Genomic DNA, 72089 nt, shown 5'->3' on the forward strand with positions numbered 1-72089 from the left:
CTTGAGTCTAGTAATTTCATCATAAAGGTTATCCACATCTATAGCATCCATATTATCATCATCTTCAAATGCCATTAACAACTTATATTCATTACCTTGTTCAGCTTCATCACTGTTTGATAGACCATCACTATCTTCATGAGTGTAGTAGCTTTTCTTATTTGCATTCTGTTTCTTGTTCCATCTAGCAGGTTCCTTTCCTTTATCCTTATAAGGACATTTTGCACCATAATGACCTACTCTTCCACAAGCAAAGCATTTAAAAGGTAACTTACCTCTGAACCTTCCAGAACCCCTTTGAAGATTTCTGACAAAGTTTGATTCTTCTTCCTCTTCTTCTGTGACATGGCTTGCTTCATAATAATCTCCTTTGCCTGATGCCTTGAAAGCAACTTCTCTTCTGTCTGATGGACCTCCCTTTCTCATTTCATAAGCAGTTAGAATTCCATGTAGCTGAGACATAGTAAGAATTCGTAGATTTTCCTTTTCTTCTATTGCAGATACTTTAGATTCAAACTTGGGGGACAATGATCTTAGAACCTTTTCAACCACAATAGCCTCTTTTATTTCTTCACCCAAATTTTTCATACAATTAACAACCTCATCTACTCGAAGAAAATAGTTAGCCACACTTTCATCATTATACATTTTGAGAGTCTCATACTGAATTCTGAGAGTTTGAAGTTTAGCACGCTTTACCTGTTCATCTCCTTCATAGCTTGTGACAATTTTGTCCCATATCTCTTTTGCGGATTTATAGTGCATTACCTTCATGAATTCTGATTGAGATATACATCCTAATAGAGTACTGACTGCTTTCGCATTTGTTTCATACTTCTTTTTCTCTGCGGCATCTGTAGGAGTAGCTGAAGGAAAAGCATAGCCTGTCTCTACGATGTCCCAAACTTCTGTACCAAGAGATTGAAGATAGGCAGTAACTCTTACCTTCCAATAATTGAAGTTTGTCCCATCAAAAACCGGTGGCCTGATTGATGCTTCTCTCTCGTAGTTGCTCATGATGAACGATCTACCTTCAAGCGATCAAGCTTCTCTGAAGGACCTGCTCTAATACCAATTGTTGAAAATAATACTGGGAGGGGGGGGGGGGTGAATCAATATTATCTAATTCTTTTAATAAATCTTCCTTATTTGTTATTTGAATTATTTTTGCATATCAGTACCATAAAATAATGAGCATGAACAAGGAAAAACAGATAGTCACACCAAAGAACACAAGATGTAAGGTGGAAACCCAATGTGGGTGAAAACCACCTGCTGCAATATGTCTCTATCTTATTTCAAATTAGAAACTTCTTTTACAATGGTTTTGTACTGGTGCAGTCCTTTACCAGTACGCAGGCTGCAACCTGCAGAGAGCTACAACTCTCTCTCTCTCGTTTTCCAGTCTCTCCTGGAAGGGAGCTACAACCCCCTACTTCTTTTCATAAAGCATCAAATGATCATCAAGTACATAAAAGTTACAGTCCACTACAGTTATCAGATCAGCAATAACAGAACTAACCCAGAACACCTTATCAACAGAAAAATTCAATCAACAGAACATTTTAAGACATATACGCAGTTTTCCCTTCTGTGGCCTGCGTCGCTACGCAATTCACCTTCTGCTTTCCTGTGTATACCCGCAGAGATCCTTCTGCCGCACTGCGTGCCCACGCACTGTTCCTTGAACCGTGCTGCGTACTATTACTGCAGGTACGCACCCAGAGACATTATCGTGCTGCGTACTGTTACTGCAGGGACGCACCCAAAAATACTATCGCGCCGTGTACTTTTACTATGCGGACGCACCTGAACCTTAGTCGCTCTGCGTACCCACGTAGCTCTCCTTCTTCTGCTCTGCGTACCGACGCAGGTCTCCTGTTTCTGCTCTGCATACCGATGCAGGTCTCCTGTTTTTGCTCTGCGTACCGACGCAAATCTCCTGTTTCTGCACTGCGTACCCACGCAATTCTTCTGTTAAACACCTGCGGCCTTCTGATTAGGGCCAAATAGGCAGTCCCCCAGAGTGGCACAGTTGCTCAGATCTGATCATGCGCTCGAGAGATCACCCTTCACAGATTCACCTTCAACTTCCTTTTCATATAGATCAAGATTTTAAGACCATAACCCAATATTTCAGATCTAAAGATATTCAATTGCAAAAGATGCTTAGCCAAGTGATCTCCTTTGCTTTATATAGGCAAGCTCCTCCTAAAATCATGGAACAATACCACGAGCCAAAACCGTAATAACACAAATACCGTCAGCTAAATACCAAGAGTAAAACATAAGAAACCCCACGTGTGCTTTTCTCAGCCTTGAAATGTGTGCACTGGGGGGACGCACCTCCTGAACGGCTGGCCAGCATATCTGGACGCGGTCCCTGCATGGTGCACCTGTGGATATGCACCTTCTGAACTGATTTCCTGCGTACTTCTTAATTTTCAACAAATTGAGAGCCTTGCCACGGGAGTTTCCATCAAGTACAACATCTGTAACATATAGCCATACCAGAAACATAATGCCAACACAATGCTGTCCCGAAAGTACATCTTTCACAAGAATCAGTTAATAAATCCAAGGCATATACCTCGCACTAAACATATAAGTTTAAGGATGCAATCTAACTCTAACATGAAGACCTTAATTAGATTATAAAACTAGCACTTCATACTTACAAATTACAATACCATGCCCCAATAGACCCTGAAAAAAGTCATGGTAAGCAGTTCCCTAGCTTGTAAGATTGAACAAAATAGAATGAGATTCTAGAATTATAAAGTCAAAAAAAAAAAACAGTCGGATGAAAAAGAATGATTTACAAATGCTAAAACAAAGCGAAAGTCGATCAGATTCAGACATACATGCATGCTAAATGCAAAGTCGATTCACACTTGGGAAATAATTGAAATATGCCGGTAGAATTTTACCTTTATACAGCCCCGTGATGCAACCATTGTATCCCTGAAAATAAATAGAAGACTACCTACAAAACTACCAATCTTTTTTGATAGGTAATGAGACCCTTTTTTTGCACAAAAGGTTCAATTTTAATACGGTGTTAGGGAAGTCATCCTTTACTATAATCTGCAACGACATTTACTCCACGAAAAAAAATTCACAGGTATAAGTTTATCAGCTATGCTACGTTTGTGGTCTCAAAGCATGAAATAGCCGACTGTATAAAAAAATAAATCAACAGATGCCCGTGCAGAGATAATTTTGTTTTGCCGCTTCATAAAGATCTACACACTATATACATCAGCAAAATTTTAAAGTGACGGTGTTTTATTCGACAAAGATGGAACCCAACACATTGGATAATCTTAATGCGTATGAAGGTTTCATTGTTTATTATCACAGGAATCAACATAAGAAGGTAGTTTTTTTTTAATATAAAAAATCTAATTATATCATGTTGTAATGGTGTGTAACAGGTCATATGACGACCATTGCTCCATACTATTGGTGGTATAACACCCGTGATAAGACCCATATACCTATGGTATCAGAGGCTCATTGTCCTTTAGCAATAACATTTGCTTGGCATTTCTCTGGTCTATTATTACAAGAACACAACTCTCTCAATATGATCTTCTAATAAATTTAATTTGCACTGCCATTGCCATTCAGATTACATGTATCTGCTCATGTACTATTATATTCTCAATGGAAAATTGTACAGACTTGGATTTCAGTTTAGATGTTGAGTATAATGTTACATGAGGTTTCGTGATTCAAGTTTAATTGCATACAATGAATAAAGATGTCTAAAGAGAAATGGAAAGGAGAAACTTGCTAATGATAGTTCATGTGATTATGGCCAACTTGGATCGTAGAGAAGAAGTATCACAACAGGGGTAAGAAATCAATAAGAAGAAATAACCGATTTTAGAACATAATGGAAGAGTTGGTATAATCATGACTTGGTACTCTAAAGGTATCACTATAAGGTCTATCTAAGGATGATGCACATAAAGAAGAAAATATTGGCAATCAACTAATGAACTTGAAAAATCAGGGTAATAATGAAGGTTATTTTAAGGAACCTGTAAGGTATGATAAATAGAATGGTTGGAGAAGATAAGTTGTGTGCATAACAACATCTATAACAATGGGAGAGCCACATTGTAAAGTTTTTCATAGGTGACTAACTATATGAATGAATTATGGATAACAAGACGTATGATAAGGATATTTTATTATGTTGATGTCTTAAAACAAGAAAAGATAAGCAGATTACACTTGGTAGCTATCTTAATGAATTTATTTATCAGGTATTACCCAAGTTGGAAATAGTAACAACATTTCCAAGGTATATCAGTGTTATAGGAGAGGAGGAAAAACCACAATGATTGGAGGTGAGAAATTCAAGTCAAATTAATAAAATAGAATGAAGTGAAGAAACTTCCATTTTTGAAGCCAATAGACATGGAATAGTAGGAAATCAAGACAGGGAGAAAAAGAAAAATATATCTATGAATATCGGGTAGGAGGAAATGAAGGGATGTTCTATCAAGAAGAGAATTCTTTTAAAGGTATGAGTAGAGCTAGAAACATGATCGGTAATGGTCATAATGATGATCTACATATTTTAAAATGTGAAGGTGTGAAGTTGCATGATGACCAAATGATAATAAACGAGGAAGATATAGGAAGGAATGTTGCTATAAATTTTATACGGATACCTTGAGAAGGATTGTGTACATAGTGACAAAAGAAGTGAAAGTCAACTAATAGAGATTGTACTTGTCTCATTATTTCATGAGTAGGACTTTCCATAACGTTAAAAGAGGTCGTTTCCAAGTTTCTCATGGACAATGATGGTAGTAGTGCTTCCAACTGTTTCAAAATCTAAAATAATGATACTATAAGAAAGAGTCTTTTGCCCAACTTGATGAAACTGAATTTATGATAAAGCAATCAAGTGGTATTGAGATACGAGCTTTACGAACTCGACGAGATCAGAAAATATTTCTGTGGATGAAGCGTTGATTGTTAAATAAGTCAACATGGATTAACAAATCCTTGCAAGTAAATTAAGCATGATATAAAATTAAATCATGATGAAAAAATGTTTATATGCAATTGCATATAGCGGTATTGGAATCAGTAAGCCAAAGGGTAAATGGATGTAAAATCAAAGGATTTAATTTTGAGATAGATGAGTTAAATAATGATGCTATCACTAGGAAGAATATATGATGAGAGATTAAGACTCAAGATGATGAGGCTCATGTGAAATTTAACGATGTACTTAGATGATTATACCGTTGGTGTAAATAATCAACTACCTAGTAGAAAGAAGTCGAAATGATTATTGAAAAGTAATTGACAACTTGATGAAAACATATTTACAATGTTTCATGGTAGGAAGATAATGCTTTACATATGGTTCTTATAGTGATAATGTATCCATATGATAATAGTGATATGCATAGGCATTATGACGTTATGTCAAGGTATATTGACATATTCATTTACTACGTGATGATAGGTATTTAATGTTCAATACTCATGATGGATATGATATGCATAATGTGGCATAGGAATTATGATGCTATAATATGAGGATTATTGACATGTGGTTCATTTATGAGAAGTCATGATATGTCTTTAATATAATTATGTTGATGGTATAACTGAAGCATGCGATAGTTCCGTACAAATCTATGACATGCATGAGCATGCAGTTCCTTATTATTCATAATGTCGCGATTAACAAAGATGAACGTTCTCATGATGACATGCAAGAGTTGGCATGTGGATTATTTCCTATGATACTATGATGGTATGGTTAATGCATTGGATGCATGTTGAGATGTGATGATTCACATGACTCCACAAATGGGCCAAGAGGGCCGGTTTATTTGATGATCTTGTGCGAGCCCATACACACGAGGGAGAATAAGTAACACCATATGGGCTGGGGACAAAACTCAATCAACACTACATATGCCAGTGGTTCCTTTGTCTTGTGTATAGCTCTTGATGGATAGCTCTAGAAGAGCTATGGGACCATCTTGAGGAGGCCAAGTGCCTGGTGTTCTAGGCTTGGTGCCTGTTATTGGATTGGGATGCTGAAGTCTGGAAGGGATGTAAAGGACTTCGATGCCTGGGGCTGTGCGCCTTAGTAGTTGTGGAGGGAGTGGGCCAGCCTTGCTAGATGCCCGGGGTCATTGAGTACCGGACCGGATGCCTACCTTGGGGCAGATGAGGTCTGAGTCAGGCGCGAGCCTTGGGGCCAGCCTTGGACTAGGATACAGACTGGGTTAGGCTTATGCCTGGTGCTGAAAGTGGGAAAAAGGACAAAGATTCCTTGAGATTTCCCGGGGTGTTGGGGACTTTCAATGCCTGCTGGTTATACTAGTTCAGCAGAGGGTGTTGGCAACATGAAGTAAATTAAATAATAAAAAATAAAAAATAATACATAATTCAACATAACTTCGGGACGAAGTTCCTTAAAGTGGGAGAGTATGTAATATCCCTCCCCTTAATAATAAATAATAAATAATAAAAATAATAAATAATAATATAATAATAAATAATAAATAATAAAAATAAATAATAAATAATAATTAATAATAGAAATAATAAATAATAATAAATAAATCACTTAATAATAAATAATAAAAATAATAAATAATAAATGTTAAATAATAAATAATATTAAAAATACACAAAGAAATAAATAAAAATAATAAAAATAAAAATAGTAATAACCATCCTAAAACTCTAAATAAGAATAAATAGAAATAAAACAAGAAAACTATCAAAAAGAAGGAAATAAAACAAGAAAAGCTAAAAATAAAAGAAAGGTAAAGAAATAAAACAAGAAAGATAAAAATCAAAAGAAAATTGCATGTAGACACATGGAGTGTGTGCATGTGGTTCCCCTTCCAATGTTGTTCTATTTATTAGATGGTGAGGAAGATGAGAGACATTCTTGCATTCCATCTTTCCGAGATTCTATCTTTCATTCTCTTGGGAGAATGGTGTTTTAAGACATAGGAGTCACTAGCAGTAGTACGTTGACTGAGGGCTCGGGGGTGGCCAGTTGTAGCGAATCCTTGCACAATTGAGCCTATGGTTGGGTGGAGAGTCGTCCCCAAAACCTTGTTGCAGTAAGCCTACTTCTACCACAGGTAAGCACTATTCATTTTGTTTATTAATTACATGTTTATCTGGCTAGATAAGTGCCACTCTGATTTAAATTAAATGTTGATTAGTAAAGTTAATTAGATATTTATTTTTGGACTATTACATGTTTGGAATGGGTAAGGGTGTATACAGCCATGCATTCTGACTGCACCCATTTTCATGCTGACAGACCCTGCATCTGGTGAAAAATCTCTGTACATCTCTTCTCATTCTCGGCCAATAATAGAAGTGGCTCAGCTGATCCAAAGTCTTATCTACTCCAAAGTGTCCAGCCAAACCTCCACTGTGCTTTTCTCGGATCAAGTTCTCCCGCATAGAACACTCTGGAATGCACAACTGTCCTCCTTTGAACAACAACCCTTCCTGCATATTATAGTCCAACCATGGGCTATTGTCTCTCAACAATGGATTTTGGCAAGCTTCATAAGCTTCCTTAAAGTCTTCATCCGTCCCATACAAGTCCTTAAGATACTCGAATCCAAGCACCTGTACTACACTTTCCTGTAATATTAAGCTTCTCCTGCTTAATGCATCTGCCACCTTGTTGGCTTGACCGTTGATGTGCTTTAGAACAAATGTGAAGCTCTGCAAGTACTCCACCCATTTCACATGCTTATGATTTAGCTTGTGTTGCTGCATAATGTACTGCAGTGCAGAATTGTCTGAAAACAAGACAAATTCATTAGCCAACAAATAATGTCTCCAATGCTTCAATGCTTGGACGACTGCATAAAACTCCTTGTCATAAGACGTATACTTCTGCCTGCTCTCATTTAACTTCTCGCTGAAGTATGCTACTGGCTTATCTTCTTGGCTGAGAATGGCACCAATGGCTATCCCACTGGCATCACAACGAACTTGAAAAAGCTTGTTGAAATCTGGTAGTTTCAGGACTGGTTTTTCAGTGATCTTCTTCTTCAAAAGCTGAAAACTCCTTTCAGCCGATTCTGTCCAATGAAAAGGTTGATTTTCCTTCTTAATGGTGTCTACCATAGGTGCACAAATACCACTGAAATTCTTAATAAACTTCCAGTAAAAACCTGCCAGTCCATGAAAGCTTCGTACCTCAAACATATTTTTGGGGGATGGCCAGCCAACTATGGTTGCAATCTTTTTTGGGTCCATCTTCAACTCATTTTCAGAAATTACAAATCCTAGATAAATCAATTCTTTCTTGAAAAAAGAACATTTTTTAAGATTTATCAGCAATTTATTTTGCTGTAATTTTTCTAGCACATACCTGACATGCCGAAAATGTTCCTCCTTAGTCTTGCTGAAAATGAGTATATCATCTAGATATATGATCATGAATTTTCCAATGAATTCTTTAACACCTCATTCATCAAACACATGAACGTGCTGGGAGCATTGCTCAGTCCAAATGGCATGACTAGCCACTCGTACAAGCCTTCATTAGTCTTGAAAGTCGTCTTCCACTCGTCACCTTCTCTAATCCTGATCTGGTGGTAGCCACTTTTCAGATCTATTTTTGAAAATTATGTCACTCCACTCAGACAATCCATCATATCGTCCATCCGAGGTAAAGGAAACCTGTACCTGATGGTGATCTTATTTATCGCCCTGGAATCAGTGCACATCCGCCATTCACCTCCTTTCTTGGGAGCTAAAACGGTCGGAACAACACAAGGACTCAGACTCTCTCGAACCAATCCTTTGTCCAACAATTCTTGTACCTGTTTTCTGATCTCCTCATTGTCCTTTGGACTCATTCGGTAAGTAGCCTTGTTTGGCAAACTAGCTCCCAGAATGAAATCAATATGGTGACTAATGCTCCGCTTTGGTGGCAATTCATCTGGTAGATCATCTACTACAATATCGCTAAATTCCTGCAACATATCCTGTATCTCCACAGGCAAATCGATAACTTTGGTATGCAACAATATTACCCTTGGTTTTCATACAACTGCATAGTTTACCTCATTTTCCTCCACCTATCGTAGAAACTCCTTTCCGCCTATCAGTAGTGTTTTAGACCCGCTGGTCTCTGCAACATTTTCCTCCTTCATGGGAACAAGCATGTGCTTTATCCCATCCTTCACAAATTTGTAAAAATTCTTCTCCCCATCATGGATGACCTTTCTATCATATTGCCATGGTCTTCCCAGCAGAATATGGCACACGTCCATAGGCATGATGTCACAAGTCACCTTGTCCTTGTATCTGCCAATGTGAAACTCCACCTCACACTGCTCATCAACCAATAGTTGGTGTCCTTTTTGCAGCCAAGACACCTTGTATGGAGTCGGGTGCTTCAGCTTCTTCAAGCCCAATTTTTCCACCATCTCAGTGGCTACCAGGTTATCAGTGCTCCCGCTATCTATAATCAACTTGCAACATTTTCCTTGCGACTTGCACACAGTTCGAAACAATGCTTTCCGCTGTGTCACATCAGTCATTTCCCTAGCTGGTTTCAGCAAAACCTTGTTCAACACCAAGGCTTCACCTGTCTCAGGCACGTTCTCCACCTCCTGTGGTGGTGCCTCTGCCGCATTGGGTTGAGAAACATATGCTCCCCGCTGCCCAACCTGCTCACCTTCAGGACATTCAAAAGACCTGTGCCCCCATTTGTGACACTTGTAGCACTGGTAGGCATTTCCTCTGCCTCTGCCATTACCTCATCCATGCTGGTATGGCCTTCCACCTCTGGTGCTACCTTCCCTCTCAGTCTGTCCCGAAGTCTTTGAACTGCTGCCTTCTTCACTACTGTTGGCAGTTTTACCCCTGCCAAAGGACTGTCCCTTTCCTCTACCGGAACCATGTCCTCTTCTTGCATTCTGCTTCCTGGTAATATTTTCTTCCGCCTTCAAAGCACACTGATATGCCTCCTCTATAGTTTTAGGGGAAAGAATACTGATCTCGTCCAGGATTTCCATCTGTAGACCATTCACATATCTTGTTGTTTTCTCAGGGGTATCTTCAACATACCCAACCCTCAAGTTCACTTTATAGAACTCTTCTGTGTACTCCTTTACAGTCATCACTCTCTGTCTCAAGTTCTGCATCTGCCTATAAAGGGAAATTTGGTAATCTTTAGGCAGAAATTTGCTTTTCATCTTAGCAATCATCATGTCCCATTTTTTAATCAAGGGCTTGTTCAGTCTCCTCCTTTCTGCCTGCACATTGTCCCACCACAGTGCTGCATGTCCTTTCAACTTGGTAACAACAAACTTGACTTTCCTATCCTCACTAACTTCCTCATACTCGAAGTATTTGTCCAACTCGCTTATCCAGTCCAACAATGCTTCTGTGGACAAGCTGCCATCATAATTAGAAAGTTTTGGTCTTGGTCTGCTACTGGCCATCAAAACTGATTTCAACAGTTTGATTTTTGTTGCCTCATCTTCTGACCCATCTGTCGTTGCCACTATTTCACCATCACTGTCATCACCACCTTCAGGATCCCTACGCCTTGCTGCTTCCACTGCTGCCAAACGAGCTGACAAAATTCTGATTTCTTCTCGTAGTCCTTCATCTACTGCTCCCCTTGCAGGTCTTCCCCGACCTCTTCTTCCTACCTCCATTTTTCACTCAGGAAGAGTAATCCCTCTCATACCACTAATTAATGGGACCGTGATGTTGAATCTTAAATGGGCTTATAATGATTATGTTATATACCTAGGGGGGATAATATGGGGTACCAAGGGAGGTACCCAAGGTAATAATGTAATAATGGGATGGGCCATAGTAATAAATAAGGTGGTTAACCCATGTCATGTAAGGGACCACAAGTAGTTAATAATAATGTAATGGGCCCATGGTATTAGTTGATGGTATGAGGAAACCATGGTAATGATGCATGGTATTGTATGTATGAGGCCTATATAGAGGCTAGAGACTCCACATGGAGGGATATGAAGAGAAGTATTATTGTATGAACATGCATATGGCTTGTGGAGTGTTCTCCTTCCTTAAGGAGTGAATGTATGGTGTTGCCCTACCATAAGGGTTGATCAATAAAGAATCATTTCATCTCATTTATGGATTATTTGCATTATCTCATATTTTTGGATCAGAGCTACAACAATTGGTATCAGTGGACTACTCTTTTGAGTAGATCTTATTATTTGTGTTCTTCCCATGTTTCGGGGACGAAACATGCTTAGGGGGGTGGAATGTTATATACCTAGGGGGGATAATATGGGGTACCAAGGGAGGTACCAAAGGTAATAATGTAATAATGGGATGGGCCATAGTAATAAATAAGGTGGTTAACCCATGTCATATAAGGGACCACAAGTAGTTAATAATAATGTAATGGGCCCATGGTATTAGTTGATGGTATGAGGGAACCATGGTAATGATGCATGGTATTGTATGTATTAGGCCTATATAGAGGCAAGAGACTCCACATGCATGAAGATGAAGAGAAAGATTATTGTATGAACATGCATATGGCTTGTGGAGTGTTCTCCTTCCTTAAGGAGTGAATGTATGGTGTTGCCCTACCATAAGGGTTTAATCAATAAAGAATCATTTTTATCTATTTTGATCTTGTTCTTTCTTGGGTTTATTTCTATTATCATATATTCTTATGTAGAGCTACAACAATTGGTATCAAAGCTCTTTCTTGGGCAAACTGTGGAGATTTTTATTTTTATTTTTTTATTTATTTTTATTTTTATTTATTTATTTATTTTTTTTTTTTTTTCCATTTTTGCAGGGTTTCTGGGGCGGCGAGTTTGCAGATCAGATCTAGACATCTTGGTACAAGATCTACAAAATCTAATTGCAGATCTGGATTATTTGGGAAAAAATACCCAATTTCAAAAAAAAAATCAGTTGAATCGGAGTCCGGATGAAGGAGATATCGCTGATTTAAAAATCAGTAGGGTTGCAGACAAATTTTCGGGGCAGCGAATTTGCGGCGTAGATCTAGAAGTATTGGCACCAGATCTGCAAAATCTAATTGTAGATCTGGAATCTTTGAGAAAAAACACCTGATTTCAAAAAAAAAATCAGTCGAATCGGAGTCCGGATGAGGGAGATATCGCTGATTTAAAATCAGCTCTTTTTGCAGAAATTTTGGGTGACGGCGGGAGAGTAGCAGCGCAGATATGAAATTCCAGTGTCTGAATCAGGATTCCGATCACACGGGCAGATGCAGAATGGTTGTTCCATTTCCAAAAACAGGTTATAATAGAGATTCTGAGCAATATTGACGAAACTGTGACAATTGCAAATTTTCACCAAGTGAGTGAATTTATCTCATGGAGAATTATTATTTTACAGGGAAAGATAATGGTCCTACTATTGAAGAATACATAAAACGAAAAAAGTCAGCAATGGCAAAATATTGGAGGGATTCAGTGTGGTATGGTTTCAAAGATGAGGCTTACAAATGGTATTTCTCACATGATATCAAACAGTTGACCAAACTCTTAGATGCAGAATTTGAAAAAGTCCTTTTAGACAAATGGTCTCGGGCTAGAAAAAAGGAGAATGAGACACATAAGGGTTTAATTGCTACGGGTGTCTCCTTATTGCAGGTTCATGGATTGATTCAGAAGGAGAAAATCATTGTGTATATAAATCCGAGTTGCAAGAAAAATCTCATAAATGTCAACTTGACAAAGAAATTGCAAGTCCCAGCAAAACAAATTGAAAATACACAGGTTGATGATAAGGATGTTCAAATCTATAAGGATTTGAAGCTTTCTATGGATAAGTATGTGTTTCATGGTGATTTTTATGCTTCAGAGATGGATAATATCGATGTTGTTTTGGGATATCCTTGGATGGAATCTGTGGGTACTATCAATATTAATGTGCAGACGAAATTCCTGAAGCTATGGTATAAAAAGAAGAAAATTACATTACAGGATATTTCCATCCATAAACAGGTAGAGTCCACGGAGGTTGACGCACAAGATGTTATAGGGACTGACATATCAGATGATGAGCAGTTGATGGTCGACAATCAAACACAAACAGAGGCTGAAGCAGAAAAGGTTACAGGTGCTGATACATCTGAGGACGGTTCAGTTGTTGAAGTCATATTGAAAAAGAAGACACCACAACAGGCACCACAGCAAGGTGAAGTAAAGAAAAAACCATCGTGGGTTAAAACTTCAACATATCATCACCCACATCACCCAGCAAGACAACAATCAAGATGGCAACCAATTAGCCACATGGACAACAAACCCCGCAGGACAGATCGAGAGGAACAAAGATCCACCTACTACACATCCACACAGAAGAGCTACCGCAGTCAACTTCCATCTCAAGCGAGCGAGGCACCAGCGAGATCGAGGGTTCACCTTTCCCTTGGATGGCTAGAGGCACGTGCATGGTACCAGTGGGCTACTCTTTTGAGTAGATCTTATTATTTGTGTTCTTCCCATGTTTCGGGGACGAAACATGCTTAGGGGGGTGGAATGTTATATACCTAGGGGGGATAATATGGGGTACCAAGGGAGGTACCCAAGGTAATAATGTAATAATGGGATGGGCCATAGTAATAAATAAGGTGGTTAACCCATGTCATGTAAGGGACCACAAGTAGTTAATAATAATGTAATGGGCCCATGGTATTAGTTGATGGTATGAGGAAACCATGGTAATGATGCATGGTATTGTATGTATGAGGCCTATATAGAGGCTAGAGACTCCACATGGAGGGATATGAAGAGAAGTATTATTGTATGAACAGACATATGGCTTGTGGAGTGTTCTCCTTCCTTAAGGAGTGAATGTATGGTGTTGCCCTACCATAAGAGTTGATCAATAAAGAATCATTTCATCTTATTTCTGGGTTATTTGCATTATCTCATATTTTTGGATCAGAGCTACAACACAAACTCTTCTCCATGCCTCTGCACACTTAGCTGCAAAGCCTATCCTTTGTTACCAAATTACAGATCACAATAATTCATCCACAACACTGATTGATTCTATTTTTTCTCTTCTTATTATTTTACCCTATATATACTATTATATTGTAGGGTTACATCATCAAAATACCATGGTCCAAATACCATGGACTCCCTAAAACAAGCAACTATGGCTCCAAAACCATTGATCCCTTACAAAATCGCGTGCTTTTACAAAAAGGAGGGGCTTTGACCCACCTCTAAGCCCTTACAACATTGCACGATATATTTAATTCCTAAAAATGTGCTTCACTACTCCACTGCATGTTCTTCTTCACAAAATGCAGAGTCTTTGCCAAAACCTAGGCAAAGTTGGGTTGCGTCCAAGAAAAACTAATGTCATTAATGTCAAAGGCGATGATTAAGGAAGTAGCAGTGTAACTCTTGAATCAAAGGAAGTAGTATGGAAACCTAATTACTTGCATGCCCTCATCAAGTGATGTTAAAAGAGGTGTGAAGTTTCTTGAGATTTTGTTAAGCTATGATGTGCAAATGAGTATATGGATGACATGTTTGGATAGTCATCTATGCAACCTTTCCAATGGTTTATATCAGAATTTGAAAGCCTCCTATTGAGTGAGAAGTTACGGCCATTTGAATATCAACATTAGTAAAGGACCTAAACTATGGGGAAAAAACCCCACAAACACCACATCTATTAAACAACGTGCATCATCTGGGAGGATCTATGGTTTAGTGATCAAATATATGGTAGATGGTGACACAACTTACACTAATTTTGACAACATTAAAGTTTGATCATGTTTTCCCAAATCAAATGGACCTGATAGTTAGATAAGGAACTGAGCGAAAGATGAAATATGAACCTACCCAAGGTTTAATCAAGGTCAACTCCACCACACTTTCCCAGTATATAGTAACATGTGGCATATTTTTATTGGCCAAAGAGGAGATGAAAAAGCAGTTCTAACATGTGGCAAAGTTGGGTTGGCTAGAGGAGATGACATGGTAGGCCTAATATATGATGAAGTCTAATTAGCCTGAGGAGATGGCATGGCAATCCTGACATATGGCAAAGTATAATTGGTCAAAGGCGATGGCACGAGATTCCTAACATGTGGAAAAATTTGGTTGGTCGAAAGAGATGACATAGAAACATGGCAATGATGTGGCTTGAAACGTAATTTGGGTGATGTGGCATCTCTAGGGTCTACCACATGTCATGTATAAATGTCAGTTTTTGATTGGTCAAATGGTAAAAATAGGTGACACATGGCTCCTCTCATGAGCTTCCACATGGCATGATGGTTTCATGCTGATGTCATCATGCAGACGACCATGAACCCCTCAAGACTGGGTCTCATGGCATGGTCATATGGGTTAAATATTATTGTCACTAGGGTGGAACCATTGGTCATATGGTTAACTAAGTTATGGTCACATGGTTGGCATGATGGTCAAAACATTGGTTTAATTGTGTAATCATTGACCCATGTTCAAACCCTGTGAAGCCATGAGATCATCTATTGAATATAAATACATACAACCCATGGTTCCATCGCATGAGAAATAACACTCATGAAATATCTCCCTTATGATAAGATGTAATATTTGTAGTTGATATAGTGGATTTAGGAGTCATCATTTATATTGTCATGGTTACGAAACATTGTGAAGGGTATCATTTTGGAAGGAATCCTTCTTTGTTTATGTATGACGACGGTGTCAAAACCTTATGAAATGTTTTGACCTAGCCTTGTATTTGGAATGCACTATGGTGAGCTGGTGATGGACTAAAAGGGTCACAGGATAGGGTCCCACACCCCATTTTGGATCCTATCCAACCATGTGACATTAAATTTAATTCATACACATCATATGGTAAGGAAACGTGTGTGGAATAGTTGGTAATGTAATTGTATTATACAGTAAAGGTTGCAGGTTTGAATATGGTCATTGATCAGGTCCAAAATAATTTTTTATTTTCTCACAAATATAAATTTTATTTTATAGTTAAGAGGCCAGAAGTTTTCATTTTGTTGGAATACTTCTAGGAAAATTCTATTCTATAGAACACACCCTAAAAAGGCTTTTTTTGTCATAAAAATTAATTGGATTGTTTTGTTTTATATGGTTTTTGGGCGTTTCTAGGCTCATTTCAAACCTGAATTTGATTCCAAAAGGAGCATGATGATCAAGTTTCAGTTGCGAATAGTTATAAAGGTATGAAAAGCCTTGATGATGCATTTTTATGTTCAAAATTAGTGTTATGTTTTGGGTACTTATGATAAAGTTTCAATGAGCTTTGTGTAATGGCTAGAAAAAATTTCAAGAAGGGTTTTATGTGCCTAGAATGATGAAGTTGAAGGAGGATGTTGATGCCAACACTAAGTTTGATGACTCAATCAGGTTGTAGGCTATTGCAAGCGATGCTTGCACATATTCATAGTTTGGTGTCTAAATCAAGTTGTAGCTTATTGCAAGTGTGTGTTTTCACATCTTCAAGGGTTGTTTCCTCAATCAGGTTGTAACCTATTGTGATTGGGTGGTTGTACATCTTCATAGGTTGGTGCCTCAATCAAGTTGTAATGTATTGCATGTAGCTACTTACACATTTTTTAGGTTTCTTCCTCAATCAATTTGTAGCATATTTCAATTAGTTTCTTGCACATTTTGGGGGTGGGTGCCTCCAGCAGGTCAATGTCTAAAAATCTATGTAATGAATTGAAGAAGAAGAATAAGAATAAGAATTTTTTATTTTCTCTCATAAGGGTTTCCATGTAAAAACTTGTGTCGTCTTGTGATGATGTGATGATGGATTATTGATGTATGGTTTCATTTATTGTTATGATGAAAATTGTTATGATTCACTACTACATGTTTAATTATTTATGAAATGTGTTAAAATTATATGTTTGTTGATACACTGATTCACCCCACCCCTCCTCTGAGTGAAATTTTTAGTCTAACAGGTGGCATTATAGAAGGTGCCTTCAAGAAACATTAACTACTAGAAGGTGGATCTAAGGAATCATGGGAACATGGATCTAGATGCAAATTCAGTCATGGTTTTGGATATTGAGATGGAAGAGTTCAAAAGGAAGTGTGAAATCTTGACAAAGCAACTAGGAGAAACAAAAAAGCATCTAAGAGAAAGGGATACTAAAATTTTCCTCCTCAAAATGGAAGTATATGCAATAAGATAGTCAGAAAAGGTAATTTAGAAAGGAATATATGCCAAAATAAGAAGCAAGAAACAACCATACAGGTCTTTAAATATGCTACACATTTGGTCATTAACAAGGTGACTATAGTTTGGTGCCTGAGTTTGGTGACTATATCGGGTTGTAACCTATTGGAAGTGGTGCTTCCGCATATTCAAAGTGTGTATATGGTTATTGTTAAATATGCTACACATTTGGTCATTAACAAGTTGACTATAGTTATGAAAGTAACCTCTATAGAATCATGACTTTTTGTAAAAGTAGAAGAAACCATTTTCAAATTCATATCAGATGTTTTATATGCCACAATTTTGGACACAAGACCAGGGAATATAAAAGAAATGAAGGGTGAACCCCCTAAGTTATTGAAGGAGAAATAAGAAAGGTGTGGTCTTATGCTATATTCTCAAAAGAAATAAAATAAATGGCATGTTTATAGTGGTTGCATAAGACACATGACAAGGGATCATAATTCTTTTATCAATCTCAAGGAGATAGATGGAGATAAAGTAAACCTTTGAAATCATGCATCTACAAGAATCAAAGGAAAAGGAACTGTCAACATTGATAATGGAAGGACCAAAGCCCACGATGTCATGTATGTAGAAGGTTTGAAACATAACATTTTGAGCATCAGTCAAATATGTGACCAAAGGTTTCATGTAACATTCAAATCCAAAATATGTAAAATAAGAAATTAGAATCTAGTAAATTGGTGGAACAAGCTAACATGACCAATTAGAATGTGTACATCCTTGACAAATAAGAAATTGAATTTTATTGCATTGCAAAGATAGATGAAAGTTTCCTATGGAATTATTGTAGCAACTACAACAACCCCAAATTTTTGGTGCACTTCTAAACTTTGGAGTCCCCCACGTTTTCTATTTCAATGAATGAACATCCTCTTATGTCATTAATTCAATGAGTAAATGAAATTAAATTTCTATCATACTTGGCACATCTTGCTCCTCCTTATCACATCACAAAGAAATTCCTTAGCACTATGTAGTTCTGATCCATAGTGCGGCGCAACGTGAAAAAAATTCCACCAACACATTCCCACTAGAACACTAGTGCAGTGCATCTCACCAAGGAAATCTAATGCACCACCTTATGAATCTACGGAAATTTTCTTGCACAACTACATTTAATGTGCTTCCAAGTCCTCACAAGTGTGTTAATATTATATAAGTACCAAAGCCCATTTCATTGTTACCTTGCTCTTTTTCTACCAATGCCTTCAACTGAATGGAGTAAGAAATCATAATAGATAACACTCTGCCACTGAAGATCCCACTGCTGCCAGGAGATGAACCATCGTAGTAGGAATTTAGTAAGTTATTGTGCCCTTTTTTTTTTTCCATTTTTCCATATTTTGGTAGGAATTTAGTAAGTTATTGTGCCTTTTTTTTTTCCATTTTTCCATATTTTGGTGCTTCACATTCGACTAGATCCATCGCTTGATAAAATTTGACCTTCTAGTTTCTCACTTTATATATATAGCTAAATGCTACATATTTCACATATTTTCTATAACTATCCCTCACCCTATGAACATGCATTGTTTTAAACAACCATTTTCTCCTCTTCTTTGATCTTATAGCATAGGATGATACATATCTTTGCACAATTGTGCCATCATCTATTCAACTTTCTCACAATATTTTTCACTATGGCACGAAGCTTCTCATTAGATAACTAGCATTTCCCTATGTAATAATTCTCTCAAACCTAATTTATACTATAATTTCTATCATTATCTCTCTTACCTTTACGCTACAACACATTCTTCCTCTCATCTCTTTGTTATGGCACATAATTTAGTCTTTGAATACCCCCCTTCCTTTGTGTAATAATGTGATCCTCCTAACCATGATTTATTTCAATTCTTTGCACAACAATTCCATTTTAAAGTATAAACCATGTTGTTTTAGCACATTTCCCCCTCAACATAACCTCCTTCTATAACATGCGCAATAAAATGATGATCTATTAAACATAGAGCCTATTAGCTACATAACACATTAGCCTAATATAGTTTGTAGAACACTTTGAATTGATTTCGGTTTCCTAACAGTGGTTGTCATCATGAATATTTTTGAGATGTCAAATACTGTAGAATTGGAATGCCTCAAATTCCCAATGAGAGATATGTCTCAACCCATAAAGATAATTCCAGGAAAATAGATTGCAGAAGGAAGTGAAGGAGGGACAAAGGAAATCTCAGTCATCATGACCCTAATCTATAAAAACACAACCTACTACATAGAAAAATCAATATTAATGACTTGGTTCGATATCTATCAATACTAATGAAAAGGCTAGTAAACCTAATAACCTAATAAGCATTAGTCAAACTAGTAAACATAGGTCAACCCAATCAACCTAGTAACCATGGTGACCATAGTTAACTATTATGAACCATGGTTGGAAATGGTTGACCTAGTGAAATCTAGTAAATCTATGTCAACCTTATTATTATTATTATTATTGAATAATTTTAAACATTGACGATGACTAAGTAAGGTTGACTATGGTTGACTACGGTTAACTATGGTTGAATTTGGTAAACCATGGTTGACTATAGTTGAATATGGTTGCCTAAGGCTAGCCAAGGTGATTATGGGTGAGCAAGGTTGACTATTGTTGACTAGTAAACCTAACAAATCTATTAAACTTAAGTCAACCTAGTAAACCTATGTAAACCTAGTCAACCTAGGTCAAATTGGTTTGTTATGGTTGACTAGTTGAAAGTACTTGACCATGGTATACTATGATTGACCTACTACACACCAAGTAAAATTAGGTCAACTGATCCAAAATGGACCTTGAAAAAACCTCTAAGTCTTCAAACATGTTAACAAAATAAAGACCAAAAGGAGTTATAACACAGAGTATGGCGAGGAAACAGTGAAAGTGAAAGATGAGAAGCGCAATCTTAATGCCCCAGAGCTATTGGATCCATGGGATCAATGGATGAGATTGAATTACATCGAAGAAATTCGGCGGCATATCAACCTCTGCCTCAAGCGGACTGCGGTTAGCTACTTAACCTGGACCATTGATCGAGCGCGCAGATCAAGGATCCATATCAAGTACCAATATCGCATCGTAGCCATCGGATAGGCGAAAGAGATCAATGGTGGAGATTACATCGCATCGCAGATTCCTAACGGGAAGGCTTAACACAGGCGGACCCGAAGGAATTATGAAATAAAGTAGCGAAGGATTGAGTTCTGTGGTAAGCGGTATTTCAAGCGGGCTTCAGGCGGTAAGCGGTATTGGAGAGGCTCTGCCCGATTCCATACAATGGCCAACATGTAGCATGCCGCAGGAGAGAGAAAACCACTTTTTCATTCGGGTAATCTCCATGCAAGTAGGCACCCGAAATGGCTGTCAGCTGTTGGATTGAAAGATCATGGATCAACGGTGGAGATTGAGTGAACTACTTGGCGTTTCGGGTTGGATGTGAACCATTGGATTGAAGGCAGATCAACGGTGGGCTTGCGACAATGATAAAACATGGACCCGAGAGGATTATAGGGTGGACTTGATATCATTTGAAGTCCGGTTTTGGCACTTCGGTCAGATTTTCCACTGTTTGAATGTATTTTCCGTGTATTTCTTTGTGTAAACAAAGAAGCGTATTCCCGGGGATTTCACCCGTACCAGTGGCCCTTTTCATTTGTAAACAGGTGGCCTCAATGCCTTGAGTGTTTTACAATGATTGTTTAATGCTTAGCAGGGAGGTGAACAGATAGAAGAGGAAGATAGAGAGCCCGAAGAGGGAAGGTGAACAGACAGGGGCCGATAGGCTTAAAAATCCATCCCATAATAGAACAAGTCAAAGTTCAGACACAGAGGAGAGACAAAGAGTCAGAAAACACACAGCTATGAATAGTTGATCAGAGGCACTAAGAGGGAGAGTTTGTGCACTCTTTAGACTCAAGGTTTTCGAGTGAAATACCTGTATAATATCACTGTTGTTGTGTTATGGCTTTGATTGAGCTCACACCTGTAAACTCTGTTCTTAAAGACATAATATAGAGGTCGAAACTGAAATTTGGACCAGGAGATGTAGCCAGGGGGTCTGGTAAACTCCTTTATTATTTTGACTATGTTGATGTGTGTGTATTATGTTTTATAACTATTCCTTGTCTATATTATTTGCAATATTTTCGATCTGTTGCACTAAATAATATAGGAATTCCTGCACATGAGACTGTAATACCTTTTCTCCTTAATTTTTTATCCATTTTCAGATCAAGTGGTATCAAAGCATTTGGTTTTGTTAAAGTTAGACAAGCTTGTGCTGGATTTTGAATGCTAACTAGCTTAAAGCTTAGACTAGGAGAAGGAGAACTTGTTGAGGCTAATCCAGAGATTGGAAGAGTCTATTCTCAGAGGAGAATGGCTGAAGAAGCTCCATTTGGATTAGAATCTCAATTTATAGAAAGTCTTAAGACACTCCAAGCCATGGTGGAAGAAATGTATCTGAAATTTAAGAACGGTTGAGGTGGAAGCACTTCAACACCTAAACGAGACAAAGGAGAAGAGGAACCTTTTCTAATTGCCCCTACAGAAGGCAAAGGAAAAGGAGGAATGACTCCTCCACGATCTCCTCCATCATCATCCTCATCGTCATCATCTTCTAGCTCTTCTAAGAAGAAGAAGAAAACTTCCTTAATCAAATTAGATGTGAAGTATGATTTTCCAATTTATGATGGAGAATTCAATGCATAAAAGCTAGATAATTGGATAAGACAAATTGATGTATATTGCAAGGTACAAAACATTGATTCATAAAGGAAGAAGATTTAGCTAGCTAGGCTTTGACTTGGAGGAACTGCACTAGTATGGTGGGAAGGCAAGACACAAGCTGATCTGCAAAAACATGGTAAAATCATTTCTACTTGGAATTTTCTGCTATCAAAAAGCAATTCTATTCTTTAGCTTACATGCAGCAAGCAATGATGAGTTGGCAAACTCTTCGGCAATTGAAGGGTCAAAGTGTACAAAGTTATACTCAGGAATTCAAAAAGAGAGCTTTAACTCTAGGTATATCATTGGACTCACTTGAGACTTTATTGAAATATTTAGGTGGATTTCATGGCTATTTAAAGCATACTATTCTCATGTTTAATCCCACTAGCTTAGATGTTGTATCAGTTCAAGCCACACATCTAGAAGCTAGAGGTAACAATCTAAGCCCAAAGGTTGGGGGATCATCTAAATATTCTGTAAGCAAGAGAAAGGAAAAGAATAAACTGAAATGGAAGGAGAGGAAAGAAAACACTGTAAAGAAGGATAAACCTTCATGCACTCATTGTAAGAAAGAAGGACACAATGAGGCACACTACGAGTTTTTGCATCTAGAACTGAAACCTAAGAAGTTTGGTGGAAAGGAGAAGAAGAATACTGCTACTATTTAGAAGGACTTGGGATCAGATTCAGGCGATGAAACAACAGTGACAACCACAAGTCTTAAAGGTAAATATTCTGAAGCATCCACAAGTAATTTTGCACAATCTGTTGATAATGAAAATAATGAGAGAGAAAGAAATGAGCTTTTTTGTTGGGTCCCTATAATACTAGTGATTAGCCCATTACTATTATAGTTATACCACTTATTTATATTGTTGTGCCCCTATTACCCCCATATTGTTATTTCTGTGCCCCATAGAATCCCTCTATAGTTATTTTTGTGGCTTTATATTATTATTGTTAGGTCGACTGGATTATATTGTGACTCCTTAGACTCCTATATATAGAAAGGAGGTTTTGTCATTTGAATCATCAAAGAATTGTTCATTTATGTAATGTAAAGGAGGTTGCCCCCTCGAAGAGGCTGAATTCTAAGGCGTTTATCTATCTTTTCTATCTTTTCTTGAGCTGGTTTTATAACATTTGGTATCAGAGCTTTGGATTCTAGGGTTTCGCTGCTCCAAACAGGTCATCGTGGAATTTTCGCTATAATTTTTTTTTTTGTGACGTTTCAGATTTGTGACGTTTCAGAAGTCTAAAAAAAAACCCATTTGAGAAGAAATTGCGCTGAACGTTGGGTCCGAATTTCAGAGCTTTTCGTGTGATATTTTCAGAGATATAATCTAAGGAAGTTGGTCTTTTTGCAAATTCCTGAATTACATTTAAAACAGGTGACCTAGGGAAAATTGTCATAACTTTCTCTGTGGGAATCAGATTGAAATTTCGTAAGAAGGTACAGAAAGAGGACAGACTGTAGTTTTTTGTGTATCTTTTTCAGAACCAAATATCGAAAATTGTACACGTGGCACTTCATACAACTTCGCTCTTATGGAAAGGTCTATAATCAAGTCATCTTGGGAGATTGTGCATAACTATTTATTGGAGAATCCAATTTGGATCAGACTGGTGGCATTGGAAAGAGGACACAGAGAGATACTACAGATCACAAATTCAAAACTAGATGATTGGGAAGTACAGAGATACATCAGAGGCAATATTGAGCTCCCACAAAGTGAAAAAAGGTGTGTAGATTTTTTTAAATTTTTGCTTAATCTTGGTTTGAAAATTTATTTTGAAGGAATTCAAAGGGAATAGTAGAGCATTATTATCGGTAACTGATGCCCCGAGGAAAGAAAATGCAAACACCTAGTAAGGAACCTGAAAGCTCTAGCATGACTCATGAAGAAGAGGAAGAAATGCTACATGATATATCAAAATTACAAGAACAAGTGCAACAAATGTCACACTCACAAAAGTTAACAGATGCTAAGATAAATGGCGTGGAAGCTAAGATAAATGGCGTGGAAGCTAAGATTAATGGCATGGAAGCTAAGATGGACAATTTGAAGATAGATTTGAACGCAAATTTGAAAACAGGCATGGCAGATTTGAAGACAGATTTGACAAATTTTCTACAAGAAATACTTACTAATGGTGAAAAGGTAGTAAAGGAAATTCATGATGAGAACAAAAGAAATGTTAATCATGATTCCATAGATGCTAATGTTGGATCGAAGAATCACATATTCCAAAATTCGATATGAGGAAGTTTGATGGCAAGGATCCCGCCAAATGGATATTACAGATGGAGTAATTCTTTGATCTCAATAATGTGCAAAACGCACAAAAGGTACGTATGGCAACTGTATATTTGGAACCAAATCAGTTTGTATGGTATCAATGGTTTTGTTCTCGTAAACAATTTATCACTTGGGCAATTTTTACGGAAGAATTGATAGCACATTATGAGGATACAAAAAGCAACACTTTTTTTAGCCAATTGATAAGTCTCAAACAAAAGGGTTCAATAATGGAGCACATTGAGGAGTTCCAAAAATTGAACATAAGGGTAAAAGATATTCCAGAGGCATAGGATTGATGTGTTCATAGGGTATTTAAAGGATAATATCCAACATGATGTTCGCCCTTAGGAACCTGATTCATTAGAGAAGGCATTCAGGTTAGCAAGAAAAATGGAAAGCAAAATTATGGCAATTAGGAAGCATACCACTCACAACTATAAAGACGGAAGTGTTGTTGCCCCTAGTCTTCCACAACCTACAAGGTTGACACCACAACAATTGGAAGAAAAAAGAGCAAAAGGGCTTTGTTACAATTGTGATAGCAAATACACAAAAGGTCATAAGTGTGCTGAGAAGAAATTATTCTACATAGATTGTGAAGAGGAAGAAGAAAAGGAGCAAGAAAGGTCAAAAGAAGAGGATATATTCCAGGAACAAAGCCTAGATGAAGAACAAATAAATCCGACCATATCTTGTAATGCATTGGCGGGAATTACCACTCCTCAAACCATCAAGATAGAAGGACAAATCAAGAAGAAAAAGGTAATAGTGTTGATTGATTCAGGAAGCACCCACAATTTTATTCATTGTAGGGTAGCAAAAGAATTGAATTGCTTCCTATATCCAGCACCAGAGTGTCAAGTGATGATTGCAAATGGAGGAACAATAAATTGCTCTGGAAAGTGCCATAATATCAAGCTATCCATGGGAGAATATGTATTGACTAGCCCAATGCTTTCCATTCCAATGGGAGGTGCTGATGTTGTACTAGGAGTCCAATGGCTACAATCCTTGGGTACAATAGCTTTTAATTTTCAAGAACTTTTCATCAAATTTTCTACGGAAGGAAAGGAAGTTGAATTAAGGGGTATTGCAGGGAAACCAGGAAAGATAATCAGCTCTAATGGCATGACAAAGCTTCTAAAAAAGGAGCAAAGAGGTGTAATTGCACAATTATGTTCGCTAGATGTTTCCACATTGGAATCATCTATTTCTCCAGATCTCCAAAAAGTCCTGGACAATCATTCCAAGGTATTTGAGACTCCCAAAGGTCTCCCACCTATGCGTGATCATGATCATGCTATTCATCTGATTCCAGGAAGTGTTCCTCCAAACATCAGGCCGTACAGATATCCCTATGTCCAAAAAAGTGAAATTGAACGTATGGTTGCAGAAATGCTAGAGGCTGGTATAATTCAACCGAGTCAAAGTTCTTTCTCAGCTCCAGTAGTATTGGTGCACAAGAAGGATGGATCATGGCGCATGTGTCTGGATTATAGGGAGCTCAACAAGCTCACTATTAAAGATAAGTTCCCCATTCCTGTCATTGATGAATTACTGGATGAATTGCATGGATCAATTTACTTCACCAAGTTGGATCTTCGTTCGAGATATCATCAAATCAGAATGAAGATTGAAGACATTCCGAAAAAGGCATTTAGAACTCATGAGGGTCATTATGAATTTTTGGTCATGCCTTTTGGCCTTACCAATGCACCTTCAACATTTCAAGGTTTGATGAATTCAATTTTCAAACCATTCCTTAGAAAATTTGTGTTAGTATTTTTTGATGATATACTAATCTACAGCAAGTCTTGGAAGGATCATGTTGAACATGTTGACAGGGTGCTACAACTATTGGAGGAGAAACAATTATATGCAAAAAGATCCAAATGTTTCTTTGGAGTCCAGGAGGTGGAATATTTGGGTCATATTGTATCTCATGAAGGAGTTAAGGTAGACCCTAGCAAAATTAAAGCCATTAAGGAATGGAAAATCCCCACATCCATAAAGCATCTGCGAGGATTTCTTGGGTTGACAGGGTATTATCGCAAGTTTGTTAAGAATTATGGGAGAATAGCAGCACCTCTAACAACATTATTGAAGAAAGATTCATTTTCATGGACTCCAGAAGCAACAAAGGCCTTTGAACATCTTAAAGAGGCAATGTGCCAAGCACCGGTCTTAGCTACACCGGACTTCACAAAAACCTTTATTGTGGAATGTGATGCTTCAGGAAATGGAATTGGTGCTGTTCTAATGCAAGATGAAAGACCCATTGCTTTTGAAAGTCGTCCAATCAAGGGAAATTTTTTAAGCAAAGCTATTTATGAGAAGGAAATGTTGGCAATACTCCATGCACTTAAGAAATGGCGACCCTACCTAATGGGAAGACACTTCAAGGTAAAAACGGATCATGATAGCCTTAAATACTTTTTAGAACAAAGATTATCCTCTGAAGAGCAACAAAAGTGGGTCACAAAGATGTTGGGTTATGACTTTGAAATCATCTACAAAAAAGGGAAGCAAAATGTGGTGGCAGATGCACTCTCAAGAAAGGATGAGGATGTGGAAGCATTGTTGTGTGCCATTTCTATTATCCAACAACATTGGATAAACGAAGCAAGGGAGGAATGGAAGAATGACGAAGAAGTGTGGGCACTTATTCGAAAGCTACAACAAGATTCCAGTACTTTTGATACATTTAGCTGGAAAAATGATTCATTATGGTACAAAGATCGCTTATACCTCTGTAATAATTCCCAGCTAAAACAAAAGATTCTTATGGAATTGCACACTTCTCCCTTAGGAGGGCACTCAGGATTTTTAAAAACTTACCACAGGGTTAAGAAGGAATTTTTTTGGGATGGCCTTAAATCATATATTCAAAAGTTTGTGGCGGAATGTTTGGTTTGCCAACAAAATAAAGTTGAAACAATTAAGACACTGGGTCTATTACAACCTTTATCCATTCCAAGCCAACGTTGGGAGGAGGTTTCAATGGATTTTATCACAGGTTTACCCAAGTCTGAGGGAAAGAGTGTCATCATGGTGGTAGTTGACAGACTTACCAAGTATGCACACTTTTGTGCATTATCACATCCATTTAAAGCCAGTACAGTTTCTACTGCATTTATGGAAACAGTTCAAAAGCTACATGGAAACCCAAAGATTATTGTAAGTGACAGAGATCCCATTTTCACTGGAAATTTTTGGACATAATTATTTTCTTGTCTTGGTACTCAGTTAGCTCATAGCTCATCTTATCATCCTCAATCTGATGGTCAAACTGAGATAGTAAACAAATGTTTGGAAGGATATCTTCGTTGCTTTGTATCTGATAAACAAACACAATGGGTCAAATGGTTGCCTCTGGCTGAATGGTGGTATAACACTTCCTTCCATACAACAACAAAAATGACCCCATTTATGGCACTTTATGGGTATCAACCACCATCCATCACATCATATTTAAGAGAAAATTCTAAGGTTCAGGCAGTGGAACATCACATCGAACATCAACAACAAGTCCTCCAACTCTTAAAGGATAACCTCATGTTGGCACAAAATAGAATGAAACAATAGGCATATCAACATCGCAGTGAAAAAAGTTTTGATGTAGGTGATTGGGTATTCCTACGGCTACAACCATATAAGCAAATGTCCCTAAAGTAAGCTAAGAAGGATAATAAACTATCACCAAAGTATTATGGTCCGTACAAGGTGTTGCAAAAGATTGGTACTATGGCATACAAATTGGAGCTTCCTGCAGCTTCTCGATTGCACCCAGTTTTCCATGTTTCATGTTTAAAGAAGGTTATAGGCGACAAGCTCCCAATTCAAACAATATTGCCAGAACTTGACGAGGAAGGAAAAATTATATTGGAACCGGAAGTAGTCACAGAAACAAGGACTCAACAGCTACGAAATCGATCAATTTCAGAATATCTTATCAAGTGGAAGAACTTATCCGCTGAAGATTCCACATGGGAGGATGAGAATTTTATGCAGAAGTATCCAGAATTACTCAAGCGTTGAGGACAACACTTTTTTGAAGGAGAGGGGAATGTTGGGTCCCTATAATACTAGTGATTACCCCATTACTATTATAGTTATACCCCTTATTTATATTGTTGTGCGCCTATTACCCCCATATTGTTATTTCTGTGCCCCATAGAATCCCTCTATTGTTATTTTTGTGGCTTTATATTATTATTGTTAGGTCGGCTGGATTATATTGTGACTCCTTAGACTCCTATATATAGAAAGGAGGTTTTGTCTTTTGAATCATCAAAGAATTGTTCATTTATGTAATGTAAAGGAGGTTGCCTCCTCGAAGAGGCTGAATTCTAAGGCGTTGATCTATCTTTTCTTGAGCTGGTTTCATAACATTTTTCATATTAGATTGATTTCTAAGCACAATAAGATTGATACTTTATTTTATAGTGGATAACAAGTAAATTTTATTTCTGAAACAATTGTAAAGAAGTTGGGATTACAAACAAAACCTCATGAGAAGCCATATCCATTAGGTTGAGTGTGTGATAAAACAAAGCTACAAGTAATGAGACAATGTAAACTTAGGTTTGCTATTGGATCAAAATTTGTAGATAAGTTTGAGTTAGATATAGTTCCATTGGATATATGTGGTATTGTTTTGGGAAGTTCATACTTGTATGATAGGAAAGCTATTTTCTATAGAACTGAGAATAAATATCAACTCACTAAAGATGGAATAGAATATATGGTAAGAGCTCATAAACTCAAAGGTAATTATTCTCTCATAAATTCAGGACAGATGAAAAGAATTGTGAATTCATGTAAGCAATTTTTACTAATGGTTGTAAAAGCAAAGGATCTTGAAAAATCCAATGCATTTGAAGGTTGTGATTCTAAACAGAAAGATGATTTAGTTAAAGTTGTTTCAGAATATGATGTTATATTTCAAGAACCAAAAGGTCTACCACCCAAGCGAGAAATAGTACATGCTATTTATTTGCAGCAAGATGCTACATTACCTAACATTGGAATGTACAGGTTGTCAGCTTTAGAGAATGTTGGGCGTGGAGCATGATTATTTAGAGGCCTTTGTTTTATCCGGATTTATACCCGAGGAATTTTGTACAGCCCTCCACGTGGGGGGGTGCAAGGGGGACTTGTCCCCCCCGTGAGGGTTTGGGGGGGCCGATCCCCCCTGACTGAGGGGTCTGGGGGCCAGCGGTCCCCTAGTGGGGGTTTCTGGGGTAGCGCCCCTGAAGCTAAAAACAGATGTAAAATTGCCTTGTAAAAGTATAGTAATTTCTAGTCAATCTGGGCTGTTCATTAAGCGGATGATTTGATGGTAGAACTTATGTTTAGTTTAGGGTTTTTTTTCCTAAAAGGGAACCCCTCTCTTTGTATGAGGGAATTGTATTGAGGCTGTGTAATAGATGTGTATTCTCCGAGCGAGAAACAAAGAGGTGAGACTGTGAGAGAAAACAGAGGATATTACAACGGATCTGCTGTAGGTTGTGTCTCTTCATTTTGCTGGATAATAGAATGGAAGGACTAGCTGTTCGGGGTAGACGTAACCCAAACTAGGTGAACCACATATATCCGTGTCTCTCTGGTTTTATGTGTTTGTGTTTTTCCGCATATTATATGTCTTGCATTTCTATGTCATATATAATATTTTTCTAACAACTGGTATCAGAGCCGAAGGTCTATTTGGCTGACAAACTCGTAGGAGAGAAGGGTTCCTGGTTCGAGTGGGAGAAATGGCGGAAGATGGTAAGTTTAGGGTCGAGAAATTTAACGGCCAAAACTTCTCGCTGTGGAAATATAGATGGAAGATTATCTGCATCAGAAAGATCTGTACCTACCAATGGGCAGAAAAACAAAGATGCCAACGGGTATGACAGATGAAGAATGGAACCTTCTCGATAGAAAGGCACTTGGAACAGTACGGTTGTGCCTCGCAACGTCGGTTGTCTTCAACATTTCGAAGGAAACAATGACAGAGGGTTTGATTAAGGCGTTGGAGAAACTATATGAAAAACCCTTGGCCTCAAACAAGGTATTTCTTATGAAACAATTATTTAATATGAATATGTCGAAAGGTGGATCTGTTGCAGACCATTTAAATGATTTTAATACTATTACAAGTCAGTTAAGTTCTATAGGGGTAAACTTTGATGATGAAGTTAGAGCTCTGTTATTCTTGTGCTCATTTCCAGAAAGTTGGAATGGTTTAGTAATGGCCATTAGTAACTCTATTTCTGGATCTAGTACTTTAAAGTTTAATGATGCTGTCGGTGCTATCCTTAGTGAGGAAATGCGATAGAAAAGCTCCAGTGAGACATTGGTTAATGCTTTGAGTGCAGAGTCTAGGGGAAGAAAAATGGAAAGAGGAAAGAGCTCAGGATATCACAGTAAATCAAGGAAAGGCAGATCCAAGTCCAGATCGGGGATAGTGTGCTGGAAATGCAGAAAGAAAGGACACCTAAAGAAAGACTGTAGATCTTAGAAGGGAAAAGAAGGAGATGCACAACAAGAAAACAATCATGAAGCAAATGTGACAGGTGAGGTGTTACAAGATGCTTTGGTTCTTTCTTTCGAAAATATTATTGATTCCTTGGTGGTAGATTCAGGGGCATCATTCCATGCCACACCTGATAAGAAATATTTTCATGACTATGTTCAAGGAGATTTTGGACAAGTTCGTTTGGGTGATGATAAACCCTGTAAAATTGTTGGAATGGGTAAGGTTCTTGTAAAACAGCAGAATGGAAACCAATGGCTACTAAAGGAGGTAAGGCATGTTCTAGATCTGAAGAAAAATCTGATTTCAACAGGGAAGTTAGGCGGTGAAGGTTGTGTGACAACTTTCACAGATAAAGCTTGGAAGGTCACCAAAGAAGCCCTAGTAATAGCAAAAGGTGAAAAGGATGGTACATTGTATTTATGCAATGGTATTTCTAACTTTGTTAATGCTTTAACTTCCAAAGGAGTAGATGTAGCATTATGGAATCATAGTCTCAGACACATGAGTGAGAAGGGGATGGAGATTCTTCACTCAAGGAATTTGTTGTTGGGTTTGAAGAATGTTGATTTGGACTTCTGTGAGAATTGCATTTATGGAAAACAGAAGAGAGTCAGATTTCTTAGAGTTGGGAAAGAAAAGAAGAGAGAAAAATTAGAGCTTGTGCATACAAATGTATGAGGACCTGCTCAGGTATCATCTCTCAATGGCTCTCGTTATTATGTTACTTTTATTGATGATGCAACTAGAAAAACTTGGATTTATTGTATTCAGAATAAATCTTATGTATTTGATACTTTCAAGAAATGGAAACCTTTGGTTGAGATTGAGACAAGAAAGAAATTGAAGTGTCTTGGATCAGACAATGGAGGTGAATATTGCAGAAAAGATTTTGATAAGTATTGTTCAGAGCATGGAATTCGATGAGAGAAGACAGTTCCAAGAAAACCAAAAGAAAATGGTGTGTCAGAAATGATGAATAGAACAATCATGGAGTGTGCAAGGTGCATAAGATTGCATGCATGATTGCCTTTACAATTTTGGGAAGATGCTGTAGATACTGCTGTTTATCTAATAAACAAAGGGCCTTTAAGTTCCTTGGATGGTGGTGTTCCAGAGGAAGCATGGACAAGTAAAAAGGTAAACTACTCTTTTTTAAAACCTTTTGGTTGTGAGGCCTTTGTTCATATTAATAAAGAAAATAGAACAAGGCTTGAGGAAAAATAAAAGAAATGTACCTTTATAGGATATGGTGTTAATGATTTTGGTTATCACTTATATGATTATGAAAATCACAAAATCATTAGGAGCAGAGATGTAATATTCAATGAAAAGGTCTTGTATAAGAATCAGTTGCAGGAAAAAAAACAGGAAAAAGAAAACAAGGAATACATAGTTCTTGATGAGATCACTGAAAAAGTAAAGGTGCATGAAAATAATAATAATCAACAACCAAAACAATAACAACCACCACAACAGCAACAGGCACCCAAAACACCTGAAAGTGGTGTTAGAAGATCTACTACGATAAGTATACCCCCTGAACGATACTCTCCTTCATTATATTATTTATTGCTGACTGATTCTGGTGAACCTGAATGTTATGAAGAAGTAATGCAGTTTGAAAGCAGGAAGAAGTGGGAGGTAGCCATGGAAGAAGAGTTGGACTCCTTAATGCATAACCAAACTTGGGACTTAGTCAGGTTGCCTGCAGGCAAAAATACATTGAAGAATAAATGGGTTTACAGGCTGAAGGAAGAAGATGGAGAAAAAGAAAGGTACAAAGCTAAACTTGTGGTGAAGGGGTTTGCACAGAAGAAAGGTATTGATTTTGATGAAATAGTTTCTCCTGTTGTTAAAATGGGTTCAATCAGAACTATTTTAAGTCTAGTAGCAGTTGAAGATTTGCATCTTGAGTAGTTAGATGTAAAGACAACCTTTCTCCATGGGGATTTGGAGGAAGAGATATATATGCAGCAACCACAAGGATATGAGGTAAAAGGGAAGGAGAAACTAGTGTGTAGGTTGAAGAAGAGATTGTATGGCTTAAAACAAGCTCCAAGGCAGTGGTATGTAAAATTTGACAAGTTTATGTCTGAAAAAGGTTATACTAGATGTCACTCTGATCATTGTGTTTATCTGAAAAGGCAAAATGATGGCAACTATATTATATTGTTATTGTATATAGATGATATGCTTGTTGCAGGGTCTAACATGAAGGAAATAAATGTGCTCAAAAGAAAATTGGCAAATTCAATTGCAATGAAGGATTTGGGAGATGCAAAACAAATCCTTGGTATGAGAATAACTAGAGACAGGAAAAATCACAAATGAACATTGTCTCAGAATGAGTACATACAAAAGGTGTTGAAAAGATTTAATATGCACAATGCAAAACTAGTTAGTACACATTTTGCTAGCCATTTCAAACTTAGTAAGGAAATGTGCCCAAAGACCCAAGAAGACATGGATTATATGTCTAAAGTTCCATATGCATCAGCAGTTAGAAGCTTAATGTATGCAATGGTCTGCACAAGGCTTGATGTTATAGCTCCAAATATCACTCTTGATGTTTGTGATGCTGCACTCATGGCCTAGGGAAACCCCTCCTTCCAGACCTGATCCAAATATTCAAAAAACAATGTTTTACTCCCTATGCACAACATTGCCCTGAGCTAAACGTGTGTGTACGCGGGTCTGTGTATACCCAACCCGCGTATATGTCTTAAAACACTTAAAAAAAAATTAAAACTCCTTAATTTCGGGCAGAGATCATGGGTTTTACCTGTTGATTACCTATTAGTGCCCGTGGCCCAATTGTTCCCAACGAATTCCCAACTAAAAAACTACTTTGGGAGAAGTATAAAAAGGCTTCAATGGGAAGGCCTAAAGGAGGAGATAAGAGAGAGAAAGATCACTCTGTTGAGATTTTCCCTGACCAGGTCTAAAGATCCTTGAGCTTCCAGCACTTCCCCAACCCTAGTTTCATTGTGTGATGATAACTTACTCCATGATATCTCAAGTAGTAGAAATACATCATCACACAAGGAAACTAGGGTTTCCTGCAAATGGGGGAAGTGTTGGAAGCACAAGGATCTTCAGACCTGGTCAGGGAAAATCTTAGCAGAGTGATCTTTCTCTCTCTTCTCTCCTCATTTAGGCCTTCCCATTGAATCCTTTTTATACTTCTCCCAAAGTAGTTTTTTAGTTGGGAATTCGTTAGGAACAGTTGGGCAACAGGCACTAATAGGTAATCGACAGATAAAACCTGCGATCTTCGCCTGAAATGAAGGAGTTTTAATTTTTTTAAAGTGTTTAAAGACATATACGTGGGTTGGGTATACACAGACCCACGTACACACACGTTTAGTTTAGGGCAATGTTGCGTATAGGGAGTAAAACACTATTTTTTGAATATTTGGACCAGGTCTGGAAGGAGGGGTTGCCCTAGGCCATGAGTGCAGCATCACAAACATCAAGAGTGAGATTTGGAGCTATAACACCTGATATTACACATGCAGTGGGAGTTATAAGCAGGTACATGAACAATCCAGGAAAGGAACATTGGATGGCAGTGAAATGGATTCTCAGACATTTGAAAGGTACCACAAATCAAGCATTATGCTTTGGTGGTTCAAAAATTTCTCTACAAGGATATGTTGATGCAGATATGGCAGGTGACATAGATAACAGGAGGAGCACTACAAGATATGTATTTACTGTAGGTGGAACAACTGTCATTTGGGTTTCAAAAATCCAAAGTGTTGTTGCACTTTCAACAATAGAAGCAGAGTGTGTTGCTGCTACAGAGGCTAGTAAAGAAATGATTTGGTTATAAAGGTTTATGGGTGAATGGGGTAAGGAACATGATATGGGCACGTTATATAGTGACAACCAAAGTTCCATTCATCTTGCAAAGAACTCAACATTTCATTCCAGGACTAAACACATACAACTCAAGTACCATTTCATACGATTAGTGTTGGAAGATGGAGAGTTGAAGCTGGAAAATATACACACTAGCCAAAATCCTGCAGATATGCTAACAAAAGTTGTAACCAGGGAGAAACTAAGAATATGCTCAGTTTCAATTGGTCTTCAAGGATGAAAATGAAGATGAGAAACAACCAGGTCCAAAGAGGAGTCATTGTCCAGCAAATGAAGCAGCGGTGGAGTTGCTACAATCATTCTCCAAGTGGGAGATTATTGGGTGTGGAGCATGATTATTTAGAGGTCTTTGTTTCAGCCAGATGTATATGCCAAGAAGTTTGTATGGGGGGGACTTGTCCCACTCGCGAGGGTTCAAGGGGGCCCATCCACCCCGGCTAGGGGATCCAGGGGCCAGCAGTCCCTCGACAGGGTTTTGAGGGCAGTGCCCCCGAAGCTAAAAACATATGTAAAATTGCCTTGTAAAAGTATAATTTCTAGTCAATCTGGGCCGTTCATTAGGCATATGATCTGATGGTAGAACTTATGTTTAGTTTAGGGTTTTTTCCCTAGAAGGTAACCCCTCTCTTTGTATGAGGGCATCATATTGAGGTTGTGTAATAGATGTGTATTCTTCGAGTGAGAAATAGAGAGGTGAGACTGTGAGAGAAAACAGAGGATATTACAGCGGATCTGCTGTAGGTTGTGTCTCTTCATTTTGCTGGATAATGGAAAGGAAGGACTAACTGTTCGGGGTGGACGTAGCCCAAACTAGGTGAACCACATATATCCCTGTCTCTCTGGTTTTATGTGTTTGTGTTTTTCCGCATATTATATGTCTTGCATTTCTCTGTCATATATAATATTTTTCTAACAGAGAATGCAGAGATAAAGAAGTAGGTATAAGAGTTGCTCGATAAAGGGTTTATACAACCAAGCACATCACCATGTGGATCTCTGATTGTGCTGGTGAGAAAGAAATATGGTTCATGGAGAATGTGCATGATTATAGAGCACTAAACAAAATAAATATCAAGAATCGTTATCCTCTTCCTCGTATTGATGATTTAGTAGATCGATTAAAAGAAGCAGTTTACTTTTCTAAGTTAGACTTGCGAAGTGGCTATCATCAGGTCAGAGTTGCAGAACAAGATGCATGGAACACTGCTTTCAAGACAAAGCAAGGACTATATGAATGGTTGGTTATGCCTTTTGGCTTAACTAATACTCTTGCTACATTTATGAGAGTCATGAATGATGTACTCAGACCACTTATTGATGATTTTGTAATTGTTTATCTAGATGAAATTCTTGTTTTTAGTAAGACATGGGAAGACCATGTAAAGCATGTAAAGCAAACTTTAGATGTTTTAAAAAGAGAAAATATCTATGTAAAACTTCCAAAATGTGAATTTGGCAGAATATATTTAAATTATTTGGGTCATATTGTATGGGGTGGTGAATTGAAGATAGATCCCTTTAAGGTTGAAGTCATTGTGAACTGGCCTAAACCCAAATCTGCTATAGAGGTTAGGAGTTTCCTAGGGGTAGCACAATACTGGAGAAAGTTTATTGCTAACTTCTCATTGATTGCAGCTCCATTACATGCTTTAACAGGATTGAAACAGGTGTTTCAGTGGGGAGGCAAACAACAGAAAGACTTCGACACCTTAAAAGAGAAAATCAATGCATCACCAGTACTAGCACTGCCAGATCTTCAACATCCATTTGAGATTGAGACAGATGCCAATGACTATGCCATGGGAGCAGTGTTGATGCAACACGAAAAACCCATATGCTATCATTCTGAGACATTTTCTTCTGCAGTAGTTAATTATCCCACATATGATAAAGAATTGTATGCATTAGTACAAAGTGTGAAAAAGTGGAAACATTACCTAATGGGTAAAGAAACAATCATACATACAGATCATAAACCACTTCAATATTTGCACTCACAAACTAAATTGAAGCAATCAAGACATTATAGGTGGATGGGTTTTCTACAGCAATTTCATCTTGTCATCAGATATAAGAAGGGCATACACAATAAGGTTGCAGACATGTTATCGAGACCAATCATAAATGCATCTACTATACTTAAGCATAGCTCAGTAATGTATGAAAGTTACATTGGACAATATGCTCAAGATATAGATTTTAAAGATGTATATGAAACTTTAAGTCATGGCAAGCAAGTAGAAGAATTGGATTATTATGTAAAGGACCTACTCTTATATCATTTGTGAAAATTATGCATTCCACAAACTGAAAGAGTTAACATAATTCGAGAAGCACATACTTCTCTCATATCAGGTCATTTTGGTGTAAGTAAAATAGTTGCACAATTGCAAAGGTTCTGTTATTGGCCAAGAATGCATGAGACCGTTTCTAGGTATATCAAGGGGTGCACTATGTGTGCTACAAGCAAGCCCAATAATAGGAAATTAGGCTTGTACACTCCACTTCTAATTCCTTCTTGTCCTTGGGAAAGTGTTTCCATGGATTTTGTTGGGGGATTGCCAAAATCTAGGAAAGGTCATGATTATTTGTATGTTGTTGTGGATAGGTTCAGTAAAATGTGTATTTTGATACCATGTAAAAGGCAGGTTACAACTGAACAAACAACAAAATTGTTCTTTCAGAATGTATGGTTTCATTTTGGGTTACCCACTTCTATTGTATTTGATCGAGATTCTCGATTTGTTGGGAAGTTTTGGTCAAGTTTATGGGAGTTGATGGACACCAGGTTGAATAAGAGCACAACACTTCATCCATAAATAGATGGTCAGACAGAAGTGGTCAACAGGACAGTGATCCATTTGCTTAGAGGTTATTGCAGCAAGCATCCCAAGCTTTGGGATGAGCATTTGTGTTATGTGCAGCATGCTTACAACCATGCCAAGCACTCTTCTACTCAGAAATCTCCTTTTGAGACATGTTTTGGTTTTATACCAAAGTGTCCCTTGGATTTTGTCTTTGGTAAAGACATAGTAGTTGATGGACACAATGATATGGACAAAGCAACCAAGTTCATTGAACAAATCCAGGAAATTCACCAGGCAGTACAGGAAGAAATGGAAACAAGTCAAGCCAAGTACAAAGCAAGACATGACAAGCATCGAGTTGAGCATAGTTTTCAAGTTGGTGATTAGGTCTGGCTGTGCATCAGCAAAGACAGAAGGCAGGGAGAAGGTAAGAAGCTAAAACCAGTAAGGTATGGACCTTTAAAGATACTTGATAAAATTGGTGAAAATGATTTTCGCCTTGATTTTCCAGCTTATATGCAGTCTATTCAGTTGTTAATGCAAAGAACTTGAGATTGTATGAACCTTCATTGATTGAAGATCCTGAAGAGCAAAGTCAGTTGCCTTCTATTGAGGATTTGTTACCTGAATATCTCAATGAGTTACAGGAGGACACAGTTCTGGACAGGAAGGTAAGAACTACGTGTCAAGGGAATGTTGAGTACCTAAGGGTGGGACTCAAAGGTTCAAATCCAAGAAAAGCATGATGGATGGAATTTAGACAGGTGAAGGAGTAGTATCCTCACTTGATCAATGCCTAAAAACCAACTTTCGGTGGTCCAAAAGCTTTTCAATGGGAAGGCGTGATCCAAAATGGATCTTGAATAAAACCTCTAAGTCTAAGTCTTCAAACATGTTAACAAAGGAAATACCTGACAGAGTTATAAAACAGAGTATGGCGGGGAAAAAGTTAAAGTGAAAGTAGAGAAGCACAATGTTAATGCCCCAGAGCCTTTGGATCCATGGGATCAATGGATGAGATTTAATCACACAGGAGAAAGCTGACGACGTATCAACCTATCCCTCAAGCAAACTCCGATCAGTAACTTAACCTGGACCATTGATTGTGTGCACAGATCAACAGTCCAGATCAACTACCAATATTGCATTATAGCCGTCAGATGGGCGAAAGAGATCAACAGTGGAGATTACATCGCATCGCAGATTCCTAATGGGAAGACTTAACACAGGCGGACCCGAAGGAATTATGAAATAAAGCAGCGAAGGATTGAGTTTCATGGTAAGCGGTATTTTGGGCGGGCTTCAAGTGGTAAGCGGTATTGGAGAGGCTCCGCCAAATTCCATACAATGGCCGACACATAGCATGTCACAGGAGAGAGAAAACCACTTTTTTGGGCAGGTAATATTCGTGCAAGTAGGCCACCTAAAATGGCTGTCAGTTGTTGGATTGAAAGATTGTGGATCAACGGTGGAGATTGAGCGGACTAATTGGCATTTCGGGTTGGATGTGAACTGTCGAATTGAAGGCAAATCAACAGTGGGCTTGCGACAACGATAAAACATGGACCTGAGAGGATTATAGGGTGGACTTGATATCATTTGAAGTCTGCCTTTGGCGCTTCAGTCGGATTTTCCACTATTTGAATGTATTTTTTGTGTATTTCTCTATGTAAATAGAGAAGCGTATTCCTGGGGATTTCACCCGTACCAGTGGCCATTTCCATTTGCAAAAAGGTGGCCTCAATGCCTTGAGCATTTTAGAATGATTTTTTAATGCCCAACAGGGAGGTGAATGGATAGAAGGGGAAGACAGAGAGCCCAAAGAGGGAAGGCGAACAGACAGGGGCCGATAGGCTTAAAAAGCCATTCCACAACAGAACAAGTTAGAGTTCAGAGATAGAGGAGAGACAGAGAGTAAGAAAACACATCGCTATGAATAGTTGATCAGAGGCACTAAGAGGGAGAGTTTGTGCACTCTTTAGACTCGAGGTTTTCGAGTGAAATCCCTGTGTAATATCACTGTTGTTGTGTTATGGCTATGATTGAGCTCACACTTGTAAACTCTGTTCTTAAAGACATAATATAGAGGTTGACACTGAAATCTAGACCAGGAGATGTAGCTAGGGGGTCTGGTGAACTCATTTATTATTTTGACTATGTTGATGTGTGTGTATTATGTTTTATAATTGTTCCTTGTCTATATTATTCACAATCTTTTCAATCTGTTGCACTAAATAATATAGGAATTCCTGCACATGAGTCTGTAATACCTTTTCTCCTTAATTTAGTATCCATTTTCGGATCATCAACCTAGTCAACTTCATAAACACACGTCAACGTAGTAAATCTGATAAACCTAGGTCTGCCTAGAAAATCTAATTGACCTAGTAAAACTAGGTAAAACTAGTAAGCCTAGGTCAACCTACCAAAGCTAGCTCAACCTAGTAAATCTAATAATCTTAGTGAACTTAGGTCAACCTAGTAAACCTATGTAAACCTATGTCAACCTAAGTCAACTTAATAAATCTACATCAACTTGGTAAAACTAAAAAACCATGATAAGACTAATAGTCATAGTAAACCTAACAAATGTTAGTCAAACGAGTAAACATAGGTCAACCTAGTCAACATAGAAACCATGGTAACTAGAATTGACTCTTATTGACAAAGGTTGACAATGGTTTCCTTAGTAAAACCTATTAAACCCATGTCAATCTTATTATTATTATTATTATTATTAAACAATTTATACCTTGAATATGATTGAGTATGGTTGGCTATTCTTGACTTTGTTCAACCATGGTTGACTATAGTTGAATACGGTCAACTAAGGTTGTTAGAGGACAACTATGGGTGAACAATGTTGACTATGTGTAGCCATATAAATCGAATGGCTAGTAAATTCCTATAGGCATCAATCCAGAATAAACATCAAAGCACTTCATAATATATCTCAAGTTGTTAAAATTAAAAGAAAAATCATAAAAATAACTAAATTATAACTTTATTAAAATCATTACTATGGTTATTAATTGTAATAATAATCGATATATATGTTAAACATAAATACATTTGAAATGACATGGAACATAATTTTTTATTCATAGAGATTTACCTACACGTTACCATGTATATTGTAACCACCCCATCCCACATTTACATGCTTTTACAAGATCTCCAGGTAAACATGAGCAGAGAGTTACAATGACGTGACCCAACATCCAAGTTTAAGTTATGGAAGTGGGGTCTACAAACTGGAAACATATTACAGTCTCCCATGAGCACCACATTACCCAGATAGCATAAAACATCTATTGATAAACTTGCCCTAGGTTGGAACTAACTTTATTTGACCTAACATCCTAGTTGCATGCATGAAAATTTGTGCATGATGTTGGAAGGCTCCAGTCACATGCACAACCCTTTCTTTGTTTTGTTGCAGCCAAAATCTCTCAGTTCAGAGGGTGCAACTAGCAACTCAAACCCAAATTTCCAGGCTAGTCTTTAGGCCACTACCCAAAACTTTCTAGAACTTTCTAGAATACTATCATCCAACTATAGGAGCCTCTAGAATCAATTTCCAGTCTCTAATCATGCTCAAAATTATATAACACTCAATAGTCATTTATGCATATACTTTTTAAATAAAATACATGTAACTCCTGAATGCCTATTTGTTCAATGATTCATTGAATCATGTGAGGATCATCAAGAAGGCTCACTTACCTCTCTTATTGGTTATATTAAAACATGTTAACTCATGCATCCATATAATTATTCAATAACTCATTAACCATGAACAAGATCCATAATAAGAGCACATCACTTAACCATGCCTATTATCAACATTTAACTGGGATAAAACCATGACAAAATAATCATAAAATCACACATTAAACTAGTTCTTGTGCTCATTTATCTCATTAAAGAATAACACCTATTACCATATGAAAATTCCAACCAAGCCAGGGACTTCCACATATGCCCAAAATATATTGGGTTGAACCGAATATTTATTTCAACCAATAACCCATGTGCCATATTCTAAACTTGAATATGGGATCACATGGAATAAACCAAAGAAAAATCGATGAGGGAATTCAGAGGCTAAGCCACCTTTACCCTCAACCAAAGTGATTTCACCTCAATCAGACTAGAAATCACTGAAACCAAACAAGTTTGGATGCCTTTAAATTCTTCACCATACCCACAAGAATTTTCCTATCTCCACCCATTCGTCAAGAGTTCCAGGACGAAGCCCATTTCCAACCTCAACCGTTGGGAATTTCATTGAGACCACCTCACTATGATCCAAAATCTACTTGTCATCCAAAGCTTAGACCAAAACAAGGAACCCACTACATCATGGCTATCCAGGAAATGTCAAAGGAAAGGGTGTAAACCACTGCCAATCCAAGAAAATCCCATGCCAATGACATAAAACATAAACCATAAACCAATCCATGCACCATGCATCAAATCCCCACATGCTAAATTACACATGCACACTTACCTGCAAATCGACAACTATTTTCTTCCCTTACTTGCCAATTTCTAAACTTCCTCTTGCGGTCATTTGATTTCCTTTGTTTTTCCTTTACTTTCTTTCTTGCTTGTGTCTATGTGCTTTGCCTCTCTTCTTGGAGTTTGATTTCTGAAAGTAATCAAAAGTTGAGAAAAAGAAGTCAATTATTTCTCAAGTGTCTTTTTAACATTGATGTCCAGTGTCATTACATTTCCTTTTCCTTTTTCTTTCATTTCCCTTTATTTTCTCTCTAATTTTCTTTGCATATATATTTGTGTATCTTCATCTTCCTTTTCTCCTATTTTCTTTTATTTCTCATATTAAATTTTCATTTTTTGCCTCTTTTCCTTTGCCAATGATAATTCCAATTTCGATAACCATTAATTCACCATAAGTGATGCCCACTATAGTGTTTTTTTCCCTCCATTCATCTTGGAATATGTGTCCCATGATCTTGATCTTTTTTTCCTTTGTACATGGAAATATAACCCGGGGCTATTACAAACCCCCTTCGCCTTTGGCAAACACCATCCTCGATGTTGTATAACACTTATGACCAATGAAAAACACTTCCTATTTATATTTGTAAACACTGATTGATGTAGTATTTATAACGACAACTACTGAAACATGACAAACATAATGATTATAGAGCTTTGTAAACCCAACTTAATGCAATATTTACAATAATAAACACATATATACTTATGAACATTTTCTTCAATCAACAAATAAAAGGATATGATGCATGCATTAGTGACAAGGAAATTTAGAAGCTTACACCTCCACCGCCAAAAGTAATATTAGGATTCACCTCCTTCCCAAGAAGTCCATAATCCACTGCTAAGATCAAAGTCTTCCTCCAATTTCCAACGCTACAATCCTTGTGCTACCTGTTCTCTCAGTGTACAATTACTGGCTCATTATTCCCGGGCACGCTCCCAATGTTCTTTCAATTCCAACTGGAAATGCTAATAAACAAAAAGAAATATTCCTCAGCCTTCCCTTATCTACTTCCGAGTCCCTTGGGAAATCCGGTCACCCCCTTATGTGCAATCACTCACCTTCCAAGTTCCCTGACATCCCCTTCTTTGCTACTCATTCCCTTGGGTGATCCATCCCTTAGCAAGGTTTCCTCACATTAAAAGGTCCAAAAACCAAGGCATATCCCTACCTCAAAACCATCATATTGGTCATAGGATGTTCATGGAAATCAATGGACACTATTGGGTACCAGTGTCCCACAATGACCATGCTCCTAAAGTTCTTTACCAACATATTGTTGCATGTTCAAATTCCTTTTGTTGTTGCTACTAACTCTCTTATAGCTAGTTCCAACCACCCAAACCTAGGCATTTCCATGTTTGCCTATACCAAGCAGATAGTTTCCATTAGAATCAAAAGGAACTGCAATAAACTCAAACCATTCCTCATTGATAGTGCATTAGTATGGTGACACTTGAAATTTTATTGATTCCTGTCATAATAAGTAAAATTATCTCCTTGATCAATTCATCATGTATAAACATACCACATCAACTTAGCTAAAAAATAAATCAGAATTCTATATTATGTTCATAATCTTGAAACTAAAACTACAATAAAACACCGATACTTATCTTTCAAATGGTTTTTTGTTTTTCCTTTGTTCTTTGTTCTTTACTTACACACATTAGATTGATTATCTAACTCAGAAAACACCCAATTACTTCTCTTCTCTTGACCATGTACACACACTGGATCAATTTCCAAACCTGACAAGCACCTAATTCCTTATCTTCCATATGTAGTATCAACAACAAGGGCATCCAAAGACTATACTGCCTCTACCCTCAATAATAACAACAATGGTATCTAGAGACTATACCGTCTCTACCCTCAGTATAAAAAAAACGGTGTACGAAGTCTATACCATCTCTATCCTTAATATTAACAACTAAAGATTGGTCTCTTCCCAAGTTGTCTAGGGCTTTGGGAACTACTATCTTCATCCATTGCCTCTAGGGAACCCAAGTTGTTATAGGGCTCCAACCTACATCCTCTAGGGAACCCAGGATATCATAGGGCTCCAAATATCATGTCTCGACCCAAACCCTCTAGGGATCCCAAGAACCAATCCCTTCACAACACGTACACATACACACAATGTACAACATAACACATACACCCACACATGGTGTAAAACACAACACATACACCTACAAATGGTGTACAACACAACACATACACTTACACATGGTGTACAACACAACACATACACATGTCACAATACAATGACTACACAATACACATGACACATTACAACATGTACAACATGTACACAACAATAATATTGCACATCCAGATACCACACCATCTCTACCTGGAAACCTTGCCTCTAGCATCTTTCCCATGTCTTACTGTGTGCATCCAAAACCGAAATTCCGGGTCTGTGGCTCTTTCCACTTATCCATGCTTGTCCCAACATGTTGTAGATCATACTTCTTTCATTTGGTTGATGTGTCCTTCAAGATTGCCTATCCATAGCATAAACATAGGAAGTATTCTAAGAACATAATATAAAAATCATATCCACATGATACTAACCTCATAGACCTTTTAGGGCTACTTGCCCACTTGATTCCTCATAAAACTAGGAATATTTCCATGCCATTCACCTACATAAAACAATAATTCTTCGAGAAGAATGATGATCCTTGATGACCCTGCTAGAGAGTGAAATTATATATATATATATATATATATATATATCTTAGCATAATCATGATCTCAACACAATTACCAATGTTCATAAGTTCAAGGTTAAGAGAAAATCCTTCATCCATGCAACACATGAATAACATTGATAATAATAGTTACCAACTTATCTAAGACATATGATACCTCAAATCTATTTAATTTACATTTCCTGTTACCTCTCTCATGATTGTCCTACCACTGTCCATTTACCCCAATGGACCCAACCAACCTAAATGATTTTCATATTATTTCCTTCAACTACCATTTATCCATGCGCCGGGCTTCATCCAAGTCTTATATTACCTATTGGGTTTCACTCAGTCTCCCCAAGATTAACTTTCCTCTTTCCTCAGCCAATTCCTAAAAAACTAAAGACACAAAAGGCAAGAACACAAAGACAAGATAAAGAAAACATGGAAAACCAAACAACAATACAACACCACAAAAAAAGTGGTATGGTCGTGCATCAGTCATAGTAAAAAATACAAATCAAGCACAAAAAAATCACAAAAAGAAAGAAGAAAAATACTTTAAATGTACACCATGACTCAACCCCCATGGTCTCCCAGTCCTTCCAAGAGTTCATGAGTGAAATCTCAGCCCGAGCCTTCCTTAAGATCTATGGTAGTCTCTTTTTCCATGTAATTCCCTACATCATACTACTATAAACCCACAACTATCAATGCACAAAAAAAATACAACAATATACCAATTACCTTACCCTATTGTACCTAACACATTTCCCTACAAATGAACACATGGATGTGTCATCTCTCAAAGAATTTCAATTCACTTGACGAATTTAGCTATAACTAGAAACCAACTATTGTGACAGCATCTAATTAACCATCTTCTTGTAGCTTCCTCAACCCCAAATTTCTTCCATTCACTTTAACTTACTCTATTGCTTGGTCCTAGAGCACGAGCTTATTCTACTGCAGAATGCATTGAGGCTCTACCTAGAACTCTCCCTCTGGTTCCACCTTTGATCTTGATAACAAATGTCCAATATTGCATAATTCTGGGAATTCTTTAACCTAAATCATCAACTACCTATGCCTACTAGTAATTGTATATCTAAGGCCTATCATGCTTCCATTGCACCACTTTGATACAAGGGGAATCCTTCCTGCGATGATCTCCAACATAGGTTGAACATGGTAATGGTTCTTTGGCATTGCCTTTATTAGGCTACTCCACAGGTTGAGACCCATGTCCTTTCTCAGCTACATTAAACTTCTTATGAGGTGCCATATTTTCCTTTTCACTTACATCTTGAGACACACTTATCAAGCCATTTTTCTTTATTCTTCTCGTTATCCTTCTAGTCACACTTGAACTAAGGTTTGCGATTTGACTATTCATAACAATTCTTCAACTTCCTCGAATGATCGAGTTTCATCAAACTAATTTCATCCTTAAATGATAATGTTTGTCTGCTGATGAACCTTTGGATCTGTTCTTTCTCATCTTCAGCTCATAGAATTCCTTGGCCTTTCCATCATGAGATCTCTTAGGAAAGTACTACTTCCTAAAGATTTTTTCAAACTCATTAGATGGATCCATACTTCTACATATTTTGACTTAGTCAAATCACCATCAAAATTACGAGGCTTGGCTTTCTTAAAATCCTTTAGAAAATACTGCTTCTCACTTCTCCTATAAGGATGATGGCGGTGATGGCAATGATGTATCCTCAAAGTAGAAATAGAATAAAATCCAATAGTGTTATCCATCCTCTTAGGTGTATCCAAGAGTCTCCCACTCTTCAATGTACCATAATTTTCCATCCTGTACCTTATCTAAGATCTCCTTCCATCTTCACCATTAGTCTTTTATTCTTTATGACCCTCATAACTAATTCCCAACCATCCCCAATTCTGAAAATATGATAGGCACTAGAGGATGTCTACATTAACCTCGACTTGTTTTTCCGAAGCTCTGGAAAGCCTTTCCTGTGTCTCCTTCAAATTTTCATTGTCTTCCTTGCAACTCACAATTTTTTCCTTCAAGATTCTCAATGTATCTTCCAAACCAGGAAAATATCCCTCTCCCTACTACTCAACTAATATCTCCCATCCTACCAATGTCTCTTTTGTCCTATACAGAGATTCATATGAACTGTACTAAGATATTATGCTTTTGATCTCTTGGCCTTCTATTTCCCTCAATATGTCTTTGTTAGATATGTAAGCATAATCAAAATCATACCTCAAAGTATTTCATGGGAGGTTATTGCATCTGCGTAGGCCAATCTAGAGTAGCACAATACAACATCACAAGCATTTTGGCTTATACATGGATATCATAACCATAAGAATAATTAGCTAACATACATGCATAATAACATATAAACAACTGACATGCATGCATAACAATTCGCATTTACCAAGAGTTCCAGTGTAGTAACCTCGCTCTGATAACACCCTGTAACCACGCCACCCCACATTTACATGATCTTATAAGCTCTCCAGGTAAACATGAGTGGATATTTACTATGACATGAACTGAAATCCAAGTTCTAGTTATGGATGTGGGGTTTATGAACCGAAAGCATATTGCTATCTCCTAGGAGCACTACATCATCCAAATACCACACAACATATGTTGATTACCTTGCCCTGGGCTAGAGCTAACCTTCTTTGAACTAACATCCTAGTTGCATGCATGCCAAGATGTGAATGTGGTTAGAAGGCTCTAGTTGCACGCACAACCCTTCCTTCATGTGGTTGTAGCTGAAATATATCAGTTCAGAGAGTGCAGCTAGTAACTCAAACTCATATTTTTAGGCTAGTCTTCATGCCACTACCCAAAGTTGCCCAAAAATTTCTAGAATACTATCATCCAAGTACATGAATATCTAGATTCAATTTCCAAGCTCTAATCATGCTCAAAATTACAAAATATTCAATAGTCATTTATGAAAACACTTTGGAAACAAAGTACATCTAGCTCCTAAATGTCTATATGTTCACTTATTTATTGAATCATCTTAGGACCATCAAGAAGGCTCATTGCCCTCTCTTACTGGTTCTACAAGCACATGTTATTTCATGCATTCATATAATCATGCAATAACTCATCAACCATGAAAAAGATCCTTAATAAGAGAACATCACTTAACCATGCCTATAGCCAACATTAAACTAGGATAAAACCATGAAAAACTAGTCATGAAATCACACACTAAATTCGTCATTGTGATCATTGATCTCATTAAAGAATAAAACCTATTATCATATGCAAATGCCAACCAAGTCAAGCACTTCCACATACCACCTGACCATAGATTGGGCTGAAACAAATATTTCTTTTAGTGAATCATCCCCATGCCATATTCCAAAGATGAATGTGGGATCACATGGCATACACCAAAGCAAAACCAACCAAGGAATCTAATAGCTAAACCACCTCTACCCTCAACCATAATGATTTCACCTCAATTGGTCCAAAAATAATCAAAACCAAACAAGCTTAGATGCCTATGACGTCTTCACCATAACCAAAGTAATTTTCCTGTCTCCACCCATCTGTCAAGAGTTCCTAGAGAAATCCCATCTCCACCCTCGGCCCTTGGGAATTTTCCTGAGACCACCTCACCAGGATCCGAAATCTATTGGTCATTTAAAGCTTAAACCAAGCTAGGGAAGTCGCTACATGGTGCCTATCTAGAAAATGTAAAAGGAAAGGTTGTAAACAATTGTCAATATAGCAAAATCCGATGCTAATGACAACAAACATAAATCATAAACCAATGCATGCATAAGGCGCCAAATCTCTGCATGCTAAATCACACATGCACATTGTTACCTACAAATCCAAAACTATTTTTCCCTTACTTGCCACTATCCAAATTTCCTATTGCACTTTTTTTCTTGTCCCTTTCTTGCTTTGTTGCTTGTGTCCAAGTGCTCTCCCTCTCCTCTTGGAGTTCATTTTATGAAACTGATCAAAAGTTGAGAAAACGTTGTCAGTGGTTTCTAGTGTGCCTTTTTATCATTGATTTCTAGTGTCTCCTCCTTTCCTTTTTCTTTCATTTTCTTTTATTTTCTGTCTAATTTCTCTTGCATTCATATTTGTGTCTCTTCATCTTATTTTTCTCCTATTTTCCGTTATTTCTCATATTAAATTGTCATTTATTTCTTCTTTTCATTTTCCAATGCTAATGCCAGTTTTGATAACCATTAATTGACCTTAAGTGATGCCTACTATAGTGTTTTTCCCCTCCATTCAACTTGGAATATGTGTCCCATGACCTTGGTTGATTTTTTCCTTTTTACATGGAAATATAACCAAGGGTTGTTATAGATATTCTTAATCTATAAATAGACTTTGTTACAATACTATAAGCCAATACCATGACTTATCAATATGACATGCCCAAAAAACCATAGCTCATTTCATTTGACACTTGTTCATATGATATTTTTTAATTAACCAATTTAATTAAAAGAACAAAAAATGCATAACTACTTTGGAGATAAATCTCGACTTTTGATTAGATAATAATGCTAAGAATATTCTAGAATATTCCATGGAGGTTAAATCCTTTCCATCCACCTAATAATTATTGATAAGTAAAATAAAATTTTGAAAGCCCTACTCCAAAATAGACATGCCTATGGGTATAATTATTTTCTTATTCTTAAATGTAACTTTATGGGACAACATCTCCCTCATATGAGGTTGTAGATTCCCTCTCATCGCAATGAGTTTGAATGAAATTATGATAATTATTTTATTTTATAAATGAAAATATTTCTTATTATTACCATAAAGTAAAATAATTATTATTGCTATTATTAAAAAGATAAATTAAATTTATAATAAAAAATTGCAATTTATTGTATAAGATAATTTATAATAAATATGATTATTTATTATAAATTAATAAACTAGTTATATTAAAAAGTGTTATGTTAAAAAAGATGAAAATTAGATAGAGTGTTTGACATACATGGATTTTTTGAGGTAGAATGTGCTAGAGATTTGTATGGAAAAAGATCTACAAGTGGGTATGTGTTTAACCTATTTGGAGGAGAAATCAATTGGATGAGTAAAAGATAGTTTCTAATGGCTCTCTCAACTTCAAAAGATTTATACATTACAGTCCCTCATATAAGCAAGGAATTAATATGGTTACAAATATTTAGGTATTGGGTTTATACAACACGCTGTAAACATAGATTATGATAGTCAAAGTGTAATCTTCTTAGCAAAAAAAATAGCTTACTATTTAAAAAAACCATATTAATTCAAACACATCATTTTGTGAGAGATGTAATTGAAGACAAGAGTGCGATATTAGTAAATATGGATACTTTGAAGATATTGTAGATTCATTAACAAAATCTATGAGCACTAAGAAGTTCTTTTGGTGTACAGAAACAATGATCATTATTTCAACTTGGAGAATGTTAGTTAGGTGCTATATCCTTTGCAAAATTATCACCATGTGTGATTTTTTGTTCTAAGCATAGTTTAGGAAGAATCATAAGGGGGAAATAAACCCATACAAAAGCCAATCCTCGGCCCCAACCCCCCCAAACCCCCCACAAAAAAATGGGGTCATTTTAAAACAAATATTTGGTGGTTTTAAACACACAATTTTCAATTTTATTGGTTTTGTGGTGCATGGTGATATGGCCCTTGGTTGTATAATTTTGATTAAGAAACTATTGTTTTATTCTAATCCAAGGTTACTAGGTTTGGGGTTTAGGGATACCACAATGTATACATATTATATTGTAACATGTAACATTGTAAAGATAGAATATACTGAAAAGTATTTATCATTTCCCTAGTTTTAGGTTTCCAAGGTAAAATATCATAAATGTGTGTATACCATTACATCATTTTTGTAATTGTTACAAATATATTTGTAACAATTAATTGTACAAAGTTAAATGCAACAATGATTTATTATAATAATCAGATTTCTATCAAACTCTTTGAGGATCCAATGTTTCATGACTAGTCTAAGCACATATATGTCAAATATCACTTCATACAAGATAAGATTTATAAAGGAGTAGTGAAGCTCTAGTATGTAACCACACATCAATAAGTTGTTACTATTCTAACAATTCATTAAAAAAAATGAAATTTGAAGCATTCATAGATATATTTGGAATGGTGCATAATTCCTTCCTTTCCAGGAGCTTGTTAGCTTCATTAGGATCTCGTTGTGCAAGTTAGTTGTGAATGTGTGAGAATTAGTTTGAAACCATTTTTAATAACCTCTTATTAAAAGAGGTAAATAATAAAATATTGTAATTTTAATTAAATAAATAAGATAAAAAGTTAAAATTCCTATCTTCTCCTAGGTTTATTAAAAGAAAAATATTCTAATTATTCTAGAATATTAGTGAGTGAGATTCAATCTAATCTTAGAAATACACCTCATTATTGAGATAATGTGATTTCTAGGATTAATAAGATTAGTTGCTAAGATTTGGAAAATTAGTTACTAGGATTGAGGAGATTAGTTCTCTCTCTCTAAATAGAAATGGTACAATACATGATAAGTTGAATACACACCTTTTGTACAAAAATAAACCTCTAGAGGTTAATGGGAGATAAGTTGGGAATGTTAAAAAAAAAGAGCATTTGAGGTCGATAAGCATACCAAAGTACAATTTGTATGATCATATGGCTTCTTTAGGGACATATCCATATAATTGTATTAATAGGGTCAATAAATTATTTACAATAGTTTAGGAGAGAAAATTCTCAATTGTCCATACAATGGTTAGTTTGACATCTTATGGACGTTTCCTTATAATCTTTGAATATTTAAATGAAAATCTTATTTAAATGGGTAATTATCTATGTATCATATTTATGCTTTTGTTGCTCATTTTCCAACTATAAGTGTGATTGGTGCATGTTCAAAAATATTTGTTTCTATTGTTGAATAAAATTAGAATCGATTTATTCAATTCATAGAAGGATAGGACAACAATCACATGGGGTTTGAAAATTTAAAGTAGCTCAACTAATAACTTAGTAAACTATGAAAATGAGGTGAATTTTGAAGCATCAAGAGTAAATTCATGGGGTTACTGAGATAATTATGTTTAATTTGAATAATAAAATAGATAATTTGAAAGAGGAAGTGGAGACCATTATAAAGTAGGGAAAGAAAATAGAGAAGCTAAAGACTCGGGATGGAATCTTATACCAATTAGTATTGAGAATAACATGGAGCTCTTCTACAATATTAACTAAGAGCTTGGTTTACTAAGTATAGTTAAAGTGACCTTTAATGAGTATAGTCATGGGACCTTTATACTCACATTTAATTCACATTTCAAAAGATGTCGGGTGTGGATCCTGATTATCTTCTTTATTCAGAGGTATCGTCACAGTCGACGTTAGTTCATAATAGGGTGACATCATTCCCCATCATTTAATCGCCATCACGGGGCTTCAAGGGGGCGGGGGGGGGGGGGCACGATGATTTTATGAGCCCCCCCTGAAGTGAGTTCGGGGGCAGTGTCCCCAAAGCTAAAAATAGATGTAAAATTTCCTTGTAAAATATTGTAATTTCGTAGCCAATCTAAACTATTCATTAGGCAGGTGATTTGACGGTAGAAGTTATGTTTAATTTATGGTTTTTCCCTAGAAGGCAACCCCTCACTATATATGAGGGAATTGCATTGCGGCTATGAAGATGTGTATTCTAAGCGTGGAAGAGAGATGAGATTGTGTGATAGAGAAGAGGAAATTACAACGGATCCACTGTAGGTTGTATATCTTCATTTTGTTGGATAATATAAAAGGAAGGATTGGATGTTTCTCTGTGGACGTAGCCCAAATTGGGTGAACCATGTATATCTATGTCTTTCTCTTGTTTTATGCATTTTCTATGTTTGTGTTTCTGCAATATTTTATGTGCTCCATTGCTCTATAAGGTATAATTTTCTAACAGAAGACTTGCCAAGTAAACTCCCAAAAAAGAAACAAATTAAATCGACATAATTCTAATATTTTTAATTTTTAAAAATTAATATTTTAATATATTTTTCTATTTAGTATTTATTTTTAAAATTACTAAAAATTAATATTAATAAAAAAATCGTCACTATTAATGCAAATGTATTTATCTCTAATATTATTATTCATACCGTATAAATTTGCATTAACAATAACATGAAATTTTAGCATTCACATAATAATAATAATAATAATAATAATAATAATAATAATAATAATAATAATAATAATAATAATAATAATAGTCTAATTTTAAGGTTACATTTAGGTTAAATACCAAATTTGTGTATGAAACTCCCTTATTTATAGGACAAGGGACTCACCTCTATGTAATAGTTTGATTGTTAAAGTCTATAAAATTGTAACTCTACCCTCGTTTGAATATAAAGCTATGAGATTTTGAGGAATCACATGTTCTTAACCATGAAACCCACTATTATGCTATATACTCAATATTATTAGTCCTGTCAAGGCACAACCCTAGCAATCAATTTACAGTTTGATTGCTATTAGTTTAGCTTTGACTTATCCAAAACCTAATGTTAAAATTTAGAAATAAATAACATATTTTTATTATAATTTAAGAAATTGATTTGTAAAAAATTGATTGGGCAAAAATTTTGATGTCGTATTTCAACCTTAACGCCAGTTGTCACATTCTCACTGATAAAATCTACCATAACTCTAAGAAGTCGGTGTTATTCATGACGAGAAGTCTCACCAACCTCCCTATCCACCTCTACATGTACACTTGGCCCAGTTAATTGGTGCCATTTGGGTTTCCACCATTTCCTATCATAAATGGATGTTTTTGATTTCAAGGCTTGATAGTTGAGATCTCATGGGTGTTGGTGTGAATTTCATTGGGTGATCTCCTTGAAGCACCTCACATGATTGATTTGTTTGGAAAAATTATTAATTCAAGTAGTTGATTATTTTCCAGCATGATACATCCATGGATACATTAGCTAGTAACATTTTTTCTTTCCCAAATTGATTACTTTTTCTACATTTCCTTTGAATTTTCTCAGACTTAGTTGAAATTAATAGATAACAGGGATATAATCTTCTTAGCAGATCCAAAGAGCTTAAAGGAAGGTTCTGTTTGTCTCCCAATGTTTCAAGGCTTCTTTCCATGATCAATTATTGGGTTCTTCTGCCTTTATGATTAAAGTCTTTGTCTGAGAAGGATGTTTTAAGTTCTAACTTCGAGGTCTAGCACAAACATTTTCCATGCATAATTTTTTTCCAAGTAATTTTCTAGGGGTTTTAATTATTTCACTATTTTTTGTGTTTCCTCACTATTTTTTTCTCTAGGGGTTTAACTATTTCACTATTTTTTGTGCTTCCTCAAGACTTTTTTTCTGGGAGGGTTCTTCAAAACTTGAAGTCCACTCTTCTGTAACCTTTTCTCTCTCTCTCTCTCTTGGTACAGACTTAGAGAGTTACTATGAATCTTTCATTTGCATATCCCACTACTATTCTCGATGGCTAGTGTATATGTTGGAATATATTATATTTCTTGGAAGGTAATAATGTCTTTGTATTATATCGGAAGTTGTCCACAATCTTAAGTAAAAGAGTAATACATTATATCCCATATTTATTATGGCATAGTATACTCTTGTATCCATTTATTATATAAAGAGGTGTTATTATCGAGAATTACATTATCCTTCATTTAATATGTGAGAGTAATTCCTCCACATCTCTACGTATATAATAGGATCAAGGGTCAAAACATACTTCCATTTGTATCAAGATATTTGTAGTTTCTCTCTTTGTAAGACTGTAGGAGATTTCTAGAGATAATAGAAGACAACATTCCCATGGATGTAGCCCAATTGGGTGAACCACGTATATCTGTTGTATTATTTTTCCTTGTTCTATTTTTGTTCTTATTTATATGTTGATATATTGTTGGTTTCTTAGATAGATAGCTAGTTTAGTAGATCTAATATTCTAACATGGTATCAAAGCCATGGCTACTATGATCTAGCATCTTCTTTGAATTTAACCATCAACGTGTATCTTCATTTTTTGTTACCTGGGCACTCATTATTTTTTGTATATTTGCTTTCTATCTAGTCGCCATTAGGCTTCTCTTCAGATCTGGGCATGATTCTACATATTTGAGTTTTTTTTTCTTATAACCCTGACTTTGTTATGTAGTTTTTTGCAGAATTTTTCTTTTTCAAGGGGCTCTTGATTATTTTTCTGTAAGATCTATATGGTTTTTGGATTCTCCTCAAGGAGATCTATCTTCCAGTTGTAAGATCTGTGATTTTCATCCATTTTTTTGGTCCTTTTTTTTTGCATAGAGGAAGATTGGTGGACCAAGGGTTCATATTGGAATTTTGGCTGCATAAGTGGATGCAAAGTGGCTACACCATTTCCAAAAATTGGTTATAATGAGCATTATTGAGTGTTTTTTGTTTTGACACCCAATGTTTTTTGTCATATTTGTTACCTTCTATGCATAATTTCCCAAAATAAAGTAGATATTGGGTTCCTCTTGCCGAGATACCCAATTTCAAAAACAAAATAAGCTCAAATGGAGTACTGGAAGAAAAATTATCATTGATTTAAGATTGACAATTTTTCAGTTTTTTTGTTGATGGCAGAATGAACTACAGAAATTTACAGTATTCTATCCACTTTTTCTCTTGTCATTTCTTGCATTTGGGTTTATATTTCTTGTCAAAATGTCTATCATTATGACTTCAGAAGTAGCTTTTGTTCCTAAAATTGTCGGTTCTAACTATCTTGAATGGAAAAGGAAAATGATTGATGTTCTCAGGAGTAAGAATCTATGGAGGTTGGTTAATGGTGAATACAAGAAACCTACAGATTCTCAAACCTTGATTAAATGGGAAGAAAAGTGTGATCAAGCAAGAGGGCTCATTAGTCAAATGGTTTCAGATAATCTTCAGGTGAGTATTGAGGCAGAAGACAACATGATTGAGGTATGGATAATTCTTGCTTCTTTATTTGATAAATTTGATGATGTTTCTTCTTATTACTTTGAAGAGAAGATTCATGATATAGATCCTACTAATTTTGATAGAGTAGAATTATATCTTACTGAAGTGAAAACCTTAAATGAAAATTTAAATAATTGTGGTAAAGATTACAAGAAGACAAGAGTTGCTCTTATCATTCTTGTAGAGCAAAAAATTCCATCTTGTTTTGACATGTTCATCCAAACTAGGAATAAGGCTCTTGAATTGTCTCAAAGTACTAGGAAACCTACTTTTGATGATTTTTATAAAGGGTTGATAAATGAGAAAGAAATGATGATTACTTCAGGACAAGTCTCACCTAATAAAGCTCGTATAACACATAATAAGAATCCTAAGAAAAGTTTTAATAATGCTAAAGGTTCTTATTCACCCACTTCTAATCATACTAATAATAATGGTTATGCTTCTCATGCACATCATGAAACTAGTAAGAGGAAGAAAGTGTATGATCCTTGTAAGAATTGTGGTCAAACTAACCATCTTGAAAGTAGTTGTTTTAAAGAGAAACGTTTAATAGCTAAATCTAACAAGAAAAATTCTAATGAATCTCAAGTAGCTATATATGCATCTATTGTTTCATCTAGAAATTCTACTTCTAATGTGGAATGGATGATGGATTCTAGTGCTTCTAAACATATGATTGGTAATGATTCTTTATTTACATATTATGACACTAATAAGCACCCATATCAAAAAGTTTCTATTGGTAATGGTAAACAACATTTAGTAATTGGTTATGGTAATATTAATGTTGCTAATGGTCAATTGAAAGATGTTTTTCATGTTCAAAACATGCCCATCAACTTACTTTCTATTTAATGTGCATGTCAGAATGGTTTTAAGTTTGAAGCTTGGCCTGATAAATATGTTCTTAAAGATATCAACCACAATTACGAAGTAGTCTTTTCTGGTCCTGTTGATCATACAATTGGTTTATATAAATTTGTTGGTTTTAATTCAACTATGAGACAACCATTTTATTCCTATGTTGCTTATGCTGATGAACTAAGTCAGTTATGGCATGAAAGATTGGGTCACTTGAATTATGGTAAAATGAAAATGCTAACTGAAATAGTTCATGGTTTGCCTAATATTTCTTCTACTATTAGTGTTTGTGAAGGATGTGTTCTTGGTAAACATCATAGAGAAATGTTTGATAAGGTAAATCATGGTGTGCTAAAGCACATTTGCAGTTAATTCATAGTGATATCTATGGTCCTCTTGAAGTTCCTTCAATATCTCATGCAGTTTGTTTTCTTACTTTTATTGATGACTTTAGTAGAAAATCTTGGGTTTGTTTTTTGAAAAATAAAAGTGAAACATTTGTAAAATTTCAAGAATTTAAATCCATGGTTGAAAATGCATCTTGTAAGAGTATTAAAACCTTGTGATCTCATAATGGGGGGTGGGGGGGGGGGCGAATGTGTTAAGAAATAATTTGATGCATATTTATCTAAACATGGTATTCAACATTAAAATATTGTTCATTACACACCTCAACAAAATGGTGTTACTGAAAGGAAAAATAAAACTTTAGTTGAAATAGATATATGTATGCTTTACTCTAAAGGACTACATGCGAAATTTTGGGCCGAAGCCATCTGTTGTGTTAATTTTATTTTAAATAGAGTTCCTACTAAATTTGTTAAGCATGTTACCCCCGAGGAAAAATGGAATGGATGTAAACCAAATATTAGTAATTTTAAGGTGTTTGGTTGTGAATATTGGGCCCATATTCCTGATGAAAAACGGAAAAAGTTAGAACCCAAATCTCACAAGTGTGTCTTCATTGGTTATGATGAGAATTCCAAGGCCTACAGGTTGTTTGATCCTTGTAATAAAAGTGTCATAATCAGAAGGGATGTTCAATTTCATGAAGTTCCTTCCCCACCCAAGACTATAGAATCTCATGTTACCCTGAATTTACCAATAACACCTGTTACTCCTTCCAATTTTGTGCATCTTATTGATCTTCATTCTTCCTCTCCCTATACTATTCTACCTGAAACTCATGAAGCTCCTAAAGTGACTCTTTTTCCTTCTACTCTTCCTATTTGAGCTTAGAAAACTCTTGAATCTGCAGGTAGTGAGGTCGAAAATCCTTCTGACACTCGTCAAACTAGAGCTAACTTTTCTCTTATGACCAAAGTTTTAGCCACATATGATCCTACTACTTATGCTCAAGCTAAGGGTAATCCTCATTGGGAACAAGCTGTGTCTGCTGAATATGAATCTATTTTGAGAAACAAGACTTGGTCTCTTGTTCCTCTTCCTTTAGGAACAAATGTAGTTGGTTGCAAATGGTTTATAAAACTAAGTTCACTGCAAAAGGACAGATCGAAAAGCATAAAGCTAGTTAGTTGCAAAAGGTTTTAATCAAATCGAAGGCATGGAAAAAAAGGTTTTAATCAACTCGAATGCATGGAAAATTATATGAGCAAATTTTCTCCCTTGGGTGAAATTAAGGGGTTTTAAATTTTTATTGGGAGAATATTTTGTATCATAGTACATTGTTACAAATTGCCTCAAATTTATTTTACAAAAAAATTAGGTATGAGGTTAGCCCACCTTATTTTAAGGGAGAGGGTAAAAATAAATAAATTTAGCCCTTGAAATTAGGATTTACAACCTTAAATTTGCCCTAATTTTAGTTATTTATGATAGTTATTTCTCTCTCCCCATTCGATGTAAAAAAGGATTTTTTCTTTCAATTGCCACTATTTCATGGTATTGGGATTAATTTCGAGAAAACGACCCTCAATTTTTGGAACAAATAGTCACAAAAGAATAATTCATTTTTATTTAAGAATTCAAGTATCTTATTTTCATGTCTATTTAAAGATTGAATAATGCTCTTGCAATCTTCCAAGTTTGCATCTATTTAGTCATAATCATATGTTGTTCGCAAAGTTGTAGAAGTTGAATTAAAAGGTCAAGATTGAGAATAATGGTATAGGGTTGTTCGCAAAGTACTGAAATTTGAATTAATAAGTCAAGAATCAACATACAGTGGTATAGGCAAGTCTTTGTTTTAATGGAGTTTTGGCATATATAATTATTAATTTTTTTGATATATATGTGTCATTTTCAAATATTATTTAGATAATAGATTTTTTGAATTTTGAATCCTGTTAAAATAATTGATGTTTGATTCTTTCTTTTTAGCTTCCACCCATTGTTAAGTCAACATATGTGAATTTAAAAATCTCTATTCCAAAAAATTAATCTCTTACATTTCAAAATCAATACAACCCAGATTCCATCATTTATTTTGTTACTTACCCTTTATCTTAAATGTACACTCTATGTAAATTACGTTTCTATGAAGAAATGATAAAGTAGGTGTTACTATTTGAATACTAAGGTGCTGACAGTTTGAAAAACTCTACCAGAAGACTGTTTACTAAAGATGCTCTATTAAAAATCAAATCTCTAAAATTGTTTAAATTTTATTGATACTTTTCTACTAGGAATTGATAAAGTAGTTGTTGTTGTTCTTGGAATACTAAGGTGTTGGTTGTTTGAAAAATTCAGTTGTAAAACAATTGAATGGATGTCTGAAGACATCTTATTAAAAAAAAAACATATATATTTAAAATAGATGTTTTATCAAAACAAGGACTGTTGAATAGATGTGAAGACATCTTATTAAAAAACAAAAAGATCTATTTAAAATAGATGTATTATCAAAACAAGGACTGCCATCAAAACTTTCAAGGTTGAAATGAAAAAGGTTATATTAAAATCAAAATTTAAGAAAATGAATAATAAATTTGAAACTATTTACTTCAAATAAATTTCATTAGCCAGATGAATATGGAGGAGATATCTTGAGTGATTTTATATTTTTTATTGACTGGGTTCCCATAGACATCAACAATCATTGACATCCTATTCATATATATGGTAGCTATGAAGAGGAGAGAGATTTAACATTTTGAAGACATTAAAAAAAATGAAGGCATTAAAAAATTACATGTGATGTGTGTGTTTGTATGTATATATATATATATATATATATATATATATATATATATATATATATATATATATATATATATATAGGTATATTTGGTTTCTAGAGTGATTAAATCTCGTGTGCAAATGTACTTGGGTGATATCCTGCATGGTTGGGACAGCATGTTATTAACCTCCCCACCCGGGTTTGCCCCACGAGTTACATGATGTGTTGCCATCTATTGAACTAACAATTGTAAACATTGGACACTTAATAATACAATTCTTCCTCCAAGGGGTTTGCCTCCCCTCATTCTTAAAAATCTCTTGTGTGCAAAACTTTTAGTCAAAATTTTCATTGTAAAAAAAAATGTGGGCTACAAAAAAAGTGAATATACATGTTTTTTTTTTTTTTTAACAAAGTCGTTTACTCGTATATTATAAAACCAACAATCCAGTATTCTAGTACAGAAGGGGAAAGCTCTGAGAGCTGAGGTTCAAAAGTGGATTCGCAGACCCATAATCCTCGAAGCTTCTCTTGATCAAACACAAAACTAGAAACAAACGGCTATATTGCCTGACAAAAGAGCCTCCTAGCCAACTGAATTTACAATGCATAAATATCAAGGGGAGTGCTGGGTGACAGAGTCATCCGGGAGCTGTTCCCTCCTGCTTGCTCTGGTTGAGGCTTCGGCCTGCTGGCTTTCAGTGAGGGAGCGAAGGTGGTCTATGGCAGCTTCCATATGTATGCAACGGTCCTTTAAATCTTCGATCTCTTTCTTCCTTTTCTCTAGTTTTTTGCGCTTGGAATTTCTATCAGAGTGATAGTCCTCTGTCAGCTCCTTCATCTGTTTGTTCAGGGCATTGATCATGATTACATGGGCTTTACACATGTTACACTCCTTGTTGTTGAAAATATTTCCCATAGTATTTCTGGGTTGAGCCTGATTGGCAGGATGATTTTGCTGCTCCGCCATCCTGGCAATTTGGGAATCAGGATCAGCAGTGCCCCGAGTAATGTCTGAAGTGGCAGAGGGCGTGAGGGCGATGCCACAGAGCTGCTTGCTCGATGGATTAAGTGACGAGGGGCTCAGATGGTGAGTAAGGGCGCAGCTGAGGACATAAACAAAACTGTTAGCAATAAGTAAAGCACAGTAATGAAGAAAATCGATTACCCAGGACAGTGGAAGAACGACTGGATCCCGGATCGAGCAGGGCGCCTTCAAACGATGCCTGAGATTTGAGAGGGCAATATGAGCTGTGGGAGTCTGATAGTCTTGACTGCAAACCGAGAGGAGCTCGGTATTTTCTTTGAACAAGATACTGATCTTATGATCCTGAGAGGAGCCTTTTGACTGAAGCCCCCGCCTGTAAAGAACCCTTCGCCTCTGTCTCAGATTGCCTTGAGTTGTGATAGTCCTGAGATACTCGTTGTAATTTATAAGAGCGAAGAGGGCTTGCTCGCGCTTGTTTCGAGCAGTGGTGTATCTGTTCTTGGTGTCCGTGAGATCTTTGGAGTTGATTTTTACCTGTCCTTGGAGCCTGTCACCATCATGGGCGTGATCACACCCTCTGTTATTGTCTGTGATGTTCAATGAGAGAATCCAAACCGTGCCTGCATTCCTCGATTCCAGAGGGCGATACGCTGTCCTATAACACCTGTTTCGACAGTCGAGAAGGATATGATATGATGAGGATAGGGTATGCGCGGGCCAACTGCATTGAAACGGATGCCTGAGGTGACCGATTATCTGGTGCGAAGGGAGAGCATCCTGTCTATGGAATATCCCTGTCATAAGAATCATTGTTTTCCTTTACCTGGCCTGTGAGTCTTCCTGTGGCTTTGTTTGCCTGCTCGTCCGCTTCCACATTGTTGCTTCTTAGGACGTGCTTGAAAGTCACTTTGCTGATGCCCCTGATCTGATCCACGATTCTGCCTTTGATTCTGTTTAAGGCGAATTGGTTGAAATATTTTCCGGAGTTCATAGCTGCTATAATGATTGCTGAGTCTCCCAAAACTAAGAGATTTTGAATGCCTAGCTTCAGGGCGATGGAGGTCCCCAATAGAAGGCTGTAAGCTTCAGCCTTATTGTTCGTCATGGTACCCAAACCCCACTCATAAGTGAAAATTGTTTTCCCTTGAGGATCTCTAATTATTCCCCCGGCTCCAGCTCTGCCTGGGTTATTTTTTGAAGCCCCGTCAAAGTGGAGCGTGAACCGCTTTTGATTTTGGATCCAACTGTTGATTTCCTCCTTTGTCCCTCTGAGTTTCCAATTCTTCTGCCCTGTTCCTGTTATTGATTTGTTTTTTGTTCTTGGTTTATAGTTGAATCTCCGTACCCATTCCTTCACCCTATCATCTGTGTATTCCGGGTCAGCATGGGAGATCCCATTAGCTTCTATTGTTTCTGCGATGAGAGCAGTTGTTTTAGCCAGAATGCTGGATATACTAGGTTTCTTGTTTTTGAATATACTTTCGTTCCTGGCTAACCATAACTGCCAACAAAGGTTTGAAGGGATGCTGGTCCATATCCTCTTAGCTAGAATCATGTTCTTGCTGGCGTAAGGGAAGGTTTTCCCCCAACCTTTCTGAAGGAGGGAAGTCTGATTGGGGAAGTCTCCAATATTTAGAGGACTAGTTATAAGTTTCCAACAGGACCTTGCTACTGGACAGTCAATGAATAGGTGGTTGATGTTTTCCTCCGCCTCCCTGCACATGAAACAAAGTGAAGGGCCCTGAATTCCCTTTTTCCTAATATTTTCTGTTGTTAGGATTTTGCCATGAAGCAAGGTCCAATTGAATAGTTTTATCTTTGGAAGGCTTTCGATTCTCCATGCTGCTTTGTAGAGTTGCCAATTGTTGATTGCTGTTAAATTTTGGAGTGCCTTGTAACCTTCTTTCACTGTGTAATTGCCTCCGGTTGGATCCCAAACGTAATTATCATCTATCATTCTGCTTGTAGGGGCTGACCCTGTGAGAGAGAGCTTAAGGTCGTTCCAGAGATTCTCTAATTCTTTAGGTAGGTGCAGTGTTTTCCATCCTTTCCAGCTGTTTTGATCCCAGAGTGAGATGTCAAAAAGGGTTTTAATATTAGCTTCTGACATCCACTGCTGCAGGGGTCTGAAATTGATGGACTTTTCCCTGGCTTCCGTGCCCATAATTCTATCCTTCCATATGCTGATATGCTTTCCATTACCTGGGACTTTAGAGATGTGAGACTTGAGGAGGGGTAGGGTTTTTTTGATCAATTTCCAAACAGGGGTACAGTGTCTGTCAGTGATTGCTTCAGAGAGGATGTTGCTATTGATCCCATTCAGATATTTCCTTTTGATGACCTCTGCCCACCAGGTCCCTTTCTCTTTTAAGATTCTCCAGGTTAACTTGAAGCCCATTGCCATATTTGCCAACCTAGGAATTCTAATTCCTAGTCCTCCATTTTCTAGAGGTAGGATGACCTTTTCCCATTTCACCAAGCTGAATTTTTTAGTGTCTTGCTTTCCCCCCTTCCATAGGAAGCTTCTTATAATCAGCTCCATATGTTTATGAATGCTTGATGGGGCGAGGGTAATGGAAAATTGGTAGATAGGGAGGGCTGATAGAATTGCTTTGATGAGAATTGTTCTGCCTGTAGAAATTTTGAATAATATGACACATATTCAACAGAGATTATCCTGATCATACAATTTAAGCGGAACATGTATAATACATAATCTCCTCTACGTTGATCATCAAATTACAGAAGCAGAAACATCCACAGGCACACATAGAAGCATCAATCAAACTCATAAACATAGTATGTATCCCGGGGAAAGCATCTCGCTAAAAACCCCACACTATCTGTATATTATATTGATTGAATCATGTAACAATACAAAGCATAATACTTCTCACAAGTATCTCCACCTGTTACACACAATACAGCTCAGATTTGATCTCCAAATCTCTCCCGCTGCTTGCCTGCCTCCACTGCTCAAACCTGCTCGAGAACTGATGAGAATAGCTTCCCAAACTCGATTTTACACTGCAAAATAGTCACCCACACTATGTTGGACGTGAGCAACAGCTATAATATCATGAAGATACGTGAGCAAACTCATTGGCATACTCAATCCTTTGATTGTGCAAATCATCATGCACAGCTATAGTCACAACTGATAGCAATCTGATCCTCTAACACCTGTCCCTGCTGAACTGAACATGCACTGACATGCAACTGAGTTAACTGATGTATTCTATAGTTGCATTATGAGTTAATAACTTGTGAATTAATTAATAACTAATTCACCCAACTCATCTTTAGTCTATTGATCAGTTAGACTAAATACAACCAGTTTAACAAAGCTAAACTGAACACAACTCCATCAACTGTACCTCCAGTCCACTAAACTCAACTCACTTGAGTTCTAACTGAAGTCATGCATGCAACAAATCAACTGAATCATAAGAAAAACGAATTTCCTTCTGACAGCTGCATGTGCCACTTCCGTAGCTCAAACTGAAGTGCTCCAAGAGAATAAGATTAAGTTTATAGTCCAAATATTATTGTGAGATAATAATATTTGACTTTTCTATTTTTGACTTTGATCACTCACACTGTGATCACTCACACTGTAATCACTCACACTGTGATCACTCACACTTTCATAAAAAATAGAAGTCCATCTATTTTTCCCAACTTGATCAATCATCCATAGACATGATCCATATGTCTAAAAATAGACATAGTCTAAAAATAGACTTGCGCCAAAAATAGCCTGCGGGCCCACTTAGTGAAGGCGACTCTTTTCACTAAGCTCCATCATCTTGTTGCACTCTCAACAAGCATTTCTTGTTGCACACTTTTCAACACTCCCTCTCAACAAGAAAGGCTTCCTCTCAAACCCGATCCTGTAACTCTGGAATGTTCTCCATGCAACACATTTGGCCGGTCCACTTGCTCTGTCATCAAAGTCTCTGACTGCTATTGCCTCTGTCAACTGAAACTCTGCATCTCTGTGCTCTTCAGTATCTGAATGCTCTAGCCTCTGTCACTTTGATCTCTGACTGCATCCGTGCTGCTACTGGTTCTATCTCCCAGCATTACATCCGCACTGCACCTCCCAACTGACCTCCCTGTTGGGATAGAAACATCCTCTGATGCTGAAGCTCTACCTGCAGCTGACAAGTGCTCCCTCTCTGACATCTGCGCTACTGCAACATCTCCATGCATCTCGCACCATTGCACACCTCTCTGTGCCACCTAACACTGTGCAAAACACTTGTGCCTCTCGCATTGCTACAGCCTGCTAGCTATGCGCTGTCCTGGGATTCCCTGCACTGTCGCTCTCTCTGCCGCTCCATCCGCATCTGTCTCTACCCAATCAGTCAGTTCCTGCTACTACACATCGGGGCTCCCGTAGCAAGGTCTCATCCAAGAGGTTGGGTACCTCAAGAATCTTGCCCCTCCTCCTTGGGACAATCAATCCACATCACCCCACTTCCTACCTGGAGGTATGGCTGCATGCGATCCCTCAGCCCACCTGGCTCGAAGTTTCTCGCTACTGGAGGTCTCTGGATGAGTAGATGTCTCTACTTGATCTCCTCTCAGCTTCCCTTGTTGTGGCTGATCCACAACCTCCTGAAGCTGCTGCACCAATCGTGGCTCCTCCACAATCGTCTGAGACTTCTTCTGGCTCTGCATGTTGAGAGGTAATATACGCTCCCTCTCAACCACCAAGTCTCCATCAGTTGCCTTGCTGCTCAAGGCTTTGCATGCATCTTGAACCTCAAGAGCATACAGGTTCTTGACCCGTGAACCAATCTGCTTCACCTGTCTAGTGATGATGTGTCTAAGGAAAACCTTTCCCTTAGTAAAGACCACATCATATCCTCTGTCTTCCAACATCGCGATCGACACCAAGTTTCTCTTCAGTCCTGGTACATACTTGACATCGGTCAAGGTAAGGCGAGCTCCATGCTCCCTCTGAAAAATAACCGTGCCTACACCTGAGACACTATACTTCTCATCATTACCCATCCCTATGAGTAGCTGGAGATCTTTCTCCTCCAAAGTACTGAACAAACTTTTGTCACCGGTCATGTGGAAAGAAGCTCCACTGTCAAGAAACCAACCACTTCCCATCATGGATGAAACCATGCATGCGAAGAGTGTGAAGTCCAACTCAAACTGTGAAGCAAGTGAGGCTGCCTCACCTTCAGATCCTTCCCCGGATCCCTTCTTGGACTTCTTCTTTGGGCAATTAGTAGCATAATGACCCAACTCATGACAACGAAAGCATCTCACCTTCGCCTTGTCAACCTTCTTCCAATCATTGGAAGAACTGGATTCGGAAAGAGAAACCTTCCCCTTCCCCTTCCTCGCCTTACTCGCTAAGGCACAGTTCTCCTCATCCTGCATGGATGAAGAACCGTCTCTGGTGCTCCGCCTGATCTCCTCCTGCACAAGATCCGACCAAAGTCTCTCCCATCCTGGCAATTTCTCCCGACCATTGACAGAGTCCTGATAGGAATGCCAACTCTTCGGAAGACCAAGGAGAGCAAAGCTCACCAAGTCCTCATCATCGACAGTAACCCCCACACTTCCCAGCTCATCTCGACACTGAGTGAACTTCGTGAGATACTTGGGAATACTGTCTCCCTTCTCGCATTTGATGTTTCTGAGTTTATCTTTGAGTGCCAGCTTCCTCTGATCGCTCTTGCTTTGGAATAATTCTGTTAGTGATTTCCACATCAAATATGGAGTAGCCTTTCCATGGAGGCTGGACACAATGTGATCCTTCACGCCCTCCAACAGAATTCTTCGACATTTTGCGATCTTCTTTTGCCAAGCATCAGCTTGAGTAGCATCAGTAGGCTTTGGGATATCCGTATCTATGAACTCCTTCAGCACGTTATCATCCAATACTGCCTCCATCCTGTCCTTCCATGCAATATAGTTTGAGCTGCCCTCAAGAGCATACTCCAATCGCAATCCGTTGAAAGACATTGCTGTGTTGTCACCAAGAAAACACTGCTGCAAATTCGAATTCCACCAGCAACCAACTCAACTGCTTCCGATCTAAAATTCATGACTGAATAGTAGATCTGATGATCAATCCTCGCTTGATATCCTGTAAAAATCTCTTCTACAAATCAAGCTGCTCTGATACCATGTAGAAACTTTTTCTACAAATCATCTAGCTCTGATACCATGTAGAAATTTTGAATAATATGACACATATTCAACAGAGATTATCCTGATCATACAATTTAAGCGGAACATGTATAATACATAATCTCCTCTACGTTGATCATCAAATTACAGAAGCAGAAACATCCACAGGCACACATAGAAGCATCAATCAAACTCATAAACACAGTATGTATCCCGGGGAAAGCATCTCGCTAAAAACCCCACACTATCTGTATATTATATTGATTGAATCATGTAACAATACAAAGCATAATACTTCTCACAAGTATCTCCACCTGTTACACACAATACAGCTCAGATTTGATCTCCAAATCTCTCCCGCTGCTTGCCTGCCTCCACTGCTCAAACCTGCTCGAGAACTGATGAGAATAGCTTCCCAAACTCGATTTTACACTGCAAAATAGTCACCCACACTATGTTGGACGTGAGCAACAGCTATAATATCATGAAGATACGTGAGCAAACTCATTGGCATACTCAATCCTTTGATTGTGCAAATCATCATGCACAACTATAGTCACAACTGATAGCAATCTGATCCTCTAACACCTGTCCCTGCTGAACTGAACATGCACTGACATGCAACTGAGTTAACTGATGTATTCTATAGTTGCATTATGAGTTAATAACTTGTGAATTAATTAATAACTAATTCACCCAACTCATCTTTAGTCTATTGATCAGTTAGACTAAATACAACCAGTTTAACAAAGCTAAACTGAACACAACTCCATCAACTGTACCTCCAGTCCACTAAACTCAACTCACTTGAGTTCTAAATGAAGTCATGCATGCAACAACTCAACTGAATCATAAGAAAAACGAATTTCCTTCTGACAGCTGCATGTGCCACTTCCGTAGCTCAAACTGAAGTGCTCCAAGAGAATAAGATTAAGTTTATAGTCCAAATATTATTGTGAGATAATAATATTTGACTTTTCTATTTTTGACTTTGATCACTCACACTGTGATCACTCACACTGTAATCACTCACACTGTGATCACTCACACTTTCATAAAAAATAGAAGTCCATCTATTTTTCCCAACTTGATCAATCATCCATAGACATGATCCATATGTCTAAAAATAGACATAGTCTAAAAATAGACTTGCGCCAAAAATAGCCTGCGGGCCCACTTAGTGAAGGCGACTCTTTTCACTAAGCTCCATCATCTTGTTGCACTCTCAACAAGCATTTCTTGTTGCACACTTTTCAACACTGCCCGCCAAGTTAAGCCAATACATCCCCCAGCTCTGCAGTTTCCCTCTCAGCTTCTCAATTAGCTTGACCCAAACTTCGTTTTTGATTGTCTCTTTGGCCAGAGGCAGTCCTAAGTACATGAAATGAGACCAGTTTGATTGAGCTGGGATTTCCATAATTATAGAGATTCTTTGAGTTATGTATCTTGGTACATTCTAGGTGTAAATCATGCACTTGTTGTTGTTTAATTTGCCCCCCGAGGCTTGAAGGAAGAGGTCCAGGATGATCTTGAATCTCCTGGCCATGAGGCTTGAGGCACCACCGATTAAAAGAGTATCATCTGCAAAGAAGGAGTGATTGATCCCCTTGGCTCCTCGAATGATGTCCACTCCTGTTATTTCCTTTAACTTTCGCTTGTTTTCCAGGTGCAAACTTAAAGTTTCTGCCATGATGATATAGAGGAAAGGAGAAAGAGGGCATCCTTGCCTCAAGCCTCTTGTGCTCTTGAAGGCGCTGCAGGGCCTACCATTGATTAAAGGGGCTGTCCAATTATGGGATACGCATTCCATAATCCTGCTGATGAAGAGCTCTGAGACACCGAAATTCTCTAGGACAGTCCGCAGAAATGTGTGGTTTACCCTGTCAAAGGCGTTCGCCATGTCCAGCTTGATTATCATACCCTTCTCATTTCGAGCTACGCTACTGTGTATCGCCTCCTGAACCAGAATAACATTATCTGTTATATGTCTCTTGGGGAGAAATCCTCCTTGGTTATCCGAGATGAGTGAGGGAAGGATTTTTTTAAGCCTATTTGCCAGTATCTTAGTGATAATTTTGTATGAGACATTGCATAATGAAATAGGTCTGAACCTGTCAAGGGATTGGGGGTTGGGCTCTTTTGGGATTAGTGCTAAATGCGAAGATTTGATACTGCTGCCCATTTTACTTTTTGAGTGGAAATTTTTCACCATTCTTATGTAATCTTTCTTGATGATATCCCAGTGGGTTTTGTAGAAGCTCACCGTGAAGCCATCCGGCCCAGGGGCTTTGTCTAGAGGCATACTATTGATTGATCATTCAATCTCCTCTATTGAGATTTCTTTGTCCAGCTCACAATTTTGTGCTTCTGAGACCTTTCTCTCAATGATGTTGGTGAATTCTGGATTTTCTTGATAGTGGGGGTCAGCTGTGAGAAGAGATTGGAAGTGTTTAGAGGCAGCCTCCTTGATTTCCCCTTGGTCCGTAAGCTCTTTGCCTTCAAACGTTATCCTTTCAATATTATTTCCAGCTCTCCTTACTTTAAGAATGTTATGGAAAAACGAGGTGTTTTTGTCCCCAGAATTGAGCCAGAGACATCTTGACTTCTGTCTTAGCTCTTCCTCTTCTTTACGGTGCTGATTGTAAAGCGCTTTATACAACTCACTTTCTTTCCTTTGGTCTTCTTCCGTTTCTTGGACTGCCTCCTTTTCCTGATTCCATTGCTCTAATTTCATTTGCAGATCATTTTTTTCCTTCCTTTCCTCGGTCACATGATTCCTCGCCCACTTCTTTATGGCAATCCTCAGCAATTTGATCTTTGTTTCCCAAACGAAGTGTGGGGAGCCTGTTATCTCCGTTGTCCAGGCTTCTTTTATCATGATTTTGAAGTCCTCGCTGGAATCCCATGCTCTGTTGTATTTGAATGGCAGCGGACCCATGTCTTCCCCTCTGTCTAAATACAGCGCCACTGGTTTGTGATCAGAAATGAAGCCCTGTATAATTGTGCTGCGAATCCTCGGAAAGTTGGCAACTGTTCTCTCCTGTACTAAAATTCTGTCAAGTCTCTCTTTGATATTGTTCTTGCCTGTTATTTTATTTGACCAAGTGTAGCGGCCATTTTGAGGAGGGATGTCTATGAGATTGTGTGTTTGAATGATATCTTCCAGTTTTTCTCTAGAGGGATCAATAAAAAATTTCCCTCCTAGCTTCTCCTCTGCATTCCTTATTAAGTTAAGGTCTCCTCCTAGGAAAATATTCCTCCCTTGGGTAGTCTCAAGATATGCAATTAGAGAATCCCAACAAGAAGTTTTGTCCCTGAAGTGTGGGGGAGCATATACGTTATAGATTGTGTATTCCTCCTTCTTGTCTGTGCTTTGCATATCTATTCTGATCCACCATCTGTTTTTCCTGTTATCTATGAGATTCCAATTACTTTTGTTCCATATTGCCCCTATACCTCCTGAGGCTCCTATTGCACTCATGGCTATTCCTTCATACTTTCTATTTCTTATCAGGTTGTTTTGGAATTCTTATTCACTGATTTTGGTCTCCTGGAGTAGGAGGAAGTCTGGATGTTCTGCTTTAATAAGGTCTCGGACTGCATTTGCTTTTAGGGAGGAGCCCATCCCCCTACAGTTCCAAGAGACCAAAATCATCATTTACCTGATTTGTTGTGGATCCCACTTTTCTCCTTCATCTTCTCCCCACTTCCTTTGTTCCTGTCAAGGTAGGTGTCCATTGGTTGCTGGGTCCCTGTGGCCATTTCTTTAGCCGCATTCTCATCTCTTATTTCCTTGTTTGATTTCCTTCCTACTTTTCTTGGTGGATCCGTGGCTGAGATGTTTTCCTTTGTTTTATTTCTAGTTAGAATTCTTTCCACTGTTGGAGGGGGGGAGGCCTGGAGGGGAGAAGAGGGGGAGGTTCTGGGGCCCTTGGGAGACGGAGGGGGGGATGAAGGCTCCTCTGGAGCCAGGGATTCAAAGGGATTGGAGGATGAGGGGATGGGAGGGCCCGAACTAGATGGGTGAGTGGAGAGGATTGGGGTTTCAGAGGAGGGCTCTGTTGATTCAGGGGGAGGGTTTGTCTTTTTTTTTTTCTTGACTATTTCCCATGCTTCCTCGGGGGCTTCATTATTGCTATTATCTTCTGATCTAGATTTACTGCACCTATTAGCAAAATGTCCGTATTCATGACATACCTTACACTTGAAAGGGAGCTGCTCGTAGTCCACCTGCTGAATGTGCGTCCACTGATCTACTTTGAGTTTGATTGCCTCTGGTAAGCCTTTGCCCAAATCCACTTCTACACATATCCTTGCGCATGCATGCATATTCTCCTTTGGCTCCGATCTGTCAACGTATTTCCCTACTACGTTCCCGATGGCACGTACAGATTCATCTCCCCAACAGTGGAGCGGTAGGTGTGGAAGGCGTACCCAGACAGGAACTGCATTGGGGACGTCCATTTCTGGATCGAAGTCAGGAGTCCAGCGATTGAGATAAAGGCCTCTGGTGTCCATGAAATAGGGTCCGTTTCTGAAAATGAGGTTGCGGTCCTCCACTGTTTCAAATAGGAAGGTAAAGAACCCCCTTCCGCAAAACCTTATTGCGATTTTTCCTTGGACCATAGCATTCCAGTTTCTTTCCACCCAGCGTTGGACCGTGCGAGGGGAAGGCCATAACCCCGTGAACTGACCAACCAGGCCGCGTTCAACAAGGGCCACAACAGCTCTCCTTGGAAGTTCTGGGGGAAGAGAGACTTCCGGGATTTCATCCAGCTTTTTGACAAACTTTGAGGCTGAAGGGCGAATCCTTTCCGTGATGTTCTCTGGAATAAGAGATGCAAAGGCTTTCTCCAGTTCTGCCTGCTCTTGAGATGGTGGATCCATTGGGCCACGCAGGGGCGCTCAGACAACTAACGAGAAGGCCAGGAGACCCGAATGAGGAGAGGGCAGGAGGCCCTAAGCAAAGGGCGGTAGCAGCGGGAGGCTGCAGCCAGCGACAGAGCTGCCTAGCTCGGGCGCTTTCAGGAAGGGTCAGGGCAGGAGGCCCGGTTGAGGGGAGGGCAGGAGGCCCTGGGCGAAGGGGGTCAGTAGCAGGATGCTGCAGCCCAGCAGCAGAGCTGCCAGGCTCGGGCGCACTCAGAGAGGGTCAGGGACGCGGCAGGGAGC

General features: G+C 37.5%; 2 protein-coding genes across 2 annotated transcripts; both read right to left on the reverse strand.

Annotated features, from left to right (window-relative positions):
• Positions 1 to 7774: 7774 nt before the first annotated feature.
• On the reverse strand, positions 7775 to 10703 carry LOC149154862 (uncharacterized). Its single transcript, XM_089444241.1, has 4 exons — positions 9836 to 10703; positions 9330 to 9715; positions 7919 to 8334; positions 7775 to 7823 (listed from the first exon to the last, which is right to left on the reverse strand). The coding sequence occupies exons 1-4, from the start codon at positions 10701 to 10703 to the stop codon at positions 7775 to 7777; spliced, it is 1719 nt and encodes a 572-aa protein (XP_089300367.1).
• Positions 10704 to 69234: 58531 nt separating this feature from the next.
• LOC149154863 (uncharacterized) lies at positions 69235 to 70401 on the reverse strand. Its single transcript, XM_089444242.1, has one exon. It carries the CDS (start codon positions 70399 to 70401, stop codon positions 69235 to 69237), a length of 1167 nt encoding a protein of 388 aa, XP_089300368.1.
• Between the last annotated feature and the right edge of the window lie 1688 nt (positions 70402 to 72089).

The sequence above is a fragment of the Pinus tabuliformis genome, chromosome 9 (assembly GCF_031772625.1).
Source record: "Pinus tabuliformis cultivar Carrire ecotype Pingquan chromosome 9, CPIR1, whole genome shotgun sequence".
In the NCBI taxonomy this organism is placed as follows: domain Eukaryota; kingdom Viridiplantae; phylum Streptophyta; class Pinopsida; order Pinales; family Pinaceae; genus Pinus; species Pinus tabuliformis.

Bases quoted from the DNA above. Each gene is read 5' to 3' on its own strand.
- LOC149154862 (XM_089444241.1), bottom strand. From the start codon at position 10,703: ATGGAGGTAGGAAGAAGAGGTCGGGGAAGACCTGCAAGGGGAGCAGTA. The intron at 8,335-9,329 runs GTGACTTGTGAC...TCTTTTTTCAAG, and splicing joins TTGGCAGATACAAGGACAAG to AAAGAATTGATTTATCTAGG. The intron at 7,824-7,918 runs GTATACGTCTTA...TCTTGTTTTCAG, and splicing joins TTAAATGAGAGCAGGCAGAA to ACAATTCTGCACTGCAGTAC.
- LOC149154863 (XM_089444242.1), bottom strand. From the start codon at position 70,401: ATGAGTGCAATAGGAGCCTCAGGAGGTATAGGGGCAATATGGAACAAA.